The following is a 72,089-nucleotide window of genomic DNA, read 5'->3' as shown; positions in this document are numbered from 1 at the left end:
TAAAGGACCTTATGGCCTTCATTTGCGGCCACCTTGAGCCCTGAGTGCACCCAAACGGCTGAGAGACTTTGTGAGTGAGATAGAGGCTATTTGTTCATCATTTTGTGTGATTTTTGCAAGAAGGAAGGAGAAGATCAAGCTTGAAGATTTGGGGAGCTTGGATCTGCTTCTATTTCATCAAGGGAACCTTCTTGAGGTAACTTTCAGAGCTAAACTTCGTATTTTGGTTGATGTGTCAAATCTAGGGTTTCTTCTTGCCTTATTTGGCTTGAATTGGAAGTATGAAAGGTCCCATGGAGGTATGGAACCTAGATCTGGACCTTAGCAGGTCCAGAAGGCCCCAAATGACAAGCTTTATGTCCATTCTTTTGAGTTGGAAGCTAGGGTTGCCATATTAGAGGTTATTTCTCTAGGATGAGCCTTGTATACGTTGCATGGCAACCAAGACTGAGACTTTACGTGACAAATGAGCTTGGGAAGGCCAGATCTATGTGTGTATGGAACGGATCTGACCGTAAAAGCCAGTTTTAGCTGATGCATGGCATGGACTCGCCAAGTCTGAAGAACAGACTCGACGAGTCGCTTGAAGATTGTCCTTGTGACCACCCAGTGTGTAGTCTTGCCGAGTTATGGGTGACTCAGTGAGTCACGGAGAGTTAGAAAGGTTTTGACAGGTGGACCGAGTCGAGTTGGGACTTGCCGAGTTATCCTTGCGACTCGGCGAGTTGAGTCGCGGTGGCCCCGTGATTCATGCCCAGGTGGAACTCGTTGAGTCTGGGAAGTACTCGACGAGTCAAAGGGAAAATCCTTGCGAGTTGGAGAAAACGCGTAGACTCGCCGAGTCACTATAGTGCACTCGCCGAGTCCGGTCAATTTGACCAAAGACTGTTGACCAAGTCGACCAGTGTTGACTTGATAAGAATGGTCAACCCTAGTGGTACAAGTAATAGTTATAGATTCATGATGTCATAGGAGGATTACAGCTCGGGGGTTCGAGCACGAGTGATTTCCAGGGTGCGCGAATTAGCGAGACATACGAGGTGAGTCTTCTCACTATACTGTACCCGGAAGGGTTTGACTGTGTGACCGGAAGGTCGAATATGATATGAGTTATATGCCTTATGTGTAATAAGTTATTCGTTACATGTGTCATGTATGATATGCTTGATATGGGTCGGAAGGCAATATGTTATGGGCCGGAAGGCGTGGTAATATGGACCGTAAGGTTGACGTGGGTAGGACCGGAAGGTTTACCCAGTCGGGACGGAAGTCCCCTGAGACACATGGACCGGAAGGTCAGGGCCTGGAAAGGCGTATGTGCGTAGGTTGTATTTTGGGGAAACTCACTAAGCATTTATGCTTACAGTTGTTGTGTTATGTGTTTCAGGTACTAACGAGGACCGTGGGAAGGCGCCGGCGTGATCGTGCACACACTCGGGGAAACCATTTTGTGATCTTTGTTATGTAATTGGTCGTGACTAAATTGTTACATTGGAACCTAAATTTTATTACTCGATGTTTTGATGGTTGTAAAAATGAAAAAAATGGTTTTGAAATTATAACGTTACAAGTTGGTATCAGAGCCTTGGTTTGAGGGATTTGGGTACACCTTCGGGCGTAACTGAACGCAAACCGGGGATTTGAGAAAATTTTAATTAATAAATCAATAAAATTTGATAAGTGATTTCGAGACAACCAAAGAAAAAGGAGTGTGTACGGTCAGCCAACGCCCGAACGGTAAAATCCCCAAAATACTCTTACAATATGTGTTACGAGATATGATAGAATTTGATACGCATGCTAGTAGACTAGGTATACATATTAGGACTAGAGTGGCCTGATTTTGTGATGCCTTAGTCTAGGGAAACCTGCTTCTATGAGGCGCTTGAGAGCGAGTGGGTAACTAGTGTATGACAAGAATAGAGCACTCAGGATTCGGGGTTTGGGGAGGAGGACTTGGGGTGAATACTGACGCGGTGTAATTGGTAGTATTGGGCCCGTACTACTAAGGACACTGGGTCAGTAGGCAGCCCAAGTAAGAATCCCTGGGTATCGGAGACTGAGTAAGACTGCGTTATCGAGTGCGATTATGCCCGATAGAGTCTCTGATATTTTTATGTTGTATTTCAGAGACATCATGGTTGGACCACGATGCAGACCTGGTACGAGTAGTGTGACTGACGAGGAGCTTCGTCAGATGATTCATGAGGACGTAGCTGCAGCGATCCGGGCCGAGATTCCGGAGATGTTTGGGTCTATTAAAACCACGCTGATGGAGACATTTGATGAGCAGTACGCCGCATTGACTGAGGCCGCCGCCGCTGCAGCTACCGCAGCTGTGGCCGCTGCCAGACCACAGGGAGGTGACTCGTTGCTGTTCCGGGAGTTCAGCAACACGAAGCCACCGGAGTTTGACGGGACGCAGGATCTGATCGCTGCGATGAGATGGATTGCTGATATCGAGGGATGCTTCTACACTTGTTCATGTCCGGAGCATCTGAGGGTACGGTTCGCCTTGAACCAGCTCCGCCTAGGAGCAAAGGATTGGTGGAAGTTCGTGACGGCGAACTTCACTCTGGCAGAGGTCTCAGCTGTGACTTGGGAGAGGTTTACTGCTATGTTCAGAGACGAGTATGTTCCCCCGCTTGAGAGGGAACGGTTGGTTCAGGAGTTCTTGACCCTCAAGCAGGGTAATGATTCTGTTACGGTGATCACGCGGAAGTTTCATGAGAGGGCGATGTTCTGCCCCGAGCAGGTGTCCACGGAACAGGCTCGGATGAGTCGGTATTTAGGAGTGCTGAGGAGGGATATCCGGGTGTTTGTATCGAATTCGTCATATCAGACTTTTGCTGAGCTTCAGGCGAATGCCAGGAAGCGTGAGATCGAGTTGGAGACCCAGGCCAGGGAGGAGGCCGAGTCTCAATGGGTGGATCAGCGGCCGGCAGCCAAGCGGACCAAGTCCGCCGATTTGAGATCCAGAGGTCAGAAGGGCCGCACTTGCGGAAAGTGCGGCAAGGGTCACGAGGGGGCATGTCGATCGGGTGCTTGCTACAAGTGTGGAAAGGAGGGGCACATTGCTAGGGATTGCCCCAAGGGATTCATGGTTTGCTTTCATTGCAACCAGACCGGCCATCAGAAGGCCGAGTGCCCGCAGCTTCGCCAGGGATCTACGCCTGCTGCCAGGGTTCCCGAGATTCGGCCAGTGAAGGCCGAGGCTCCGAAGGCTCGCGGGAGAGCTTTCCAGTTGACTGCGGAGGAGGTCCGCACGGCGCCTGATGTCGTAGCCGGTATGTATTCTTTCATGTATTTACCTTTATACTGAGATATTGTGCTTATATTATGATATGTGTAGGTACTTTTCTTGTGAATTATGTGCCTGCTTTGGTATTATTTGACTCGGGTGCGAGTCGGTCTTTTGTTTCGTTGGCTTTTAGCCAGCACATCGGTATTGATCGGGAGGTGATGAGTCGACCCCTGCGAGTTGCTATAGCAAATGAGAAGGTGGTATACGCCACTGAGGTGATTCGAGGATGCATGCTCGAGATTTTTGGGGTCGAGTTCCCTATAGACTTGGTTCCTATAGCTATGGGAGATGTCTGTGTTATCGTGGGCATGGACTGGTTGAGTAAGTTTGGAGCAGTCATTGACTGCGAGAGACAGCTGGTGATGATTCGAGACCCTAGTGGGGGAGTACTCACTGTTTTTGGCGAGGGGACCCGGTGTGGGTCGGCATTTTGTTCGGCTGCCAGGGCAAGGCAGAGTTTGCAGCAGGGCTCTAATGGATTCATAGCCTATGTGATGGATACTCGAGTGGCCACGGGGAGGCCCAATTCAATTGATGACGTTCCGGTTGTATGCGAGTTTTCGGATGTGTTCCCCGAAGAGTTACCGGGTGTGCCTCCGGAGAGGCAAGTGGAGTTTCGTATCGATTTGGTTCCGGGAGCGGCGCCCATCGCCAAGGCGCCTTATCGTCTTGCTCCACCGGAAATGCAGGAGTTATCCTCGCAGCTTCAGGAGCTGTTGGGGAAGGGATTCATTCGACTGAGTAGCTCACCTTGGGGAGCGCCGATTTTTTTCGTCAAGAAAAAGGATGGTTCACACCGGATGTGTATCGATTGCCGGGAGTTGAACAAGTTGACGGTTAAGAACCGGTATCCGTTACCTAGGATCGATGATCTGTTCGATCAGTTGCAGGAGGCATCTTGGTTTTCCAAGATTGACTTGAGGTCGGGGTATCATCAGATGAGGGTTCGAGAGGAAGATATCCAGAAGACTGCTTTCAGGACTCGTTATGGACATTATGAGTTTGTGGTGATGACTTTTGGGCTCACCAATGCCCCAGCCACGTTCATGGATCTTATGACCTGGGTGTGCCGGCCGATGCTGGATCGGTCGGTGATCGTATTCATCGATGATATTTTGGTGTATTCGAGGACTAGGGATCAGCATGAGGAACATTTAAGGGAGATTCTTGGGGTTTTGAGATCAGAGAGACTGTATGCCAAGTTCTCCAAGTGTGATTTCTGGTTACGAGAGGTCCAGTTCCTCGGGCATCTTGTTAACCAGAAAGGGATATTGGTCGACCCGGCCAAGATTGAGGCGGTGTTGAGGTGGGAGGTGCCGAGATCGCCCACCGAGATCAGGAGTTTTCTGGATTTGGTTGGATATTATCGCGGGTTTATCAAGGATTTCTCCAAGATCGCTGTGCCACTTACTAAGATGACCCGGAAGGGTGTTACGTTTTCATGGGGACCGGAGCAGCAGTCCTCATTCGAGACGCTTCGTCAGAAATTATGCGAGGCTCTGGTGCTTGCAATCATGGAAGGGATGGAGGATTTTGTGGTATACTGTGATGCCTCTATATCGGGTTTGGGGGCGGTGCTTATGCAGAGGGGCCATGTGATAGCGTATGCTTCTAGGCAGTTGAAGCCTCATGAGTCGAGATATCCCACCCACGACCTGGAATTGGGGTCGGTGGTGTTTTCCCTCAAGAACTGGCGACACTATTTGTATGGGGTTCGGTGTACGATATACACGGACCATAAGAGCTTGAAGTACTTGATGGATCGGCCAAATCTGAATATGCGACAGAGGAGGTGGTTGGATGTGGTGAAGATTTACGATTATGAGATCCTGTACCACTCGGGCAAGGCTAATGTGGCAGCCGACGCGTTGAGCCGTAGGGCGGATAGCACCCCGATCCGAGATATTTGTCTGAGATTGACGGTATTGACCCCGATTTTGGATATTATACGAGGAGCTCAGGTAGAGGCTGCGAAGCCAGAACATCAGAAGAAGGAGCGGGTTGTAGGTCAGGTATCAGGATTCATCACGGATGGTCGAGGGCTTATGACTTTTCAGGGTCGGATTTGGGTACCGTTTGTGGGCGGTGCGGGTACTATTTTGATGGAGGAAGCACATCGATCGAAATTCTCGATTCATCCCGGTGCTACGAAAATGTATTTGGATCTTAGGAAGGAGTATTGGTGGCCCTGTATGAAAAGGGATGTCGCTTGGTTTGTTGAGAGGTGCTTGACTTGTCGGCAGGTCAAGGCCGAGCACCAGCGACCGCACAGTAAGCTGCAACCGCTAGAGATTCCCGAGTGGAAGTGGGAACAAATCACTATGGATTTCATCACCAAGTTACCACGGACTGCGAGGGGAGTCGATGCGATTTGGGTGATCGTGAATAGGCTGACGAAGAGCGCTCATTTTCTAGCCATCAGCGAGAGCTCTTATGCGGAGAAGTTAGCCGAGTTATATGTGAGGGAGGTAGTATCACGGCATGGAGTGCCGATCTCGATTATTTCGGACCGTGACGTGCGTTTCACTTCCAGGTTCTGGAAGAAGTTTCATGAGGAGTTGGGTACAAGGTTACATTTCAGTACTGCATATCATCCCCAGACAGACGGTCAGAGTGAGCGGACGATTCAGACGCTCGAGGACATGCTTCGGGCATGTGTGTTGGATTTCGGAGGAAGCTGGGACACCTATCTACCTTTAGCAGAGTTCTCGTATAACAACAGCCATCATTCGAGCATTGGTATGCCACCCTTTGAGCTGTTGTATGGGCGGAGGTGTCGCACCCTCATCTATTGGGGTGAGGTAGGACAGCAGGTTATGGGTAGCATGGAGATCGTACTTCAGACGACCAAGCAGATTCAGCTGGTCAGGCAGAGGTTGTTGACCGCTCAGAGCCGACAGAATAGTTATGCAGACAGACGCCGGTCCGAGCTTGAGTTTCAAGTAGGTGATCTGGTACTCCTGAAGGTCTCTCCTTGGAAAGGAGTGATTCGATTCAGGAAGAGGGGCAAGTTGGGGCCCCGATATATTGGTCCTTTCCGTGTGATCGTGAGGGTGGGCCGAGTAGCCTACCGTTTAGACTTGCCAGCAGAGTTGGGGCAGATTCATGACACTTTCCATGTGTCGCAGTTGAGAAAGTGTATAGCCGACGAATCGGCGGTGGTTCCATTAGGGGATATTCAGGTGGATGCGAGCCTGAATTTTGCTGAGAGACCAGTAGCCATCAGAGATCGGAAGATCAAGGTTTTCAGGAACAAGGAGGTACCCCTGGTATTGGTTCAGTGGCAGCATCGGAAGGGATCAGAGATGACCTGGGAGCCGGAACGTGAGATGCGTGAGCAGCATCTGGAGCTATTTTCCTAGCGGGACTTCGAGGGCGAAGTCTTGTTCTAGTGGGGGAGAATTGTAACAGCCCGGATCCCCAGGTATCTTTACTTTCATATTTTTGGTATTCTGTGAGGGGACTCGGCGAGTTGGAGGTCGAACTCGCAGAGTCGGGTCGTGGTTTTGGACAGATGTTCGCGTCCGGACTCAACGAGTCCAAGAAATGGACTCGGCGAGTCCGCGCTGTTTAATGAAACCCTAATTTCCCAGTCCTAAGCCCTATTTAAAATACCTTATGGCCTTCATTTGCGGCCACCTTGAGCCCTGAGTGCACCCAAACGGCTGAGAGACTTTGTAAGTGAGATAGAGGCTATTTGTTCATCATTTTGTGTGATTTTTGCAAGAAGGAAGGATAAGATCAAGCTTGAAGAGTTGGGGAGCTTGGATCTGCTTCTATTTCATCAAGGGAACCTTCTTGAGGTAACTTTCAGAGCTAAACTTCGTATTTTGGTTGATGTGTCAAATCTAGGGTTTCTTCTTGCCTTATTTAGCTTGAATTGGAAGTATGAAAGGTCCCATGGAGGTATGGAACCTAGATCTGGACCTTAGCAGGTCCAGAAGGCCCCAAATGACAAGCTTTATGTCCATTCTTTTGAGTTGGAAGCTAGGGTTGCCATATTAGAGGTTATTTCTCCAAAATGAGCCTTGTATGCGTTGCATGGAAACCAAGACTGAGACTTTACGTGACAAATGAGCTTGGGAAGGCCAGATCTATGTGTGTATGGAACGGATCTGACCGTAAAAGCCAGTTTTAGCTGATGCATGGCATGGAATCGCCGAGTCTGAAGAACAGACTCGACGAGTCGCTTGAAGATTATCCTTGTGACCACCCAGTGTGTAGTCCTGCTGAGTTATGGGTGACTTAGTGAGTCACTGAGAGTTAGAAAGGTTTTGACAAGTGGACCGAGTCGAGTTGGGACTCGCCGAGTTGACCTTGCGACTCGGCGAGTTGAGTCGCGGTGGCCCCGTGATTCATGCCCGGGTGGAACTCGTCGAGTCTGGGAAGTACTCGACGAGTCAAAGGGAAAATCCTTGCGAGTTGGAGAAAACGCGTAGACTCGCTGAGTCACTATAGTGCACTCACCGAGTCCGACCAATTTGACCAAAGACTGTTGACCAAGTCGCCCAGTGTTGACTTGATAAGAATGGTCAACCCTAGTGGTACAAGTAATAATTATAGATTCATGATGTCATAGGAGGATTACAGCTCGGGGGTTCGAGCACGAGTGATTTCCAGGGTGCATGAATTAGCGAGACATACGAGGTGAGTCTTCTCACTATACTGTACCCGGAAGGGTTTGACTGTGTGACCGGAAGGTCGAATATGATATGAGTTATATGACTTATGTGTAATAAGTTATTCGTTATATGTGCCATGTATGATATGCTTGATATGGGCCGGAAGGCAATATGTTATGGGCCGGAAGGCGTGGTAATATGGACCGTAAGGTTGACGTGGGTAGGACCGGAAGGTTTACCCAATCGGGACGGAAGTCCCCTGAGACACATGGACCGGAAGGTCAGGGCCTGGAAAGGTGTATGTGCGTAGGTTGTATTTTGGGAAAACTCACTAAGGTAGTGTTTGTTTTTTGTCTGCAGATCTGCGAGACCTCTTCTGTCTGCGCCGTGCAGACCACGCGCAGACATTAGTCTTCGCAGACTGTTTGTTTTTTTGAAGACTGTAGACCTAAAAATGTCTGCGCGCCCTCTTCTTGGCGCAGATGTGGACCAGAGTCTTCTAACATCTTCAGACATCTTCTAGCCTAAAAAGACATCTTCTAGCCTAAAAAAACATATATATCTTTATTTTTTTAAGTTTTTTTTCAATTTATATTTTTTCCAACTTTATTAATGATAAACAATTTGAAAAAAAAAAATTACAAAACTTAAAAAAAACATTTGACGATACAAATATGATATTTTTATCAAATTTATAAATAAAAATTTATTATAATAATAGTCGTTGAAGTTGTTTATATAAATATGAACAAAAAATCATAATATATTCTTATATTTTTTTGCCAAAATTTTGTAAAACTTTATTTAATAGAGTATCATCAATTTCTCGAGAAAATATTTATCGTACGTTTTTAATAGATTTTAATTGAAAAAATCGAAGTTTATTTTCATCTATTTATGTATCAAATTCTTTGATCACTAATTATAATGTTTAGTTATAATTTTACAATCAAAGTTGTTCGTTTTAATCAAATATGTATGTGAATTAATACCATTTAATACATAAAAGTTGATCTAGATTCGTTATATATTTATAATAAAGTCGTAAAAATATATAAAAAAATCGCTTTGAAGTTTTAAAAAATCAGTTTATTTAGATTTCAGTTTATTTTAATAGCCCGTAGATGTTAAAAAAACAAACAGTCTTCTTTTTTCAGACTGCAGACGTTTGGTCCACCTCTTCTACTGCAGAGGTCTACAGATGTGGTCCGCAGACTGCAGACATTTTGTGCCAGAAAAAACAAACAACACCTAAGCATTTATGCTTACAGTTGTTGTGTTATGTGTTTCAGGTACTAGCGAGGACCGTGGGAAGGCGCTGGCGTGATCGTACACACACTCGAGGAAACCATTTTGTGATCTTTGTTATGTAATTGGTCGTGACTAAATTGTTACATTGGAACCTAAATTTTATTACTCGATGTTTTGATGGTTGTAAAAATGAAAAAAATCGTTTTGAAATTATGACGTGACACAAAGGAACAACTTCCTCATCGTCTAACACATACTTACGCAACTGTGAAACATGGAAGGTGTTGTGGATCTGACTGAGCTCATGTGGAAAATCCAACCAGTAGGCCACCCTACCGACCTTGTTGATCACACAGAATGGTCCAATCTATCGAGGACCCAATTTCCCCTTATTCTTGAAATGTACCACACCCTTCCAGGGTGAGACCTTCAGTAGTACCATATTGTCGAACTGAAATTCCAACTATGATCGGTGCCAATCGGCATAACTCTTCTATAGACTCTAAGTTGTTTGCAGTCTCTACCTGATCTGTTGAATAAGATTTGTGGTCTAAAGGACTACCTCAGTCCTTCCCATGTCTCTGTGACTAACCTCTCCCAACAAACTGTGGTACGACATCTTCGACCATACATGAGCTCAAAAGGCAGAGCACTAATGTTGGAGTGATAGTTGTTGCTCTAGGAAAACTTCGCAAGTGGTAGGTAGGAATACCAACTCCCACCTGAATCTATGACACAAGCCCGCAACATATCTTGAAGTGTTTAAATGGTCCGCTCACCTTGGTCATAAGTCTATGGATGATAACCAGTGCCAAAATAAAGTCTCGTACCCAGTTCCTCGTGGAACTTCTGCCAAAACCGGGAAGTGAACAGAATATATTGATCTGATACAATGGAGATCGAAACCCCTGACGAGCAAAAATATCCTGAATGTACACGTTGGCCAACTTTTCGGACGAGGAGCTCTCCCGGATGGCCAAAAAGTGGGCACTCTCGATCAATCGATACACGATGACCTAAAAAGCATCAAAACCCTTGGCAGTCTTCGGTATCTTGGTGATGAAATCCATGGTGATCTGTTCCTACTTCCACATGGGAACCTCCAAAGGTTGCAGCTTTCCCTACGGCCTTTGATGCTCACCCTTGACCATCCTACAGGTCAAGCACCTCTCAACATACCATGTTATATCCCTCTTCATACACGACCACCAATAACTTAGTCTCCAATCCTGATACATCTTGGTGGCTCCTGAGTGTATCAAAAAGCAAGACTTATGAGTCTCCACCAAAATTACTTGTCTGATCCCACCAGAAAATGAAACCCAAATCCGACCACACCGGGTCAACAATCCCCGACTGTCGGTTAAATATATGACGATCTTACCCATGATCCTCTCCTGTTTCCAGTTCTCCTTCTATACTTCTTCTTCCTATGCCCCTCTGATCAAATCCAAAAGTGGAGAAACAATAGATATCCTCATACACATATCCCCAACTGAAGATCATGTCGACTCACGGCTCAAGACATCCACTACCATATTCGCTTTACCCGAATGGTAAAGGATCTCACAGTTATAATCATTGACCACGTCTAGCCACTTGCGTTACCTCATGTTCAGGTTTGACTGGTCTATAAGATATCGCAAACTCTTGTGATCTGTGTAAACGGTACAACAATCCCCATATAGATAATGTCTCCAAATCGTAGGATAACATGCCTTATGTGGTTTCAGCTGCCGAGAAGCATATGCAATCACTCGTCCTCTTTGCATAAGATACACCCCCAAACCATTGATGGAAACATCACACAATACAATGAAATCCTTGACACCCTTCAAAATGGTCAATACCGAGGACTCACATAACCTCTGTTGCAGTGTCTCAAATGCAGACTTCTACTAAGGGCCCCATCTAAAATCCACTCCCTTCCTCATTGGATGAGTGAGGGGTACTACAATCTTGGATAAATCCTAGATAAATCTCCAATAAAATCCCACCAAACCTAGGAAACTCTTGATCTCCGAGGGAGATTTCGGGACCTCCCACTCCATCACGACCTCAATCTTGGATGGATCAACCAAAATCCTGTTTTATTGAACAAGATGTCCCAGGAACTGGACCTCTCATAACCAAAACTCAAACTTTGAGAACTATGCATACAACCCTTCTCGCCTCAAGACTCCCAAATCTCTCGAAGGTGCTCCTTGTGCTGCTCTCTGGTCTTGGAGTACACCATGATATCATCAATGAACACAATAACTGGTTATTCGAGAATCGACCTGCATACTCGATTCATCAAATCCATAAACATTGCAGGTGCATTGGTGAGCCCAAATGGCATTACCATGAACTTTTAATTCATAAAAATGAGTTCGAAATGTGGTCTTCTACATGTCCTCCTCTCTCACCCTCACCTGATGATACCTCGACCTCAAGTCGATCTTGGAGAACCAAGATGCACCCTGCAATTGATCAAAGAGGTCGTTAATCCATGGAAGGGGATAATGGTTCTTCGTCGTCAACTTGTTCAACTCCTAGTAATCAATGCACATCTGGTGTGAATCATCCTTCTTCTTGATGAACATTATCAGCACTCCCTACGGTGAACTGCTTGGTCTAGTGAACTACTTGCCTAACAACTCTTGAAGCTGAGAGGACAACTCCTGCATCTTGGTTGGTGCCAAGCGGTACGACGCCTTGGAAATTGGAGCCGCACATGACACTAGGTTAATCCTGAACTCAACATGCCTATCGTGAGGCACACTGGGTAACTCCTCCGGAATCATATAAGCAAACTCCTTGACAACTAGCACATCTGAAACTGAGACATGCTCCCCTACTCGTGTATCAACCACATAGGAAATATAACCCATACACCCATGTTGAATATACTTCCGAGCCTTATCCTCCGAACAAAATCCTAATCCAACCCTGGTACCCTCTCTATAGATGACTGGTTCTACCCCACTTAGGGTTTGAACTATCACTCACTGACCCTCGTAATCAGTTATAACACCAAACCTGCTCAACCAATCCATTTCCACTATCACGCATACATCCCCAATGGGGATAAGGATTAAATCAATCGGATAAGGCACCCCGAAGATCTCCAATACACAACCTTGATACATTTTGGATGCAGAAACCCCATGTTCATTAGCGATAGAAACCTGCAAAGGGCACTCCAACTCGCTAATGGTGTAACATCCGGATTTCTAGGTACTTTATTTAATTATTATTTTGGAGATTTTGAGAGAGACTCGGCGAGTTGATGCTCAGACTCGCCGAGTAGAGGCGCGAATTTTCATCCGGGTTAATGATCGGACTCGGTGAGTCCGCGCTGTTTAATGAAACCCTAATTTACAAGGATTGAGACCTATTTAAAGGCCCTTATGGCCTCCATTTGCGGCTACCATGTGGTAGAGAGAGACCCCAGAGTGTGTGAGTGATTTGAGAGAGAAAGGAAGCCATTTTTGATCCTTGTGTGGGTAATTTTGCAAGAAGAAGGTGACCAAGGCAAGAGGAAACTGAAAAGGGAGATAACATGTGGATTTCAGAGCTTAAGGACCTCATCTTAAGGTAAATGTTCGATCCTCTTTCAATGTTGGTGTAAATTTTGAGAGTTAGGGTTTCTAGCCCCCTTTTAGAGTATGATTTGTGAAGCCAACGGTCCCTTCTTGTCATGAGGCTTCGAATATGGATCCAAAGAGGTCCAGAGACCTTAAATCCTTGATCTTTATTGAGTGCCTTGGAGAGATATGAGTGTTGGATGGCATATTGAGTCCATTTCTTCAAATAGAGCCTTTGGGTCTTTGCATGGGCATCCAGATCCAAATTTTACGTGTTTTTATTGCTTTAGGAGGCCAGATCTATGAGTTAGAGGAACGGATCTGACCTCAGGAGCTCATTTGAGCTCGAGCATGGCATGGACTCACCGAGTCCCAAGAACAGACTCGGCGAGTAGGGCTAGGGTTTCCCGTAAGTCACTCAGTGAGTAACTTGTCGAGTTGGGGGAATGGCTCGGTGAGTCAAACAGGGGTAGAGGATTACAGGTGGAATTCGCCGAGTTCATAATTGAACTCGACGAGTTGAGTTAGGGTGGCCCCGCGATTCATGCCAAGTGTAACCCGTCGAGCAAGGGGGAAGGCTCAACGTGTCATGAGAGGCTAGAGAGTTAGTGGACATGTGTAGACTCGCCGAGTCGCCCAAGTGTTCTAGACGAGTCATGTCAAAGTTTGACCGTTGACTTTGTTGACTTTAAGGGATTGGTCAACAATGGGGTCTTTGAGTCAAGAGAAGGGTAAAATGGTCTTTTACCCATTTGAGGATGCTAAGAGAGGGTTGGGTCTAGTCTCGAGAGTTATATTTATGAGCGTATTTTACTTTATGTGATTAGGCGGAGGCTAGACTATATTGCTACCGAGTCAGGATTTACCGAGACATTTGAGGTGAGTCTTCTCACTATACTTTACCTACAGTGGTAATTTGAGTTATGTGACAGAGTTATTGTATGCTATTTATCTGATGTGTGGCACTGCATTGTTTCTATGTGATTTATGTCATGTGTATATCAGAGTATATCAGAGTTAGAACCGGAAGGTTCACAGAGCTAGGACCAGACGGTCCAGAGAGTTAGGGCCCAAGGGCCCACAGAGTTATAGCCTCGAGTGGCTAGTATGTGTTATGTGTGGTATTTTGGGGAACTCACTAAGCTTTATGCTTACAGTGTTATGTGTTATGTGTTTCAGGTACCAGTGATGATCGCAGGAAGGCACCGGCATGATCTGTACACACACCCACGAAGTTTATTATGATTTGATCTTGGGAAATGTTTTGTGAAAATGATATGATATAATGAGATTTTATTAATAGATATGTTTGAAAATGTGTTTTGAACAATGTGAAAATTTGTCTTAATTTTTACGGCGTTAAAAATGGTCATACAAAAATTCCTACTAAAAGATCGAGACACAAAGGACCGACTCGCGCCCGAGTCAAATAACACAAGTGCAGGAAAAGATTTCACTAAGAATATACCAGTCACAACGCCTAGAGCTTCCCTGGCCTCCTCTGTAGTGAGCTGAAAAGCACGACCACGATCCCTCGGGGCTCCGCCCTACCCTAGTGACCATCGGTAATCCTCAGAGTTGTTGGCATCGGGGACTGCACCGGCTTGGCGGAAAGTAATGGACATTCGACCTTCATATGGCCTACCTGATCACAATGGTAGAAAATCCCAACGCTTGGTACTAGGGCTGGCTGGCGACAATCCATCACAAAGTGCCACTCTTTGCCATATTTGTGGCATCCAGAAGTAGATCGACAAGAAATATCATCAACCTTGTCACACTTGGAAAAAGTGTGGCCCATCTGACTCCCAGATATCACATTAGCGACCTTGAACCGCTTCGCCGCAGGCTACGACTGCACCGGAGCCTACCTCTGCTCCCTCGTCTAGAGCTCCATCTCAATCCCATGCCACCTAGTGACCTCCTGTAACTCCATAAGTGTACCATAGCGCTGAGTAGACACAAATCGGTGGATGTCTGTCTTGAGCATGCTCAAGTACCGGGTCATCTGAACTTGCTCAAAAGTATCCAACTTAGAGAAACACAACACTTTCTCAGTAAACATCTTGATGATCTCGGTCACCATCTCTGTCCAGATACTCATGTGTTAATCTCTCTCTCTCTCTCTCTCTATCTCTCTCTCTCTCTCTCACTCACACAACCAAAGGGACGTATCTTGAGCAGAACATATCAGAAAACTGATCCCATGATATAGAAACTCTCTACTCTAGATTGTCTGGACCAGTAACCAGCCTCCGCCAATCCTTCTCTCCAGACCGACGAAGGTTCAGAGTGCACTTGACCTTCTAGTCAGTTGGGCAAGAGCAAGTAAAGAAACATCCCTCCACGTCGGACAGCCACCTCATGGGCATGATCGGATCCTAGACTCCATCAAACATCAGGGGTTTCATATTGTCTAAGTCCCGATACTGGAAGGCTCTCCCCCCATCAATCTACACGGCATCGACGACCGCGGTGGCCGCAACAACAACAACCTCAAAAAGTGCAGCGCATCGATCATCAAAGAACTCCATCATGACGATCTTGATAGACCAAAACAACTCCAATATCTTCCCCCGGACAATAGAAACAACCCCGACATAAATCATCTCCCTAACCTAATCCTTAGACAACTCTAGCCTATACTGGCCACTCGCTCCTGCTCTTGATTTGGATCTTGACTCAAATCGCCATACTAAAAATAAACCAAAAAGTATCAGATGAGGCGCATATCAAACCATCGAAACCATTCCATAACAAAACCCTAGGGGTTGTGACTTCCCTGCTACACGTACGAGTCTTATACTTCCAGTAGTACGGGACCATACTACCTTTCGCACCTACCTTTATTTGTCCCAGAAGATCATCACAACAACCTTAACAGCACACACTCAAATACCCATACATCCTATTCTCACTTCCTAGAGAAAGGATAAACATCCCTCAACAGACAATCGAATACTTGATTCTACCCCAGGCCGACAACCAAACAAAGAATAGGAAATAAGGCCAAATCAAACATTCTCATACTATAAAATCTTAGTTATGTATAATTTTGATGCATACAATATGAAACTACAATAGTGATGTCGATTTCATTCAAGAATAACCCTAGGCTATTAGGCATCATATAATCAGACAATTCTATCATTCAATTCATGAAGATCTCTAGCCTATCACTAGCATGCTCTTCTACCATAAACATAATAACAGATAATTGTGTGGTAACTTGGGGTATACTTATTGGCTCCGTCTGATCGTACACATCACATCCTTCCTTGGTTAGTTTTGGAAACAATTTAAAAAACAATTTAAAAAAACTTTTGCAGTTCCTTACTTTGAGTATGGATTCACATGAAAGTTCCTCTAATTCGCTCAAACCAAGGCTCTAATACCAACTTGTAACGTCTCAAAAATCACAACAAATTTAAACTTTTTTAAAACAACCCATTTTATAAAAAGAAGTGTTTGCATAACCATTGTTGTCAAAACATTATTCAAATTTAGAGTCCCCTAAGATCCAATCAACATAAAACCAAGAATGTGTATGGTCACGCCTTCGCCTTGACACGGTCCTCAGAAGTACCTGAAATAAAATTAAAACTGTAAGCCAATGCTTAGTGAGTTCCCCCAAAGTACCACCGCATAAACATAACAAACAACAACATGCATGCAAAGCCTTCAACATTACTGGATAGCCTCATTGGGCCTTCACCATATATGGAAATCTCTCTGGACCTTCGGCATGACTGGTCTGCCTTGCAGGCCTTCAGTCTATCCGGACATCCCTCAGTATCTTGGCCTTCAACACAAAGTAGGATCACCTCAACCCGGTACACCATCACACATCAACATATACCATAACAATCAATAACTAGCATATATAAGTAGTCATACAGACCTAAGAGATCACTACAACATCCTATATACTAGGATACATATCTAATAGATCACTACATCATAGTACATCCTATATACTAGATACAGATGTAACATATCACTGTTGGATTAGGTGTCAAAGCCTATAAATATAATTGATATGTACTTGACCCAAGAGTAGCATGGTCCGTTTCGGGTTTCCTTCACCATGACAATTTGATAGGATGCATGTTTTAGTAAGAGGTTATATGTGATTTATTAATATATTATAAGTATAATTTATTAATTGAGAAATCATATTATTTAATTAGTATCGATCAATAATTGATTTTGAATTAATTTAGCGATCAAAAGAGACTAATTAAATTAACAGGGACTGATTATGTAAATCTGTGAGACATATGTTTAGGGCTAATGATCCATAATTAATTTGTAATGAGCTGAGATTATGTGAAAATCCATAAATTATTAGTCCATAGAATTTATGGATCATAATCCTAAGTGTAAGAGTTAGGGTTACATATAACTCTTGGAAATCTACACTATATATGTGTAACCCTTTAGCCAAATTCGGACCTAAGAGTGACATTGCAAGAGTATGGATGATTTTTGGTGCCTAACCTCTCTCTCATTTTTCTTCCAGTTGTTCATGATGTTTGTGACTTTTTTGAGGCACAACACTTGGGGTGCTAAGCTCTTGAAAGACTAAATTCAACAAGCTACAACAAGAGGTAATCTTGTAACTTACTTTTTATGATTTATATGTCAAAATTGTATGCTAGTTGTATGCTTCATGCTTTGGAAATTTTATTGCATGTATAATTAGAGAAAACTTAGATGCAAAGCTATTAGGGTTGTATGTGCACCATAGGAGTGTTATAGTACACGAATACCAACAGTGGTATCAGAGCCATGGGTAGTTTTGTGTTATATTGTTGCTTGGTTAATTTTTCTAAGTTGGAAAAACTGAAAAACTACTGTCTGACAGGGGGACTCGACGATTCCATTCATGAACTCGATGAGTTTATATTATGACTCGACGAGTTCATTAGTCTGTTTGCATTTTTTTGGGGTTTTTTTTTGCCAGAATTGGATTTGGATCATTACCTTAAACTGTTTTGTATCATAAAATCTGTTTTTTAACTAGTAGTGATTATCCTCATCCAATTAAAAGATAAATTGTCGAATTATAATTTAATTACTAAATTATATGATAAACTAATTATTAGTGTAATTTGATTTGAAATGATCTTACTACAAGAATTCTATTATGATCAAATTGGTAAAAGATAAGATGATTATTTTATTAAGTTTAAAATTTGATCTAAATGTTTTTTGAAGAGTTACAAAACTTTTTTTTAAGTTTTGGGATTCTAAAAGTTTTTTTTTTGGAGTTACAATATTTGTCATCCAATTTGGAACTCAAAAGTTTTTGAAGCGTTTCATAACTTTTCCTCAAGTTATGGAACATGAAAAGTCTCATTCATCATCTTCACTAAACAATTAACTTCTTAAGTTATAGAATTCAAAAAGTTTTCAAGAGTTACAAAACTTGTCCTCAAGTTTTGAAAGTTAAAAAGTCACAATTATGAAACATTGAATTCTAAAAACCCTAGTAGTTTGAAAGGTTTTAAAAAGGTGTAACTCATGGGTTCATAACTTAAAATTAATTAAATATTTTTAATTTTGATTTATCATCTTGATGTTTTGAATAGTTCAAATCACACCCTTATGGACTTTATTAATAGTTGATTAAATTTTTAATTAAAAAAGTATTATTAAATCCATAATCATATGGTTTAAGTTTAATTAAATTAAGAGTATAATTTATTAATAGATTAAACCATCAAATATTTTAAAATTCTAAAACACACCCTTATACTACATAAAATTTAGAGTTTAATATATTATATATGTATAAGTAAATGTCAGTCTTACCGTTAGTAGGCCTCATTCACAAAGCCAATCTATAAGGGGTATAAGGAAATTGCCTATAAAATGGCAGTTGAATGGGTGTCCACTCTCACCCACCGCTTCCTTGATTGGCAGAGGGTCGTTAGCCGAACAGGTAGGATAGGACACAAACTCCCACTTAAATTATGATGAACATACAAAGTAACTAAACATTTATAAATTCCCAATCTTAGTTACTTAGGAAAAATGTGAATTTGGTGTTAACCCATGAAATTGCACTTTGCACCTTGCTAAGTCATTAGTGGAGCGTGTGTGGTTAACTGACACACTAATTTGGGACTAGCAAGGGTGGAAAAGGGTAGTTTGATGTTAATCATGGATCAATGGAGTGTGTGTGGTTAATCGGCACATTGATTAGGTGATATGTAACATCGAGCGTACCAAGCTAATTTACATGGTTATTCACACCTTGTTTGTGATCCTCAGCATCCCGGTCGCAAACTTGATGGGCATAATCGAGATTAAACATCTTATTGAAAAGTCCAATGAATCTCAAAAGAATCTAGGAATTTCAATTCATTTAAAACTTAATAATCAATTTCGTTTTTCATGGTGGAAGTTAGTAAAACGTCATTTGCCTACCTTTAAATATTTTGCAATTGGATTACGGCATCCTCTTCCGAATTGTAAAATATTGTGTTGGTTCCTAGCCTTAATATTGCATTTTGGGTGTTATATTAAGGAATTAAATCAACTAACTTGAATTTCTTCCCGAATCTCTTGGAAAAAGCTTTCCTTATGAAGATGATGTCCCACAATTGGATTGTGGAAATGGATATCATGTTTCATTTCCTCCACCTCCTCCAATAATTCTCCCTAACCCACATGTTCAAAGACTTGAAAAGTTCAAGGTCACTCAAACCATATTGGCAAGCAAACACTAAGATGGAAGGTCTGTGTGTGCACATGTCTTGGAGATGAAGTCACACATTGACAGGTTGGGAATGTTAGGAGTCGTTGTCTTGAGGAAGTAGGTTGTTAACTTGGTTCTTCAGTCACTTCCTAAGTTATATACTGAGTTCATTAAAGGTTACTATATGATAGACCGCGACATGTCCCTTATTGATCTACCTATTTGCTAATTGTTTCTGAATCGACAATGATTTGGCGCATTGGTAAAGCAAATTCGATTGGAAGATCTACTTCCAAAACTTCCATGGGTAATGACAATGGAAACATTGGAAGTCCAGAAAAGATTTATCTTTCCAAGGGAAAGGGAAAGGCTAAGTCTGAGATTGTCCCATGTACCATTCTAAAAGAGTCTGTTTGCTTCTATTGTCAATAGAAGGGGGATCGGATGCGAAGCTGTCGTATCTACCTGAAGGACTACAAGGATGGTAAAGTCAAAATGTTTCACTCTACTTTAGGTAAGTCTATTATCTAACTCTATTAAGTTCCTGTTTGTAGATTCTTAATACATGATGCGACAAGATTGCATTTTGATGTGTTTGTAGGATCTAAAAAAAAATAAAGGAAGCTTAAACGAAGAGTACGTTGAGTCTGGTTCTATGATCAGATTTGTGAGCTGCTACTAGGAGTTATGGTAGGTTGCTTATGAATATGTAATAACATAGTTTTCATTTGTAATTGCATTGTAAGGACAAGTTTTCCGCGTTTTATAAAAAAAAATTAAATTTTGTTTTATTTTTATCCTTGCAATGGCATTGGTGAAATTGATGTTTGTGTATTTCTATTGTTACCAATATTGGAAAATGGATTTGATTCTTTAGTTTGTGCTAGTGTCAAAATTTACCAAATAAGAAAAGATTCTCATCACCCGAGGTTCAATTGGATAGAAACTTGGAATCATTCGATTTGCATCGTATGATGAATGAGAACCTTCATCTTTGGGAAATTAGGACTAATTCCTTGTTCACATGTATATGTGAGTCAAGTGAAGGACTGGGGATTGGGTGCACATAGTTATACACTGGTCAGGTCCACCACAAAGAACAACAAGACTATTCGTCATGATTTACTAAAGTTAGTAAATATGGTTATACTTAGAAGATTAAGTGTAAATCTGAATCATTGAAGAACTTTCAATGTATAACAGAATGATGAGAAGAATCAAATTAGGCATAAAGATAAATGTTTCTCCAATCTGAAAGGAAAGGAGAGTACTTTAGTATCGTATTTTATGATCATCTTAATGATTATGAAAACCATATCACAATTGATCCTCTAAGGACACCATAGTACTTGTGCATGGCTAAGAAGATGTATCGAAAATTGTTGAAATGGTTAAATTAATTAAGGAGAGTCACTTCGTTCGAAAATCAAGTCTTAGAGGCATTCTCCAAGATTGTAACTTGAGTGACATATCTTAAGTAGGTTTATAACACATTTGTAATTGGTAGTTGTGATGTCTTGGATAAGACAAATGTCAACTAAGACCAATTATATGAAGTGTTATTCTTGATAAGAATCCGGACTAACTCTTGAATATTTGTTTGTCAATGAATAGTTCTTGATAGAGAATCTTATATATCAAGAGGTCAGTGGGATTCTTAAAGATCTTGAAAAGCTTCCAGAACTAATAAAGAATAAAACCTATTGTAAATCACTAGCCTATGACTTGAGGTTTTTAACCTATCGTGTTGACATATTCTTGTTTCTGTGCCCATTCCAGTTAAAGTTGACTATGCATGTGAGTATAATGAGTTCTCAATTGTTTGCATAAGGCAAAGCACCTAGATTGGTGAAAGTTCATTGATCAGTAATGGTGATCTGCTCAACATCTTAGAAGCCATGTTAGGCCCTTGTGCCGCCAAGTGGCAAGAAATTTAGATTAAACAAGTTTAGTCCATATGAGTTTGAATTTTTCATAGACCTTGTCTTATGATAATCATAGATTCACATGGATAGGAACACATACACCATTAGTCTAAGTGACAAATGATTCTCTCTGCTTCATGAAAATGATTATGAGGAAACATTTTCACTAAGTCGATTTTAAGGAGATAGAATTTGTGATATTTGCATTCTTAAAATTCGATTACGATTATGACATCCCTTTTCATAGTTAGTATTTGTGAGAAATGGAAAATAGTTAAACATTCGGGACTTATTGTTGTAAGTTCTGAAATAGTTTAGACACACATATGAGCCTTCTTATAAAAGGTGTATGATCTTAGATAAAGACTTATCGAAACATCTCGTATCAGAAATTTGAAATTTTTTAAGAAAGTCAATAAGCATTGTTTTCTAACAATCCAACTTATTTCTGGGTACATGTCAAAGCTAGTGGAAGCATAAGTCATATGCTAGTAAAGAAATGATTGTTATGCTGGTGGGACCATAATCATTATGGTAAGTGTTGCAAGTTAGCAATACTAATTATAGAAAACAAAAGTTTCAATTCGCAACGTTTTAGAGTTTGAAAAGTTGTTTTGCTATAATTAAGGGAGAGGAACTCATACTTCGTTTCAAGTCTAAAAGCTTAGATTGAGATTTTAACCAAATTTAGTCAAGGATATATATATATATATATATATATATATATATATACACACACACACACACACACACACACACAAACACACCATGTTGGAATGCTTCAACATTGGAAATTATATTTATGGAAATATTATAGCAAAAGAATAGTCAAGTATCATGTCTTTATGTAAGAGACTAAATCGTATCCTATCTGCTTCGGATATAGGATCGATTGCATATGCTATAATATTCATGTGCTCTGAATTTTCCGAATGCCAAAGGTATTAAGAGGGAAATATGACCAGAACCAAATATGACTAAAGTAGTTAAGCAACTGTCATGGACAATGTAAGTTTCGCTAAGGATTGATCGCTTGAAGCTGGAAGTATAGTGATGAATGGACCATATTGACGTTATTATGAATAGACATGATTCTATTAATAATGAATTTTCGTATGGAAAATATGGAAATGTTTCAATATTAGGAGTTGGATATTAGGAATCTATGTGGAAGTTAGAAACTTTTTTGCAAGAAGAATGTTCAAAGGAATGTACTTTGAAATTGAGACTTCGCTTCCATGGAATTGTTTTGTAACAATCTCCAAAGGAATACTTTTTAATATCGTTAGCAAAGTCTCTATGAATTTAGTACCATGACATTACAAAAGGTTATATTGCATGATAGTTTAGAATCTAACACATTCTAGCAGTGACAATAATTTGGTATTCTTTGATGGGTTATACACAAAATAACATCCTATGTGCTCATGCAAACCCTAAAGCTTGGATCTAGGTTTCTCTATTATACATGCAATTCATCTAAGACTTATAAGCCCTAGATCTACCATACACATTTCTAAATTTAACATATAAAACAAATCTAGATGATTACTTCTTCAACAATGGCTTGAATCTTCTTCTCTTGGAGCTTAGAGTCACAAATGTCACTCATCTAATGGATTGCAAACACCACACAAGCAAGAGGATGATATTGGAGAGAGGGGAGAGGCACAATTTCGACTATGAAGACTCTTAGGGTTTCAAGTGGCCGAAAATTGGATGCCTTAGGGTCTTATTTATACTGGTGCTGCTAGGGTTTCAGCCTAAACCTTAATAGACAGCTTAGGCCTTAAGCAATCCAATGAAGCTTCTGGAATAAGGCCCTTATGACCAAAAAAGCGAAGGTACTGATAAACAAGTTTAGACTGTCTCACAACTTTGATCCCAAATTTTTTTTTTTTTGTTAAATTTGTTCATAGTTTTCCTTTATGCAAAAATTTAGGGGGAGAATTAAAAAATAAATCAAAAATCAAACAAAAATCAGAAAAAATAAAAAAAAAATAAACAAAAAAAAATCAGAAAATTCAAAATAAAAAATAGTGTTATATTCTGTATTATTTCTTGTTCAAGAAAATCAAAAATCCAAAAATATTTTTATTTCTGTTTTATTTTTTTTCAGAAAATATGAAAAACCCAAAAATATTGTGTGCTAAGTTTTCATTTAGTTTTGTTTTGTCTTGAAAAGTGATTTAAGGTATAAATAAGACTCATGGAGACTGAAACGAAGATTTTCTGAGCCAAGATTTCATCAGTGATCATCGAAGAATTCTCATTCGAAGGAGCAAGAAATGAAGATTATTCTTTCAACATTCAATTATTCTACCCCAGAAGCAATGTGAAGCAGAAATTGAAGATTATGTGATGGATTGCATTGAATCCTCCTCAATCAATCTGCTACTATCGTTGTACCTGCTAAAGTGATCCATAAGATTTGTTCTCTCTGATGTTCTCTTTGAAGATTCTCAAGCTGAAAGCGCTATCTTTCAAGAATCAGTACATCAAGCCTCCTCACCCAATGTGCGTTCAAAGTCAAATTTTTGAAGAAAAGCCCAACTGCTCAAGATGAAGTCATTCATTGAAGATTCATATGTTCATCTTGATGCTGTGAAGAAATCGAAGATAAACGCTGAAGCCAATCTCCAACAGAAGATTAACAAGAATAGTCAGCTACTTTTTAGGGAGAACTTGTTGGGTCATTTAGAAAAGAAAGTTATAAACAAGGGGGAGATTGTTGGGTCAAAAATATGGTTTATAATTTACTTTTCTAGGAAAATGTATTTTTGTTTCTTGGACCGTAAACAGCTTGGTGTTTACGGCCGTAAACCCATTCACGACCCGTGTTCACCAAGCCCATGTTCCCTATAAATATATGTGTAAGGGGTGAGGAGTGGAGTGATGAGAACAAAAATACAAGAGCTTAAGTGTGTGCATTTGAAGGTGTTCTAGAGATAGAGAAAAGAGAGTGTGTGTTAGTATGTGTGAATCTTGTATCCGGATCTTCATTCATATCAATACATACAAGATTCATCATCTTCTTCTTCTCCTTCTATTCTATTTGATCTGACATCATCAGTTTGATTGGAATCCGCACGTCAAACGGATATGATTGATACTCAAGCAGATTGGGAACTTACAGTAAAAACATAGTTGGAAAGTGAATATATAAAAATGATAAATTGCAAAAAGATGATATCTAGGAAACGATTTGTTGACGATTATATACAGATGTAATCTTTATCAAGTTACCAAAAAATATGTAAGTATTGGTTTGATTTTAGGAGATTTAGATGAAAATTCTTTACATGTAGATTTATCTACCGATTTGGTAAAAGATTTTAATTTATCTATTTAATCTATGGATTTGTATGTAGATTTTTAGGAAAAGTAATAACTGATAGGTAGGATATGATTAAATCTTTTAATGATAAACTATATATCTCGTTTGAATTAACATTTACTTCCTTTCTTAAATTAAATTCTTCATTAAATGGAGATCAAAGGTTATAATTGTTAAGCTGCTGATTTTATGAGATTTGATATAATCTTTATTATGAAAATTGAACGGGTATTAAATGTAACAACGTAAATTACCTTTAAACATGTAACAATTGATGGAAAAAAAAATAGTTTTTATCAAAACTTTGATAGATGATGTCATAAAATGTTGTAAGGATGGAAAATCTATAATCAAAATACAATTAATGATACTGATTCTTTAAGATGATGTTATAAGATTTCCTTTATTTATATATATATATATATATATATATATATATATATATATATATATATATATATATATATATATATATATATATATGATTCTTTTTTAATGGACTAAAAATGTACAATGGAATTTCTATAAATTGACGTATCTTATCAAAATTTCAAAAATTTAACTAAATACGAATCCAACGATATCAAATTTTCAAAGATTAAACTAGATAAGAATCCGACGAGACTAACCACCAAATCTTTAATTTAGTCTTCTTTGGTGTGATATATGGAGACGAGAGAGAATACCAAAACCCATTTATAAGCAAAAGAAAAAATACTAACCCGGCCCGATAACAACATTATCACGTGCATGTCACGTGTAAGTCAAAAGCTGGACCAACACCACCAAAACCAGAGCACGCATTAATAATCACATCATCTTCATCGGTACTGCGCCTTCATTAACTCCGCCATACATTGATCACGCCCACCCACCACCACCTCCTCCCCCTCCCTCCACAATCAAATGGATATCGGAACCCCTACGCCGCCATTACTCTCCACTGAATCCAACCCAACCACTACAGGCATCAACATTCCTGAAGTTTACAACAATGGCGGCACTGTATCACACCAACACCACCAATCATCTTCTCCTTCCTCGTCGACATCTTCAGTAATAATAGTAATGATTGTTGTCTCTTCCGCCATTATAGTCTCAGCCGCCATCTACCTCCTCATCCGCTTCCTCTCTCGCTGCTGCAACCGCTCCTTCCGTACTACCTTTTCTCCAGCTGACGACGTCGTCTCCGACAATAGAAACGAAAACGAAAGCGTGCGTCATCACGTGATTAGTGTAGGTAATAATGGGGTGGAGTCGCTCCCGCTCTTCACGTTTTCTTCACTCACCGGAAATATCGCCGGCGGAGACTGCGCCGTGTGTTTATCGAAGTTTAAAGGTATAGATCAACTCCGACTGCTTCCATTATGCTGTCATGCGTTTCACGCACAGTGTATTGATGCTTGGCTTAAGTCTAACCAGACATGTCCGCTCTGCCGGTCGACGGTGAACCCTACCGAAGACGATGTGCTTAACAAAATTGTTGCGGCATCCGGCGGTGCCGGAGGTAGAGTCGGCGGAAATAGAAGTAACAGTAGTTTTCGCATTGAGATCGGAACAATTAGCCAGCGTCGAGAGCCATCTGATTCAGCCCGTAGGTCCTACTCCGTTGGCTCGTATGACTACGTGCTCGATGACGGCTACGAGATTTCCGTCGAATCAACGCACCGGAGAGGCATTTCCGACTGTACTTCAGTCGACAAGGATTCTACAACTCCGGAACCGCCGGGACAGAATTTGGCAGCGGAGGTGGCTGCAGGCGGCGGCAGTGGAAGGCGTAATTGGATGCGAGATTACATGGACCGTGTTTCTCATTCTCTCTCTTCACGTACTCAGTCGTTCCGTGGTTCTGGAAGGTTCTTTACCGGAAGCAGTCGCCGGAGTGATATCGTCGACGACTTTGAGGCAGGTCATGGTAGAATCGGAGAAGAGATTAGCGAGCTTTTCCGATGGCTCTCAGGGGTATAACTGTAAATTAACTTACTTTTTAGCTATTTATGGAAACTCCATTCTTTGCTATTACCACTCCGAAATTCGTTTAGGGCAAGAGTGGATTTAGCAAAGAGTGGGATTTTGATTTTTTATTTTTGATTTGTAATTACGAAAATCATTCTATGATTTTCTATATTTATTTATGATGTTTAAAGTTAACAATGACAATCTTTAATAAGCTTAAATCCCTTAAAAGTATTATACCCTTAAAATCATTCTATGTGATTATTAATAAGGTGTATTGTTTTTATTGCTTGATATATAAATTATTATAATCTAAGTATCTCAAATTAGATTGACTTTATAATAGGACTTTTATTGCATAAATTATAAATTAGATAAATCATGGTTAGAAAATGGTTACTATAACTTGGTGGCACATTATTGGCGTATAGTTAGGAAAGAATCAAGAAAATCTCCTTCAAATTTCATTATTGCGTTAGTAAATTTGGTTACCTAAAATTTTCGCATTTATCATTTAGTCAAGTCTATAACTTATTCATCTTCAAAATTTCAAAATAACTTTTTTTTTTTTTAATTCTATTTAAATATATATATATATTTTTTTAATTGTTATTATAGATTATTATTATATTAATATATTTTCTAATAATACTAATTGTTTACAAAAGAAATGAACAAAGTATATATTAAACTCACGTTCATAGTTTTGAAATTAGTGTTTATTAAAACTAAAGACATGCATTAAATTAAAAATTCCACATGACAACCAAACATTCCATGATTCCAAGTGTTGTTCTCGTATGCCGATGGATCTTTTGTCATGTTGGGTGTCTCCGATGTGCTCAAGTCGTGGGAAATTTTCAATTATCCATAATTCCATCTTCTTCTTTATCTAGTTATTTAATATTTATTTATTCTTCTTCCACCAAAGAAGACATGATCCAATAATCTTTAAAGTTGATCATTTTCATATTTAACGATAACAATCTGGTCCAATAACATTTTAGACTTTTAGTTGATTGAAGTTAATTATGGCTTGTTACTGAAAGATTGTAAAATATATACACGTTTTTTGGACTGGGAAATATAGATGCTAATTTCATCTGATCGATTCATTTTACCACCTTTAAAAAAATACTGTGTTAGATAAAATATATGTATTTTTGATGCACAAATTTATAAATGAAAAACTACGATTTTTTTTCTAAATATTTTCTCTTTTACGGAACAAAATTAAAAATCTAGCTACAATAAAACAAATGAAATTAGATGTGACTTGTGAATGCAAGATTGTCGAATACAATCGTAGAGTTGAGAAGCACTTGAGGCCCGATGAAACTGTATGAATTCAATGTGATAGTTGTCTTTTTTTTTTTTCTTTTTTATTATTATTATTATTATTTACATAAAATGGATTGTCCAGTTGAGGACTTGATGTACGATTCTACATTAAGGTGTGACTTGTGAATGCGTATGTAAGATTGTCGAATACAATCGTAGAGTTGAGATGCAATTTATGGGGTCAAAACTTCAAAGTGTTGATCGATGATTTATAAATGGAATTGGGGTCTAGAAAACTCGAACGAGGATGACTCAAGTCCTCACCTTCTTGGTAGTTGGTCCTTTGCTTAGGTGTTTGGTCTTTGGGATTCGGATTTTGAATTAAAAAGAAATGATAAGGGAAATTAAGTACTATAATTCTAATATGAGATGTCCATTTAGCCAACTCCATTTTAATATTTATACAGGATATGCTATAAATGGAGTGAATCATTAATGTCGATACCAATCATTTTAATAAAAAAGATTAACGGGTACGGATCGTTAACATGTAAATGAATCACAAATTAAGATCTAACTCTTATAATTTTTACAGGTTTTGATCGAATCAGGATTAAAATCCGTTAGGTTGCCATGTCTAATTATAACAACTAATAAGAACAAGGACAAGCTTATTAGGTTTTAAGTATTTGCAGAAAATCAACTTAAATATCTTTTATTGATCAAAATAATCAAATTCGAAGAAGAAATTAATAGTTTGCTATAGTGAAACTATTGTTTATGATAGCTGCAAAACTATTTAACCAATGATAAACTTGTTACTATTTTTCTTTTGTGTGATTACGCGATGATCTATTTTTAATTGTTGGATCCGCAAAAACATAATCTGATGGTAATCCTAAAAGCAATAGCAAAACATAAACAATAGCAAATGTGTTACCTAACAACAACATAATTTTACATTTTTTCATCGTCCCATCCTCACTAGAACAAACACCCCGAATTTGTAGGTTCTCAAAATATTGTGGTAATCAATATATAGCCCACAATGTTAATGAAATTGCAGTCTAGTACTACAGATGTATGAATTGTACGATTTTCTCTTATGCTAGAGATAGATGTTGCTCATAACAATAAAATAGCATTCAATGAGATTGAACCACCCCGCACCTATATAATGATAATTGACCTGACAATTATTTTATAAAAGAAAGATCGTAAAAAAATGAAAAAATAATAACCACAGGTCATCTAAATGTTAAATCTTGAAAAGAATCAACCTGAGGTCTTTTTTTTTTTTTTTTTTTTTGAAAAACTAAAGATTCATATATTTAGAATGTTCTAGCAAGAAACTAAAAACTTAATCAATGGAGACCGTAACCAAACATTCCGATTAACATTTTTTTGGAACGTCGGAAAATTTTATTAAAAAACTAGCAAGATGTCATAAAAAAATATGACAATAAAAAAATGGCAGAAGCTGGATTATGAAGCCAAGAGCTCCAATTAATTTTGGCTTTACTACACCTATAAAAAACCCAAAAGAAGGATCTATAAACAATATCATCGAAAAGCATGGATTTCTTAGGTATAACCATTCCAAAAACTATTGAATTACGAAAATTGTACATGCACCAGAAAGATTTCATAACCAATAAAGGCCTTTCATTGACCCTTTCTCAAAGCAACATAATCTTACCACTTAATAAGGGTGTGAACGTTAATCTGAGTCGAAGTATGAATTCCCCACCAAATAGCAATGTGCGGCCAAATCTCCATCAACTCAGTACAATTTGCAAAGAGGTGATCAATAGATTCCACCGAACGGGAACATATAGGGCATAAAATCGAGTCCACCACGATTCCCCTATGAGATAGTCTCTCTCTAGTAGGAATACTGAGTAACTGAATCATCCATAAAAGAATATTGATATTGATGAGAACCTAATTATTCCATCTACTCTCACCACCACCAAAGTGAAGCATACTCCCATCTAAGAACCAACGAGCAGAGGAAACAGAAAAAGTATCTGAAACATCTATAGCACAATCCAATCTATCAGGAATCGAATACAATTGAAAATCTTGCAAAAGAGAAATAAAAGCATCCCACTACTCCTGCTCAATACCACCTCTAGGACTACATCTGAAAGTAACAGGATCCCACCCCAAGGTCAGACGATCTCTAACTACAGCTTGTCTAACAGTATCCAAAGCAAAAATTCTATGAAAAGTTTCGGCAAGAGGGGCATCCCTAATCCACAAATCCTGCCAAAAATACGTATGGTTCTCATCACCAACCCTGAGAGGAAAGGCGGACTGAATATCGATACCCTTTTCCCGCAATTGAGTAAACGTACGAATCACTCCACATCAAGGTCCCGATTCGGATCTCCTAGGGGGCATAGACTTGTAACCTCCATCTGAGTCGTACAAAAGATTTGATAATTTGAACCCATAAAAGATCATGACAATGATAGAATCTCCACCACCAGCGTAGCATCATGGCCCTATTAAAGGAATATAAACTCCCAATACCCAAACCACCCTCTACTTTGCCGCTAAAAGTCTGTCCCATCTGACCCAGTGTATACGTCTCTCATCTAAATCTGCTCCCCAAAAGAATCTAGCTTGCATCAACTCTAGAGACTTAAGAACCGAAACAGGAGCAAGAAAAATCGACACTAGGTAACTACTCAACGAACCTAGAACCGACTTAACCAAAATAACTTGACCACCAAAATAAATGCATTTAGCCTTCCATCCTGACAATCAACTCTGAAACCGATCAAACACAGGAGATCAAACAGAGATACGACACATATTCTGACCAATTATAACAACGAGGTGGATAAAAGGAAGATCAGAAACTGCACACCTAATCATGTCTTCAACACTAGAGACCTGAGATAAAGGAACCCCCACACCAATCAATTTGCTTTTATGCAAATTGATTTTAAGACCCGAAGCCATAAAGAAACAACAAAGAATCCGAATCAGACGATTCACATTCTTAGGATCCCAAGAAGAAATTAACATAACATTATCAACATATAAAAGATGAGAAATCTTGATGCCTAAAATAGAGATCCCTCCAAACACATTAGCCATATGAGCTCTAACCAAAGGCACATGAAGACCCTCCATCACCAATATGAAAAGGAAAGGAGAAAGAGGATATTCCTGTATCAAACCACGATGAATATGTAATTCATCGGTAGGTGATCTATTGACCAAAACCGAAGCCCTAGATATTTTTGATAACTCCATAATCCATCCACGCCATAACAGACCAAACCTCATAATTTTCATGATCTCTAAAAGGTAGTCCCATGAGAGGGAATTACAAGCCTTCTCAAAATCTACCTTAAGAAGCATCAGGGAATTACCAGAAGATTTACTCCAAGCCACTACCTCATTAAGGAGAAAGGGACCATACAAAATTTGTCTACCTTTGACAAAACCAGACTGCTCCAAACTAACAACATTAGCAATTACCATCACCAATCTATTAGCTAAAAGTTTACCAATAATTTTATATTGGCACCCAATTAGACTAATAGGTCTAAAGTCTCTTGGAGTCTTCGGGTCTTGTACTTTGGGGATAATAGTAAAAAAAGAAGCATTACATCCATTCAGAATAGAATAATGATGAAAAAATGCATGACAAATGCCTCAACGTCCTCCACTATAAGATCCCAGTAACGCTTGAAAAATCCAAAAGTAAATCCATCAGGCTCGGAGCCTTAGAAGACCTACAATCCCAAACAGCCCTTTTAATCTCATCACGGATAAAAAGGAACTGCAAAAGTCAACCTGATCAATATATAAAGTACTGAAATGAGTGGTGTGACAACCCGAAATTTCTATCATGTACAATAGATCAATTCAATCAAAGTTATACTCGTTTTGCTATCTTTTAGCACTGTTTAGGGTCTATTTGAGTGTTCTAAACCTAGTACAATCAAGGTAAGAGCCTAGAAATGGGATAATTCGATGCATATCAAGCAAATCCGGGCCAAACACTCCAACATATGGAGTGTGCGGCCGCACACTTGAGTATACGGCCACACACCCATACACTCTCACCTATTTATATGACCATTGGTCATTTTTGAATACTTTTTCCACTCCTTCAAAGCTGGAACTTGTTTCTCTATCAAGTACCATCCAAATCTTCATCTCAATCTTCATAAAGTAAGTAATTCTTCCTTTTGATTAGCTAATACATGACCTTAACTAGCCTTCCCCTTTGATTTGATCCATGAAAACACCTATTTGGTGTTAGATCTTCAAAAACACCAAGAACACATACTAAACTTTTTGGACTTTAACTACACTTCTAAGCCTCTAAATCGGGTATACACTTGCAATAGATTGATATAAGCTAGGGACCCTTGAAGTTATGCATGAAAAACGCCTTTTCTCATGATCTTCAAGTGTGTACGGCCGCACACACCATGTACAACCATACACACCCTTTTTAGGTCCAAACATGGCAATGAACTCCATATAAGGCTAGAGCATGAAGTAAGAAACCTTCCTAGATGAGTCCTAAGGCCTTAAACTACGTTTTGGCAAACCTCATGGGGAGTGTGCGACCGCACACACACAAATATGGTGTATTTTGACCATACACTCCCTTGTAAAGTCATACACCCCTTATATACAATCATATATGGTTGTAACACTTCAATATGCGTGTTTACTAGTACCTAAGGTGGTTCAAATTCAATAAATAACTGTTATAAGCACTAATTGTATACATATATATATATATGTCATTATATGGTTAATAGGATTCGGTTGTGCTCAAGTCTCCAATTGACACCCAACAATCCTATATCGATCTTTCATCCGAGTTACTCACTACAAGTGAGCTCATACCCCTTAATCAACCTTTTAAATGATTTTAAATTCTTTTATGGGGGGGGGGGATACAAGTTGAAATATTCTAGTTATTATATTAATCACATGTGATTAATAACTAGAACAAACAGATACATTTTTTATTACTTTCAAATTGTTATCAAACTTATGGATTTCAAATACTTCAAAATGTTTATCAAACTCTTTTACATAGTAAACTCTTTATCAAACTTGTTACTTTATGCCAAACCTTTTCTTTTACAACTTTCAAAACTTATATATTGCCAAAACCATGTTTGATGCATATATAGTTATATAAGTAACGTTTGAAGGACTTAGGACTGATAACTCACTTTATTTCCTGTTCCTTGTTTGGTTGTGGAGTTAGAGTACCCTGTTGTTTGTCCGAGTTTCGTTTGATCCTTAGTTATATATTATGTATATATGTATAGATATAAAAAAAATTTATCTCAGTTCAATACATTCAGTCATACAAACAATTCTACTAGTAAACTATAATAGGTATAGTTTAGGAAGATACTACATCATTACTTCTAGTACAATGAAGCATACAAAGAGTCAGTTCATTCATGAGTCAATACATACTATTATGAGAAACTATACAAATATACTATGATGAGAAACTAAGAGAACTTACTATTATGAGAAACTATACAAGTATACTATGATGAGAAACTATACAAACATAGTATGATGAGAAACAATTAGAAAATACTATAACGAGAAACATTACATACACTACACTATACGAGAGCACATACAATACTCTAGTACACACAATGCATATACAAGTATACTATAACATAAATGTGAACCACTATTTCGGGGCATGTAATCACTACAATGGCTCGATTTGTATCCAGAGTCTCTTGGAGGGAGAGTGTGAATTTGCGTATACATATATAGTGGATTAACTATCCTACACCTTGCTGCTAGCTACAGTGGGACTTGTAGGTGTACGGGTGTCAAATGTCATTGCTTCTGATGTCTTTCATCGTCGTGTTTTTAGTCGATAGTATGGTACAATCAAATCACATTATACCTTCATAAATAGTTGGTTTAAGGTAGTTAGTACAACAGTAGTTACTATAATACAACACTACCTTCATAAATAGTTGGTTTAAGGTCGTCGTGGTAGGGGATATATCCTCGATATCATTTGGGATCTCATCGGTGTCGGCGTTTAGATCGATATGAGTCTGTGCGTCTGACATGTCAACGGAGCTCAAATTGCGAGATCGTTTGGATTAAACCTCTGACGATGTAGGCGTTTCATTCCACCTTGGATCCACTCGTAACAGCTCTCATGATTTTTCAATTTTGAAAACATGTCTCATTTCGACCCGATATTGATATTGTTCCTTAGCAGATTTGAATAAATCGAAGTCGTTGGTTCCACTTTGCTGTTGCGTCTGAAGTCGGTTGTAAATATCGTTGAATTTGCTGCATCGCTTAGTTATTTGACCCTATTTGCTGCTCACCATGTCATTGTTGCGATACAGATTTTTCTTCAAAATAGCATGAAACTTGTCGCGCACCGCCCTCCAGTAAGCTCCTTTCTTCATTCTATTTCCGCGTAGTTCATCTTTTGAAGTAGCACATCAAGCCGCCGTCAAAGCATATTGCTCATTCGGTGTCCACCATTGTGGAACGTCTGCATTTTCTGTTTCTACCACTATCGACTTCCCTTTCAATTTTCCTTTCTCATTCCCTCTCCTACTACCTCCCGCTTCCACTTTAACAAATGGTTGTGTTGTATGCGATTGTTGGTTGGTTGTTTGTTGCATCGATCAAAAGTAGGGAAAATATTTTGTTATAAATTTGGGTTTTGACTAAATAAATTTTGTTGAAGGTAATGTGAGTTCGGAAATTGCACTGGTGATCATTGAGACAATGAAATGTTAAAATAGTTTTCATAACCTGCAAATCCGAGAAGCGATGTTGTGTTTGGTTGTGTGTTTGGGTTTGATGATGGAGGGGGTGGGGGTGTTCGGGTTTTGCTCCATTTTTTTTATTAAAAGAAAGTATAAAGTATAGAGATAATAAGAGAAAGATGTAAAAAACTTGAAGTAAAATGAGTATTTATATAAAGCAAAAAGGGTAAAAAAAAATTATTTAAAATGTTGATCATTGCAAACGGTCAAATCCCAACATATACATTTTCCCCGTTTTAATAAGTGGTGACGGGCACAAGAAATGCCATAACGTGCTGAAATGAGAAGAGGGGGGGGGGGGGGGTTGTCTCGTCATAACGTTCTTGCCGACGTCCAAATCAACCACTACGAAAACGAGATGCGCCCATGCCGAATGATCTTATAGGGGATGAAAGATTATATTTAAAGTGTTAAAATTTTAAGTGGTTAAAAATTTGTGATATCTAAACAAACATGGTAAGTTAATGTCTTAATGTATGCTTATTTGTATTATTATTATTATTATTATTATTATTATTATTATTTTTGAAAGAAATTATGGTAAAAGTGTATCCCTTATTCCTATGTTAGTCAACCAAAGTTAAAGCTCAAATGTGCACACAAATCCTCTCTTTTTGACGTTTGAAGACGTGATTTTGACATTGCTACATTCTTTCCTTCTTCATCACTTGATTCTTGATGTTACGATTGGGAGTCTCATAAAATAGTAATATATTTTTTTTTAATTTGTCTCATTTGTCTTTTTGTCTTTTTGATGCATACATAATCATTATATTTTATAATATTTTAATTTAAAACATCTTAATGTTATTTACATGTATTGTCTTTATGTTGTTATCATTGTGATTTCATATACAAAAAACAAATTTCATTAAGGTAGTGCTTTTTCTCTTTTCTTTTTTTCTACAGATCTGCGTGGCCTCTTCTGTCTGCGCCGTGCAGACCACGCGCGGACATTAGTTTTTGTAGACTGTTTGTTTTTTTGAAGACTGCAGACATAAAAATGTTTGCGCGTTCTCTTCTTGGCGCAGATGTGAATCATAGTCTTCTAATATTTTCAGACATTTTCTAACCTAAAAAACACATATATCTTAATTTTTTTCAAGTTTTTTTTTTTTTTTAATTTATATTTTTTCCAACTTTATTAATGAAACACAATTTGAAAAAAAAAATTACAAAACTTAAAAAAAACGTTCGACAATACAAACATATATTTTTGACAAATTTATAAATAAAGATTTATTACAATAATAGTCGTTGAAGTTGTTTATATAAATATGAAAAAAAAAATCATAATATATTCTTATATTTTTTTTCCAAATTTTGTAATTCATTATTTAATACAGTATCGTCAATTTTCTCGAGAAAATATTTATGGTACATTTTTAATGGATTTAATTGAAAAAATCGAAGTTTATTTCCATCCATTTATATATCAAATTCTTTGATCACTAATTATAATGTTTAGTTATAACTTTGCAACCAAAGTTGTTAGTTTTTATCAAATATATACGTTAATTCATATCATTTTTATTTTTATTTTTTATATAATAATACATAAAAGTTGATCTAGATTCGTTAATTATTTATAACAAAGTCATAAAAATATTAACAAATCACTTTGAAGTTACAAACAATCAGTTTATTTAGATTTCAGTTTATTTTAGTAGCCCGCAGATGTTAAAAAAAACAAACAATCTTCTTTTTTCAGACTGCAGACGTTTGATCCACCTCTTCTACTGCAGAGGTCTACAGACGTGGTCCACAGACTGCAGATGTTTTGTCTCAGGAAAAACAAACAACACCTAAGTGTTAAAATTCATATTACCGAAACAATACAAATCTTATCGTTAAGTATTCTATAAATAACTAACATAAATATGTTTCACTTAAATCGTTCGATTCTTATTTACATACACTCCCTTTATATTGTTTTCATTAAGGTAAAATGACTTATAAAGATAATAATATTTCAAAAACGTTTAAAAAACACTATCTAAGTTTTGTCTGTTTAACAAATACCATCCAATTAAGAGCTTTGTACAAAAAACACAAACGAAGTATACCTTTTGTTCAAATCTCACCTTGTGGTAACCTGATGATTCAGGTGAATGGATGAGTTGGCATATTTAAGTTGAGTCGAATATTTAATTGATGAGTTGGTATATTTAGTCAACAATAAATTAGAAATAGTCCACCCTAACGATTTATGTAACATTCATAAAATTCTCAAAAATTTTAAACTTGTAAGATCTACTCCAAAACCATCATTGTTTACAAATTGTTTTCAAAATAAGTTCAACATCAGAGAAATCTCAAAATCGTGAAATAAAACACGAGGAGGTGCACAATCATGCTTTCACATTCCCGTGATCCTCTGAAGTACCTGAAACATAATAAAAAACTGTAAGCCTAAAGCTTAGTGAGTTCCCACAAAATACTTATACATAGCAAATCGTACAAATATAATAACAACATACTATGGGCCCAATCAACCATCGGGTTGGAATACCCCATGCCCGTTAACCATCGGGTTAGAATGCCAACATACTATGGGTCCAATCAACCATCTAGTTGGAATACCCTAGGCCCATTAACCATCGGGTTGGAATGCGAACATACTATGGGTTCAATCATCATCGGGATGGAATACCCTAGGCCCTCAACCATCAGGTTGGAATGCCCCGACCTGTTGCTTATGCACAAAGCAGTGAAGCCTCAGCCACCAACCAATCATGTGCACATAATACAGATAAACATATTATGTACCAGTCAGCAAACAGACAAATAAATTTTACAGATCACTAAGCATAGCAACATCCTATCTACCAGGATACCGATATAACAAATCACAACGGTACTTAATCATGCAATAATCTGGATAACAATCTATAAGGGCCGGCCTTGGTGCCTTCGATCCAACAAGTACAGTGAGGAACACTCACCTCTCAACCAGTGTAGAATTGATAAGGTCTGACTCCGAACCTCAGCTCCCGACTCAAATGCCTACAACCACCGTGTGACCAACTTTATGCTAAAGCCCAGGGGTGGATTTGCTTTATGTTGAAGGTAAAAGGAATGGACCCGCTTTATGTTGTAGGCAAAAGAGACGGACCAACTTTGGGATGAAGGCTATAGTTTGCATGCTTGTATGTATTGTGTTGTTTATAGTATTTTAGGCAACTCAATAAGCTTTGGCATGTTATAATTTCAGGTGTTTAAGATGATCATGGGAAGACGAAGACAAGAGTGCACACACTAATCAACATATTTCGTATATTGCGATTTCTTGTTTACTTATCATACTCTGATTTTGGGGTTTGGTTTTATGAAAATGACATTTTATCTTATTTTAAGAATGAAAAAATTATTGTGAAAATTAGGTCATTACAAAAACTTGAAAAAATGATGTTTTGTCATGTATATTTTTAAGTCCAACATCCAAATAATGTTTCTAGAATAAACAATTTGAACTTTAGGAAAGTACATCATTTTAATGTTTTTTGATCGACATCATGAAATTTAATAAAATAGTCAAACAAACATAACATTATATTGTATAAACATGAAAAAGAAAACATATCATTCCATGTTTGAAATCCATAATCCGATGAACATGTTTGGAATATATTTTTTGGAGTTCAGTATACTCATTTTCATCCTAAATCTAATGATAGGAAAATAACCTAAGGAAACAAAAGTAGATTTTGATTAAGGGGCTTTTTGACAGGATCTAATTTTTAAGATCTGAATTTTTAGAGGTCCGAATTTGTAAGAGGGTCTGAATTTTTAAGATCTGAATTTGCACATGCCGTTTGGTTGGAATCTCTGAATTATTGTGCTGAATAATAAAAATAACCATTTTACCATTCTCTATCATTTCATTCGATTATAACATTGTACTTTAAAAACTATAACAAATTCTAGCATTCTAATCGGGTAGAAATAGGAAGTACAATGCTATAACGACAAAAATGACCATTTTCCCTTTGAGTTATTTTTAACAGAACCTTCACTTTCGGTGAATAGCATCAAAACTTGTAAAAACATCAAACTTAAAAAAAAAACACCATCAATATTAACCAAAACAACATCAAAACTAATAAATATGTTCCATACTTGCTCTCATACTAGTACATCTTTTGAGGTAATCATTAGGGCTGACAATTCTCGACACGACACGCGACACGACACGAAATAAATGGGTTTGGGTTGAGTTTTTCAACCCGCCAACCCGCTAACCCGCCAACCCGTTTATTAAACGGATCTTATATGGGTTTCTCAAAAAATAAACGGGTTGACCCGCCAACCCGTTTATATTCTTAGTAAAAAAATTATTTTATTTTTAAATGTATTTATGTATCAAATATTAATATTTAATAAGTATTATATAATATATATCATTTATTCATACACCATTTGACTGTTTTGACATTATAACTCGTGGTGGATGGTCTAAGGTCAGAAGTCGTAACCTATAAGGCTAAGTCTGTAACATGTATCTATGAATGTTTTTAATTTCCATTTAGATGTTTATGACTTAAATATCTAAAATTCGGACCCACGAACCCAAATCTGACCCACGAACCCGCCAACTTGTGAACCCGTATAAATAAATGGGTTGGTGGGTCATATATGGGTTTATGTTCCAAACCCGCCAACCCGTGACCTGTATATTTAAATGGGTCGTGTTTGGGTTGACATATTTTGACCCGCCAACCCGCAACACGCCAACCCAAACACGACACGATTGCCAGGCCTAGTAATCATGTCCCTAATACCTTTTAAAAATCGGTTATCAAGACAACAGTTTATTCAATACAAACACACCTAGTGTCAAATGAGAGCTGCATAAAAGGTTATTAATTTTACACAAAATAATCATAAAAAGAGATTCAAGTATGAAGCTAAAATGAACAACATTCAGCAATACATAAACATATATTCTGAAATCAACAAAATAAACACCTTTAATCCTCATTCTCGTACCATTTATCTCTATCAATCCTACAAATTCAGAAAATGAACACAAAATTCAACAAATTATCACATAATTTAGCAATACATAAACATATATTTCAGAAATCATCAAAATCAACAATAAATTTAAGCAAAAACCAAGACCAAAATCGCAACAAATCAGCAAAAACAACAAATCAAAACCAATTTAGCAGCAAAATCGCAACCCATCTAAACTTGTTATGCTTCTTCTGTACAATATATCAGCAAAATCGTAACTTACTGTTTTCAATACATCGGTAAAATCGAAAAAAAACAATATATCAACAAAAAACGAAAAACAAAACAAATACATGTGGTTGAGAAGGCCGGAGATGGCGATGCGAAGGAGCGTCGACTGTTCTTCCACTGTAGATGGCGAAGTAGAGAGTGACACAATTAGATACGAGAGACATAAAAAGCTGGGGGCATTAGAGGTCTGTAAGGGTGGCGAAGACCGAAGAAATCTCTACTGGAGCGTCCAACTATAGAGAAGAAAGAATGTGGGAGGTGGGAGAGAACGACGAGTTTAGGTTAAGGGCACATGGTGTCTTTTTTTTCATATGTGTTTTCAAATCTCACCAAATCAGTCGTATTTTACTTTTTCAGACCCTTTTAAAAGATGTAAACAAACAACGTCAACCTTTCAGATTGAGTCCTAGCCCCTTTTAAGACCTATTAAGTAGTAAACAAACAACCATTTACTTTCGTTGGCTAATTCTCCATTTATTTTTAAAGTTATATTTTTAACAGACTTAGACTGTTAAAGCCCATATAAAAATCATAACTCTATCATACAACCTTAATTCTTGATTGTCTTTATATTGACGAATTCCTATTCATGAGATATTCGATTCTCGTTTAGATAATTTTTCATAATAATCAACCGATTTTAATTTCGGTTTCTGTGTCGTATACTATTGCATTGAATCTTTGAAAAAATACAACTTCCTGATTTGAAGTCAGATTTGGACGTTCTTTAAATGCACGAGTTCTCTTTTACGACTACTACGAATCTCGTTTAGATTACTTAGGTTAATAACCAACCTATCCCCGATTCATTATTTACAATGCGCATAGCCGTGATGGTTTGATCACGAAACTTCGAACATACATTACTTCTTTATACGAAGTCGGATTCAAACGTTCCTTATATCTACAAAATCACCATCATGACTACCACCACTTTAACAAGACTGTTTATTCTAAATAATATTCTATCGAAAACGCTATTTTATCGCTTATCGATATATTTACGAAAAGGCTTATAATATGTTGTCCGTAACACACACGATTAATGATTTCCCTATTGGTTCAAATTATATTAATTATTATTTTTTATATCTTAAATGTCTAGCCTAAATTTGCGAGTGTTACAATTTATTTATTTCTCTCAAATTATTTCTAACTCTTTTAGCTCATAAGGGCACCCCTAAAAGGACTTTGTTATTATTCCTAAAGTTATACCAGTTATGACATTAGACATATATTACCAACAAACCATACCCATGATTACCAATTCTCTATTTTATGGAAATGTTTGGTTGTTCACATCCATCGGAACCTCTAGAAACATAATTGATAAATTTCTATGTATTTCCCTCTAGGGTTAGCACTGCCAATAACAATAACCAGCTGCAAGAAGTTTTGAAGTGATTGAATCTAAATTTATTGGATAATTTATCACATTGCTTTATTAATTTGAAGCTGCAAATAAATTTGGAAAATAATCTTACTACGCAACTTATAGGGACGAAAAAGTATTCACAATGATGGTTGTCTCCCGTCTTAATATAGGTAACCGATCTTGTGTTCGTCATTTTTGAATTGTATCAATATATATTGAATCTTGAAGAATCTTCCCCCTTAATAGCCGAGTAGGAAATATCAACACTAAATTGGTTACTGAGAGTTTAGATGATTTGCTTTCCTACAACATGTTGCACATACTGTCATCCAATATATCATTTATGAAACGACTTACATATTTTTTGTTGGCTTGAAGATGATGGGGATGCAAGTTTGTTCTTACACAAATGCGTTTGTCAACTAACTTACAAACTTGGAAAACTCACGTATTCTCATTTCTTGTACTCTTGATTTCCCTTTTACAATATTTAAAAAATCAAATTGCTTCTAGTTTTTTTGGTGGTACTGGTCTGAAATCCACTATAAACACTTTCATTCTGACATGATATCTACATATATTTTTTGGTTTTAAACAACCAAAACTCTTTGATAAGTAATGAGGTTTGTAGGTAAGTGATGAGTTTTGGTTTGTGGTTTGTAAGTTAAGAGTTTGGACAATGATATATAATGAATGAGGCAATCCCCATAAAGTAGTTTTAGTTTTTTCAAAATAAGAAAATAGAACAATAAGTTATCTTTATAGGTTTGACATGGCTCATTATCATCATTATCAGATTGAGTTTCATCATTACTAAATCCTCATTTGCGGACGTACGTTTGTATCATCAAACAACATCAATAAATTTTCATAATTGTTTGTTAATTCATCAATATCATATGTAGGCCCATCGTAAGAAATTTGCTTACCTTTATGCTGCCCATCAACTTTATATATAAGCCCCTCGTAAGCAACTTGTGTTTCACCCTCAATATCTAGACGACTAAAATAAACAATAAATTACAATGTGGTTACTTCTGTGCGAACAACAGATTTTCATTAAATTCGTTTCTCCATAAAATTGATTTCCAGTGGAATTAGCATATTGATATGTAACTAGTTGGTTAACATCATTTTTGACAACATTATTCACACTAAACAACTGCACCATATTCACTAGGATATTAGTAACAATAATAACAAAATATTGGACATCACTATCATTAATTATATGTATAACAATGTTCGATTCATGACATTGGAAAGAGAAACATATATGATTAGTCAGTAACCTAGGCTAGAAAGCCACCAAGTTAACCAACTCATAAAAGTTGATATCATAAGACATACGTTAAATCTACACCATAATATATGTAATCAGGCGTCATATGCTACATAATGCCTTCCGCTTCGGCTGTCCTACACTACAAATAGAAACTCTAAAAAAACATAGATTCCATGAATTCATTTTGAATAATAGAATGATGTATTGACATACATATTGATAAACCCTAAAGTCATATAAAGAAAAAATGACTAGTTATTGTTTAACACCTGAATACAAAATGAAGGATTGTCCAAAATATATAATGTTTGTCCGAAACATATCTTTATCCCAAAATGTCATATTCCATTTCACTTTATATCCATTGTTTTCAGACTGTCGGATACAGTTCAGAACGTGACATTCGGACTCGAAGGTCATTTTTACAATTCGCTCGATAATTGGTCATTTTGGATCATTTATTTGTATTGACCGCTCATTTTTGCGAATATCCTAATTTGAAACTATTTTGTAATAAATCTTAAACTAAAATAATGATTATATTATTTTGCAATGGATTGGGCAATTAGTGAGAAATCAATTCAATCTAAGCCGTACTCCAAGCTGGGCTTATAAGAATCATTTACAAAATTACGAGTTTCGAGTTTCAAAATGTAGCCCATTCGTAATAAGCCTTACGTTACTTTACCAGTTTACCTAGGTCGAATTTGCTGCTGGGCTAAATAATTTTGTATTGAGATTTCAGAATTCAGAGCACCCAAAGAAACTGTTCCTGTTTTCATTGTTCATTGCTCTGCCAATCCTCTTAGTCGACACTCGACTCGACAGAATCGAGACTGTAATTTGCGCTTATCTCCACCACCTCTGTTGCAGGAGCAGTTGTTATTCTCAGGTTAGATGAATCGTCGTCTTACCTTTTTCTGTCACTCCATACTTATAAACACTTCAAAACCCACACGAAAATTAGTTTCCATAAACCCTAGAACAAATGGGTTCTCGTTATTTAGAGCATTTATGTACACTTCAACACAATACAACAACAACAACAACAATTATAGGAGAGTTAATACCAATACAGACCCAAATGATCCTTCCACCCTCATGAAAGAAGATGGCGTGTCAGTTTGTTCGGAATTATGGATTGAGAGTTTCAGAAACCCTAATCAAACAATCACTAATCTGACTAACTACTTAAGGAGATTTGAGCTATGGGTTCTAGCCTATCAAAAAGTTTGTGCTGACGAAATGGGTGCTTACATGCCTAGAAGTTCAGTACAAAGATCAGCACTCGAAGATCTTCTAGCACTTAGAAATGCTGTTCTTGATAACAGATTCAGATGGGGTGCTAGGTTAGAGTTTTTCATCAAATCCCCGAAAGATAAAACCGAATACGAATCATTATCCAAACGAAAAATTAGGGCTATTTTAACTACTACACAACCAAGCCCATTTCAAGATAGGATCGTTCAAGAGGTCTTGTTCATGATCTTGGAGCCTGTTTTTGAAGCTCGATTTTCAGAAAAATCTTACGCATTTAGACCTGGAAGAACTGCACATACTGCATTGAGGGTTATTAGGAGGAGTTTTGCAGGGTATTTATGGTATATCAAGGGCGATTTGAGTACAATTTTAGATGGGTTAAAAGTTGGGATGGTGATAAGTGCTTTAATGAGAGATGTCAGAGATAAAATGGTGATTGATTTGATAAAATCCGCCATGACTACACCAGTAATCACAAGCCCACCTGTAGAAAAGAAGAAAACAAAAAGAAAGTATCAAAAAAAGAAAGTCTTAGCAGAAGACGAACCCAAACCCGACCCATATTGGTTAGAATCTTTTTTCGGGTTTGCCCCTGAAGAAGCTGAAAAGGTTCCAACTTGGGGGCATTGTGGTATTTTAAGTCCACTTTTAGCTAACATTTGTTTAGACGAATTAGATCGTTGGATGGAGGGAAAAATTCAAGAATTTTATCGCCCTTCAAAAAGTGATGTCATATGGAATAGCCCTGAAGGTGAAGTTGACCAAGGTAACACATCATGGCCCGAATTTGTCCCCACCAGTGGGCCCGATAAGACCCGAAAAATCGATTACATTCGTTTTGGAGGCCATTTCTTGATTGGAGTTAGGGGCCCACGAGCCGATGCAGCCATTTTAAGAAAACAATTAATCGAATTCTGTGATCAGAAATACATGTTAAAGCTCGATAACGAAAGTCTCCCAATTGAACATATAACAAAAGGGATAATGTTTCTTGATCATGTTTTATGTAGAAGAGTTGTATACCCCACTTTAAGGTACACTGCAACAGGTGGAAAAATCATAAGTGAAAAGGGAGTTGGGACTTTGTTATCAGTCACAGCAAGTTTAAAACAATGTATTAAACAGTTCAGAAAATTAGGGTTTCTAAAAGGGGACAGAGATCCGGACCCACAACCATGTTTTAGAATGTTTCATGCTACACAAGCGCATACAAATGCACAAATGAATAAACTTTTGTCTACAATGGTGGAATGGTATAGATTTGCTGATAATCGAAAAAAGATTGTGAATTTTTGTTCTTATATAATTCGAGGGTCTCTTGCGAAACTTTATGCAGCAAAATATAAACTTCGTTCACGTGCAAAAGTTTATAAAATTGGTGATAGGACACTTAGGCGTCCATTAAAGGAGAAAAAAGGGCAATCCCCGGAATATAATAATTTATTAAGAATGGGGCTTGCTGAAAGTATTGAAGGGTTGCAGTATACGCGAATGTCTTTGGTGCCTGAAACTGATTATAGTCCTTTTCCTGTTGGATGGAAGCCTGATCATGAAAAGGTGTTGATTGAATATATAAAGTTGGATGATCCGAAAACTTTGGAACAAAATCGTACGAGTTTGATAGAAGAAGGGCTTATTTCGCCACAAGATTATATTTCTATGCTTGTTTGGAATTATAAGCGAAGTGCTGCTATTAATGGTGTGGTTAACTCAGAGTTGTTGGTGGGGTCGGGTGTTGAGAAAAGAGTAGAAGAAGATGAGGGAGAAGATGAAGAGAGTGAAGAACAGTTGCATGTTAGGAATATGTGAGAGAGAGGTAATTCATTATTCATGTAATGTGAATTTTTCTATAGATTTAATAATTAATATTGACATGGACTTGTGCTTTTGGTTATTGTTAATTTGTTATGTTTAATTGTGACATGATGTTGTAAGGTATGTGATTTACGTGGAGAAAAAGATTGCTATAAGGGGAAAGAAGTGGGGACTAATGTATTCATTCTTCATGAGTTGGTAATTCACACAAATGACTATTTTGCCCCATTATCTCATTCATCATCTTCATGAAAATTACGCATATAGTGAATGATATTGGTCAGACATACTAATTGCAGTGTTTTGATTACAGAAGATGATGATGTTAAACTTAAACCATCGTGGGGCATGTTGGTTTTATTGCAATGGTTTTGTGGGGCCCGTGTATTGTTGACTTTAGAAAGTCAAAAAGGCTGAGAGGGCCCAGACACTGATGATGCAAATGAGCCTATGCTTGAAGTGGGAGGTGGTTTTGGTCTGGAAGTGATCATGAATCATCAGCATGGGGATTATATAACAGTTTTTAGAATGTTTTGAAGATTGGGTAAACAAAGCTTTCGGCATCTGTATCAGGAAAATTAATTAAATTGTTTATATTAGTTTTGATTTCTAAACCCTAGAAAGGCTAGAAGTCAATTATTTGGTCCCTAACTTTAGATAGAAAAAAAAAAAAAAAAACTCGGACAGTCTCTATCATATATTTTTATTACGTCTTTGGTCATCGGATAGTCCATATGGTATATTTCTATTTTCCAAACATGAAAAAGACTTTTGCCTTCAATAATTTCTTTTTGATTAATTAATCTATTGTTTATTGTTTATAATGTATTAAAGTTAAAAAATTATAATGGGGCAATATTGTTTATCGTTAAGTTTATGAAAATAGTGAACTCAATGTCTTTCCTTCCCCTTCTTTTGTATCGGTCCACCGTCTTCGGCCACTAGAAAATGGTCCGACCTAACCTACCAGAAAAAAAAAAAGAACGAACCTGAAATCCAGAAAAAAACATTAAGTCTGATAAAAACATACGAATGATGTTCAAATCCAAGGAGAAAAACACAAAGCTAGCGTCCAATGAGGATGAGGGTCAAATGAACTTGAAATCATTCATGAAATTCCTATAGTCGAATTGGAAAAAAAGAATAATAAACAAACATGAAAGCATTCCTTAGTTTGAATAGCTAGGGTGAAATCCCTAAAACGAACCTGAAATCATTCTAGAAATTCTCCAAAAAAAAAAATACAAAATAAATAAATAAAAATAAAATAAAATAAAAAACGAAACAAAAATCCCAACCAAATCTAAATTCATTCAAGACTTTGAATTGTCAGGGTGAAATTTCCAAAATGAACAAGAAAAACACAAAATCTAGAATCCAAAGAGTTGGTGGTTGTTGACGACGGCTGAGAGATGGTTGCCGATTTGAGGTGGTGATCGTCTGATGTGAAGCAGTGGTCCGATGAGCTAGGAGAAGAAGAGACAAATTGGTGAGCCAAAAGAGGGTGGTCGATTTACGATTTTGTCTGTTGAAGAAGAAAGATAAAGAGAAATATGGCTGGTAGCGGGTAGGGATGTGGAATGAGTAGTGTTTTAAGTGGATTCATTTTAATTTTAATAAGTTATAAATAATCAATTAATTAATAAATTCTTAAGGATAAAATAGTATTTTTACATCTAACTGTGACCAAATTCGCAAGAAAAATATGTCTTAGAACTTTACGAACTAAATTAGAAACCAAACACACAGACCAACCCTAAACTCTAATATTTACAATTGAAATGTTTGTTGATACTTGATACACAACACAAAATGTAATTTTCATCAATTAGTACGACTAGTATTGGCATAGAAATAAAATAAACATTATTATTCACATTCTCGCTCATTTAAGATGAAATGGTTATGTTACTACTTATTATGTATATGATTTTGTAGTGTAACTCAGCATTCTGGATCAATGATATGAAAAGTGTATTCTTCTATTTTAAGTGTAATAATATAGAGTAAGTTAAAAATTGGTGTGGTTCACCAAAAAGTGCTTTTTGAGTGTAACTTTTTTTTTTTTTCGTCACACGCTTATTTCAAAATTGAAAATATTATACAAATTTGGTCTTTAAAAAATCGGAATGCATTTGAATAAAAGAAAATTAAAAAGAAATTAAAAGAGTAAAATAATCTTTTTAAATGCATTTAAATTTTGGAAGAGCTAAGATATTTTTAATTTTAGACTCAGCATAAGACAAATAATCAAACTTATGTTTTGATAAAACATAGTACACCAATTTTACAATTTACTCTCTAAAATCTTCTATTACGATAAATGAAGATAATTTTGACATATATCAACCTTTAATGAGTTTTGAGTTATCATTTTGTTACATTTTTAAAATAAATAATATCCACATGTAAATTTATGATTTTTTTAATTTTTAAAATTAAAAAGTTACATAATAATTATACTTTTATATATATATATATATATATATATATATATATATATATATATAAAATGTCAAATGTTATAAATATTATATTAAATTGTAATTAAAAATTTTCTTTCATTTATTATTATTATTTCAGAATTTTATTTAAAAAAATACTTATTATTATATTTTTATATTTATTTTCTTTAATCACACGGTTATACCTGATATAAAACATAACAAAAGTAGACGTGATTTGGTATGGTGTGGTCGCATGAATTTTGGATCGGTCCAGAACACTCTAGAACCCTAGCGATCAAAACCATACAATTAACGCACCCTCGTTCTCTTTCACTTAAAACCCTCAACGCTCGCTCTTTCTCTTTCTCTTTCTAGAAAGCCGGAGCTTAATCTTATCCATGGCGTCCTCCAGTCTCCTTACACTAGCTAAACCCTTTTCTTCTTTCTCTGCAGACCTTCATTCTCCTTCCGTCTCTACGAAAACCACATCTTTAGGTATTCTCAATTTCCTTAATTCCTCTCTTATTAGCTTCATTTTTTTCATTTTTTTTTTTTTTAAATTTTATCGTGCAATTTTAACAGGTCTACGAAGAAATTCCTTCAAGGTTAATGCAATTGCAACCAAATACGAGCCTACAAAGGTAGTTATCTGTGATTATTAGTACGATTTCTTCATCCTTTTAAAATTTTTAACCTAACATGCGATTTCATGTAATTGAGCGACTTCTGAATGTTTTAGTTTCAATAAATTCTCTACATTTTAGCCTACTTATCAGTTTCAACTTTATAATGCACCTAATCTGTGATGTAATAAATTACGATAATGTTGTTCAACAAGGCGATGTGCTGATTATCCATTGTGTTATACTTTATTCGTGTTCATAGGTTAAGCCACAAGCTGATAGAGTGCTAATTCGTCTGGAGGAACTACCTGAGGTACCTTATTGTGTCTTTATGTTCAAATTCATATCTATGTATTTCTATTTGTCCCTTTGGTAATGTTTCTTAGGAATGAATCTTATATCATCCAAGTTTATCCTTCAATTCATGTGTTTCTTTGCTAAAGTATTCCCATAATCTCTGAATTCATGCTTTACCTTTATCTTACGATCAGAAATCAGCTGGTGGAGTTTTGTTGCCTAAATCAGCTGTCAAGTTTGAACGTTATCTTATGGGAGAGGTGAGTAGTAATAACTTCCATCTTCTTATTCAAGAAAGCATGCTTATTGCTTAACGATTGTTTTCACTTTTTTATTTTTGTCATAATGACATTTATATCTCTATAATCGTTGAATAATCTCTTCCCCTGTTCCAGATTCTTGCAGTTGGTTCTGATGTAGCAGACTTGGAGCCAGGGAAAAAGGTACATTCATATTACAGAATAAGCAATGTACTTTGTGTTGTTGTTCAATGTTCATTGTTTTGACTTTATGCTTTATATTGTTTGTAGGTTCTTTTCTCTGACATAAACGCATATGAGGTAATAATCATATATATAATGGATTTTGAACCATTTTGTAATCTTCTTTCATGCAAGAAAATTTGTAGTTATGATTTAATGATCTTAACAGGTGGATCTTGGAGCAGTGGGAAGACACTGTTTCTGCAAAGAGGCTGACTTGTTGGCTGTGGTTGAGTAGTAGTAGACAAACACCATTTTATTTTGATGAGATTTCTATCATAATTGAATAATTTGATTGTTGTTTATGAATTGATACAGTTTTGTCATCACAAGCATAACAAGTTATGTCTAAGATGTTATGATTTAAGTTCATTAGTTCTAAAATGAAAAAGAAACTCAAATCTATATGATATTTTCTAAAATAGAAATGACATTACGCCTTTAAAATCCGCAAAGTTTATCACAACATGAGTTTAGACTTAAAAGCACAACGGGAACAGATTTTGGAAATAACAGGTTGTATGTTTTTTTTCTGTATGATTAATGTTTAAAAAAGAAAAAATTTATTACCAAGATACAATGTATTTGTAACTTTATATTAATGAAAATCTTGTAACTGATTATCAGTGATCATGTAGCAATAACATACCAAATTGCCAAATTGGCATGAGATTAGCCGATTAGGTGAAAGGCTACCGCTAGATTTATTTGATTAATGATTGGAATATATAGTGGGAAAGGGTAATAGATCAAGAGGATTATCAGATGTACACGAAAAAGTTTTATCTTACATCAAGTATAGATGCTGTCACACCAATATCATGGATGATTAGACTATGATGAGTCGGGAGGATGAAGATAAAGCAAGAATCCGCCTACACTACAAAACAAAGAATATTTACTATATAACTAATGGTGTAAAAGGTTATACATTTTTTTTTTTTCTTTTTTATAATTTTCTTATTTTATTGTATGTAAGTGATAGATTTGTGTAGTGAGTTAGTTGGGTAATCATGGTGTTTCCAACCGTGTACTCGTTTGGTAAGACAGGCAATGGTGTTTCCCAATCATTTTTCATGGTGTACATGTAAGGTTGTTCGGTGTGGGTGTAAATGAGTGGCACGTTATGTCCATGTGGAGCTCGTTATAACGAGTGAACACCATCCCTTTTTAGGTTATACTGATGTGGAGTTATGAGATATGATAAGTAGGGATGAGAATTTGGTCCGGAAAGTTGAGCTGAACCGAACCGAATTAGGTTCGAATAGGCAATTCGATCCGGGTTTTGAGTATCTGTGTTATGCTTATTCGGTTATCGAGTTATTCGGTTTAGGTTATCCAAATAAGAGCTTGTTCGGTTTTAAATACTCGATCCGAAATTGAAAAGACATTTAATTTTATTCCTGATTACTTTCCCTCATTAGTCAATAGTAACCCTTATCTGATCAAAGTCGAACTCGAAGCCACACCCTGAATTCCGCGTCCCCCTTCTCTGATCGATGAAAAGCGAAATCACCTTCTGTCCTCATCATTCAGAACAAAAAGAAAACTATATGCCCATCCTTGTCATTTCAAAATCGATCAATCTTCTTAACCATTGCCAAACTTTAAATTACTTATGTCTATCCTTTCTCTTGGTTTAGACTTTCAAAAACCGATAATTCCTATTGTCTCTAAGGATTCATGAATTCCTACTTTGTCTAGTCATGGAAAATTGAGCTCCAACTCAAGAAACTCAAGTAACCAATTAATTAACATTATGTTAATCAACTATATAAATACTATTCTTTCAGTTTGTTATTGTGTTATATTAGTCTTTGAATGTTTTATGTTGATGTATAAAAATATATTGTTATTCTATTATATCAAATTTAATGTGTTATGTTAAAAGTGTTAATCTATAAATGTGTTATGTTAATGTGCCACTTAAAATGTGTTGTGCTCTAGATTGATGATCAAGACGTGTCTGTTGATAACACTCAATTTGAAAACAAACTCGGAACAAGTCAAACAGCAAACAAGATGAAAATGAAATATGCCAAAAGGGCGGCTTACTAGGGCGATTATAATGTAGTTCACATTGACAAAGTTAAACGTAGCAAATGCAAAAGGTGGGTCCAAACCCGGACCGGATGGACCCGAAACTGGTTAACGGAATTTTTTAGAATTGGAAACCAGACCGGTATATAGGAACTGGTTCTGGTTTGGCTCCGGGTACGGTACCGGGTAAAGTGGGTCTAAAACCGGAAAACCCGGAAACATCAAAGTGTGTAGGTTGGAACCGGATAAAGTGAGTTTAGAACCGAAATGGCGAAAAACCCAGAAAACAGGAATTTTTTGGTAATTACTTATTACTTAGCGAGTTGAACTTTGAAAATTTTCATATTGATATCCCGACTTTGGGGGACCGTAACTCATTGAATATGAAACCAAAATTAACAAAATTATAGTCTAAAATCATGTACAAGCTCTAAAATACACTTTGAAAAAAAACGCATGTCAATCCGACTTTAAGCGAATGAGATATGCATGTGTTAATATTTTCACAGAATACAAAGTACAAAAACAAATAGCTAAAAAGTTGAAAATTTTCAGTTTTGATATCCCGACTTTGGAGGACTGTAAATCATTGAATATTAAACCAAAAATGACAAGATTATAGTCTAAACTCATGTACAAACTGTAAACTACAAGTTAGAAAAAAACAACATGTCAATCCGACATCAAACGAATTAGATATGCAAGTTTTAAAACTTTCACCGAATACAAAAAAACTGAAAAACTAAAAAACTTCCAGCTTTGACATCTCGACTTTGGGGGACTATAAATCAATGAATATCAAACTAAAAATGACAAATTTATAGTCTAAAATCATGTACAAACTGTAAACAACATGGTGGAAAAACCGCATGTCAATCGGAGTTGAAACGAATGAGATATGCACATTTTAAACATTTCAAAAAAACCGGTTCCGGCCCTAAAAATGGTTCTGGTTCTGGTTCCGGTTTTTAGACCCGTTTACCCGGACCCGATGGATCCAAACTCGGATTACCCGGAACCCGGATAAAACCAATTTTTAAACCCGTAATCGGAATCGGTTATATATGTTCCGGTTCTAACGGTTTCGGTTCCGGTCCGGTTTTCCAGTTCTAAATCTCATCCTTATACAGAAAGATGTAAAATGAACCCAACAAATTTAGAAGAAAAAAAAAATTAGAAAACCAAACCTCTTTAAATTTCAAAAAAAAAAAAAAAATGAAAACGAGGAGAATAATATTAGGACTTGGAAGCATGATGAGAAAAGAATAAAAAAAAACTTTGCTAAACTTATTTATATTTGGAGAATCATCGTTCAAATTTGTAGAGAATCAATCATTAATTGAGTATACTAATGCATGTTTTGTCATGTAGAACCACAATTTCAAATAGAGTCTGTAACACTAGTTTTAGTGATGTTCTAATTTCAGGACATCGGGTCGAAATTTGATCAACTGAAGGGCTTGGGCTTCATGAAAATAGAGTAGACCTTTCAAATGTTGATAATGTTGGATTAAGTGATTAAAACCCTTGATATGAATCGAAATCCATCTCTCTACCTCGTCATATCTACTTAGAAATCTGAAGATGAAACAAGTTTTGTTCGTGTATGCGTCTCTTCGTGTTTGAAGGCAAGATATCGATTTATTTCCCCTGAATATGGTTCAAATCTTCGACGGTGGTGGTGATATTCTATTTTTTTGAAAATCGTAACTATGAGTATGGGTTTTGATTTTTGAAGTGGGTGTTCATGGATTTCTGATTTCTGAAATGGTGTTCATGGATTGTATTTTTTCCTTTTTTTTCAAAATGGAGAGAGAGAGAGAGAGAGGGAGAGAGAGAGAGAGAGAGAGAGAGAGAGAGATTTTCTTTTTAATTATAAAAGTATTTAAATAAAAAAAAAAAACTGAAAAAACAAAATCCAAAGGTAAAATCATCAATTCAAAAAAAAAAAAAAAAATTGAACCAAAGTGACGAACAAAATGTAAAATTTAGTACCATTGGTTAGTCTAAACTTGGTTGACCCAAAGTTAGAATTTTGGATATACCATACAACCATTCTTACTATTTTATCTAATTTTTTATGAGTGTAAAAGAACTCAATGAGTAAAAATTAAATGCCAAAGATAATTGATTTTTTATACCTAAATTATTTATCCACAAAGGAATCCCATTTGCACGGTTCAAACATTTTCGATATACAGCTTCCATAACTAAATTAGCTTCCATTCTGCCCTAAACATTGCATATGACGAAATAGTTACACTTTTATCCTTTTACGATAACCTTTGCGTATACATATTGAAGTAGGCATTTACAAAATAATATGCACAAAATGATTAATATAATTAACTACCCAAACTTTTGCTTTTCTTTAGGTTAAATAGGGTTCATATCCTATTTTGTTCCTACAACAGTAACATATTTTTTTATATATAGTTTTCTTGATAGTAACAATACGTAACCCTCACCTTCTAAGTTATTATTGGTAAAACCTGTAATTAAGTTGATATTATGGGTAAACGAATGTAATTATTTTTTATTTTAGATAAATAACAAAGTATATTGTTCAAGTTTCAGGTTACATACGGTTAAAAAAAATCGAGTACATTTTCTGTATATTGTGGATGTATATATTGCTTTTCTAGCTTCTTGATAGTTTTCAATAATATATTTATTAAAAACAATACATATGCATTGCTCTATATTATGTGTAAAAACAAAATACAGCTTGTAATTTTCCCTTTTTACATCAAGCAAAAATTATACTAATTAATTTGAGCGAGAAGATCAAACTATTAGATAATAAATAATGATGTCGTAGATGAGTAATCGTTGTGTCACACGTCTTGTAAATCTTGAGCCATAATCTGTGGGACGTAAGTAACCTGCCCACAATTGTCTTTTATGGTTAATTTCACATGCATTGTTTGAATGTACACAAAAAAAGATTTTACTCAAATAATAATTTGTATGCCCTTTTGATTTAAATATGTAGATACATGTAGATCGCATGTATAAAAGTTACAAAGTCCAACTATATAACATGACACATTATAATTATGGATTAATCTTCGATAAAAAAACGTTTAGACAAATGCACACACAACTCAAAACCCTTCTTCATCTCTACTTAAGCAATTCCCACTTCATCGAAAAAAGGGAAACATTTGTCGTAAGAATGATTTCTCCTTCTTCCCTTCTGTCTTTCTTCATCTTTTCTCCCCTCTTTCTTTCAATCAATGCAAAAACCCTAATCCATGACACTTGTGAAATTTGCTCTCAACAAGATCCATTTGTGAACTACAGATTCTGCACCACCTCTCTCCAAGCAGCCTCTGGGAGCCGTCATGCTGACATCATAGAGCTTGGAAAGATCTCGATCAAACTAGCATATGATAACATGACTGACACTCAGTCTTACATCAAAAAGTTGCTGAAAAATGATATCGAGAAGATCAGTTCTTATATGAAGTTGCGTTTGGATGACTGTCATGATCTTTACAAAGACTCTATCTCTGATATTAAAGATGCCACGAAATATTATAATAATAAGCGTTACTATGAGGCAAGTTTACATATGAGCTCGGTTATGGATGCTACTACCACTTGTGAAGATGGATTCAAGGAGAAACGTATGGGTTTGTCGCCATTGACAAAAAGAAATAACGCTACTTTTGAATTGGCTGCAATTGGGCTTTCGATTGTACGTATACTTCAAAGTGATGCAAACCAATCTTAAAGAAAAATAGAATCCATAGAATGATGGATTAAATTCTGTAAACTCTGCTCTTTGATTATTATTATTATTATTATTATTATTATTATTATTATTATTATTAAACTCTGCTCTTTGATTATTATTATTATTATTATTATTATTATTATTATTATTATGGAAAATGACACATATAGCCTACGAAATGTTTCTACGAAATGTTTAGGATCGACCATTTTAGTCATTTAATTTTACGAGGGAACCATGGGCAACATGTCCTTTTAGTCCCCTTTACTTGGGGCCTCTCTCTCATCACCAGAAAAAACCCAACAACAACAAAAGTTGTTGTCTTTTTCGGCCCATCCTCTCGTCTTCCTTCTATTTTGATGGCAGACTGATCCAATCACCACCAAACCACCGCCATGGCCAGTTGAAGCAAGCCTCAGACCGTAAACAAGACCGTCGACACTGTTCACCGGATAAGAAGAACCAGCGAGAATCACCATTTTCCCTCCTCTCTTCATCTCTTTTCAACCTTCAAGCGATTTCCAATCGTTTTTCCTTACTCCTCCATCAATCTTAGCTAACCCTTTTTCTTTTCTGTTCAGAACTCATTCAAAAATCTCCAAGAACAGTCAACACCTGCCATGGTGGCTGGTGACATGAACAGTTCCGACGGGATGGTCCCGGTGATGGGTTCGGTCCTAAACAAATATATATAGTTCCTTATTCCGTTGTTTTTATGTTTTGGAGGTGTTTAGGTCGAAAATTAAGAAGAGTATTTCTACGGGGTCTCTATTGAAGAAGTGGAAGCTCCGCTACTCCGGTATATACTCCGGCGAAGCAACAGTGAAGGGAAGGATCATGTGGTGTTGTTAACTCCAAAGCAAAAAAGGAATTCTAGTGAGGTTTCCAAAGTCGCCGACGGGTTCAAGGCTCAAACTCCTGTTCATGAGCTATTTTACGTGTGAAAAAGAGCAGAAAATGAAGTCAAAAAGAGGAAATTGTTTCTTGTGTTTTAAATTGTCTTCATCGAAATCCCCAAATTCGTGAAATCGAGCTGCCTGTTCTTTGAGGATGACTTTAGCGGCTACCAGTGGCGATTCTAGAATAGAAAACACATAGTTCACTGATTTTTCTATAGTAAATTTTCTATATGAATTCAAGGATTTTATTGGTAAGGTAGATCCTAAATTTTTCCTAAGATAGGTCAAAAAAATTTCAATAGAAATTTTGCATAAGTTAAAAAAATTATGACTCACCTTCCATATGAATAGCCTCGCCACTGGTGACTGCTATGGATGTTAAAGTATCAAAAGTGTAAAAGCTGAGGCTTGGACTGGATCCAGAACCTTGGATATCCCCATGTTGATCCATTTTGATGAATAATCGAGTAATCTTTTGGTGAACCAGAAGAATCTAAAATGGGTTTTCTATAAGTACTCTCTTTATTTTTCAGTTACACCCGTTGATTTGATTTTTTGTCTTTTGTTGTTGTTGCTGTTTTTTTTTTTCTATTTTGTTTTTTTGTTGTTTTTAATTCTTTTTTTAATTATTATTATTATTATAAATTTCGCACAAAATTTTAACATTCGGATGACATTATAAATTCAAACGGCTATATAAAATCGGTTTTTAAATATATTTTTATATTTTTTAATTACGGACAAAAAAGTCGTTCGAATTTTATAATGTCGTGCGAATTTATAATGCTTACCGAATTTTAAAATGTCATCCGAAATTTAAAATGTTGTACGGATTTTTTTATTATTGAAATTTATAATAATAATAATAATAATATTATTATTAAAATATAAAAAAGAACAAAAAAGAAAAAGGAAAAAAAAGAAAAAGAAAAAAATAATATTAAATCAAAAGTAAAAAATTGATTTGATTGATGTTATGGGGTAAAATTGGTTAAGGGGGTACTTATAGCACAACTCATCTAAAATCGTCTTCATTGGAAAAGAGTAGGGATTAGCATATGGATCGGGGAATCGGCACCGGAACCGGAACCTGATGGAACCGGTCGGGTCGGGCCGGGACCGGGACGTTATTTTTGTGGATTTTTGAAACCGGGAACCGGTAGGAACCGGAACCGGTAAAACCGGCAAAAACCGGAACCGTATGATGCTATTTTTCGAGGATCGGTTCCAACATTTGAAGACATAACAAGAACCGCTAGGAACCGGGAACCGGTGGAACCGGAACCGGTAGAACCGCCGGGCCGGTTCGGTTCTTAATTTTGGCCGAAGCCGGTTCCTGGTTCCGGTCCGGTTCGGGCCGGTTCCGACCGGTTCAATCCTTTTGCTCATCCCTAGAAAAGAGAGACAGATAGACCTTTTAATTTTTTTAATTTATTAAAATATAAAAATAAATGAGCTGGGTAACTGGGTTACCCTTGTTTTTTAAAAAATGGCATATTGGACCCGAAAAAATCAAATTTGTTCTTTTAAAAAACCACTTAAAAAATCAAGCGGATAAAAGAGTAAACCATATAAACTTCATAAGGATTATGTGTGATTTATTATTATTATTATTTTTATTATTATTATTATAGACACAATCTTCAATATTGCTATTTTATTTCAAGCATCGGTTTGCGAGCTTCTTTTTTGGCAGTTAGAGAGTAAGCTCACTTACCAACCGGCAATCAGTTAGCTAGAAGCTATAGCAAATACAATCGGAAAAACATCATATCACATATCACATACACACCAGTTGGCCCATGCAACTAATATTTTTATAACATTTATATCTAATCTGAAGCCAATTAAAAGATTTCAAGTCCAAAAATTATCATATGCTTAGTTACATGCATAGTTCTTAAGGAATTCGAGCATTCTGAGAAAAAAAAAATCTTTATATTATGAGAATGATTTCCTCCATAAATGACATTTTCTATTAATTATCTATATATACAAAATATAAGGAGGTTACTGGAGGTATAATGGATCTATATACATCATATCTATACACCAACCCCCTACCTCTTATTTTAATCGTAAGGAATAGTTTGAACAATTCAAACTGAACAAAAATTGTGAAAGAGAGATGATAGAAGCGCTGCTTTGGTACTTAGAGTAATTAGAAGGTACATGAATAACTCGAACTCATCCCAAAAGAACCTTATCGATTGCACACCAAATAAATGTCGATCTCAATTTTTGTAGCACCGCTTTAGAATACATGTAAATGGAATTCAAATCACCATAAGAGCGGAAGGATCCGTGATCGGGATGAAGAAATTTGGGGGAGGTACCAGTGGTAACACATAAATCCACCATTTTGCGGGTTAAGTAAGCTTCTCCACCTTTTTCAGCCTATGTATTGGTTACTTGTATGTTATGCTTGTATACTTGTATGTTATATAGTTAGGTATGTTTTTAATTAGTTTGTGAACTAGTTTTGTATGTTTTTAATATTTTGTGCGTTTGTTTTGTATGATTTTAGTACGTGTACATTATCATTTCCCATTAGCTACCCTTTGAGCTTTATAAAATGAATGGAGTTGTCAACATTCAATTCATGCTTGAAGATCCACATAGATGGAACAATATCGAAAACGGGGGACTATAAATGAGAACCCAAGTATCAGTTTTGATAAGAACATTAAACTCTTCATTCATAGGCTGAAGTCAGTTAGGGTCCTTTAAAGCCTTTAAATAATAAATATATGAGTGGAGAATCAAGGAGAGAACGGTCATTTATTGCTATTATTCTAGTTTTTGGCTGCTAAATATGACAAAACTGGGCAGCTTTTAAGGCAAATTTTTATAGCTGCAACCGGCTCGTAAATAGCAGCTACTTGTCAACATTTTGGGCTCCTTTTAGAACTTAAGGTCACCATTTCCTCCAATTTGGGAATTATTTGGTTTGGAACCAAAAAACCCCAACTGAAATCGATTTTAGACTAAAGTACTAAACCATATTCAAAATCGATTTTTGGTTTGGTTCGAGACCAAACTAATTAAAAATATATTTCAAATTTTATATATTAAATAAAAATGTTAAATAATCAATATAAAATAAAAGACATTTTAGCTCTTTTAGCAATTTGGTTTCCTCAGTTTCCAAACCGAACCAACCCAAATTGGAATTCGGTTTCCAGTTTGGTCTAGAGAGATTTGAATTTGGTTTGGAGAAAAAAAAAATCAAACTGAAGAAACCGATTCGAGGAAACTGACAAACCCATAAACCTAACCGATTTTCTCCCCTAATTGTAGATGCGAAAATTATCTTTTGATTATATATGAGCATTTCTCGTTCATTTGTTATCCAAATGCATCCCGTTGTCATCCAGGGGTGATCAAAACCGAATATCCGAAAATTCGGATAGTTGATTATTGATATTCGAATCCGTATCCGAAATTTCGGATATCCGAAATTCCGGATACGGATTCGGATATTAAACCGGATATCCGAATTTCATTAGTTTTAAATAAAGAAAATAAACCCTCAAAGAACAAGAACGTTTCCGTGCATTTGTTAGGTATAATAAGACTTCATTTGGTCCGGTTAAATGCAAGTTACCTCATAATACCTGAAGATCTTGAGAAATCAAACTCAAATTACTAAAATCAACATAAAAAAGGTAACATTTATACCATCCTCACTTTGCGCACCAAGTAAAAATGTTAATAATTTGTCTTTTTGAATTTCAAATGAAAAAACCCAATGCATTAAAACTATTTTTAATAATTTTTTATATTATATATTTCGGATTTCGGATATCCGAAATATCTGAAATTTTCACATTTTAATATCCGTATCGGAATCCGAAAAACCGGATATCCGAATTTCAGGTATCCGAATTTTCGGATATCCGATTTTTCGAGTATTTTCGGATCGGGTTTTCGGATTTTTCGGATCGGATGTTCGGATGCGGATATTTTTGACCACCCCTAGCTCTACCTATTCATCTTTTCTTTTCCTCCCCGGTTATTTACTTCTTTTAATCTCGTTTTTCAATTGCCATGCCTACATTACATCAAAACATCGACAAACACAAAAACGCACTGAATCTACCAAAGTATGTGTGAATCCCATAATTTCGTGAAATGCATAAATTACATGATAAATACATAAAAAATGCGATAAAATGGCATACAAAACGTGACCAAAAAAATCAAAAAATACACCCTAAAATAAAGAAGGTAGACGACTCAATAAAGTGAAAATATAATTTTCTTTAACTATTGATGTAAAAATTATCATTAAATTAATCTAATTTTAAAAAATATATATATTAAAGATTTTAAAAAAAATGTAGAGAAAGAAGGCTATCAAGTGAAAGGGAAAGCATTGCATTGACCCCACATTGAGGGAAGAAGAAAGCAGGGAGGAAGATTATAAAACTCGAAGCTTACAAGCTTGAAACTTGAAAGGATCAATGGAGATCTGTTCTAAGACCGTTTTAATCATGTTTGAGATCAAAGTTTACACTCCTCACCACCTAACTTGTATTTATTGTAGTTTTAGTCCCCACTGAAACTCATGTTAATTCAAATTACACTAAATGGCTAGTGACACTAAAATCACCAAAAACATGAAACAGCTACTAGTTAGAAGAAACCACTTACAGATGAATAACCATAACAAAAACAAAAACAAAAACAAAAACAAAAACATCCAAAATATTTTTTAACACCAAAATGTATTCAAAGATTAAAAGTTTAATAATAACATGTTCAATCAACCCTTCCCTACTTAACCTCAAGTGCAAAGGAAGGAATATAAAGATTGCTAAATCATGTTCATGAAAGTATGATGGTGATGATGAAGTCTAAAATGCTTCCAATTATTTTCCTCCCACTTCAACTTATACAGAAAAAACAAACATCACAAAAACAAGATACGCCAAAAAACAGAAGATTTAGTTTTCAGGGTTTTAGCTAGCCATGGGATGGTTATATACATACTCGACTGCAAGTGCACAAGAATCAATCTTATCAGCTTCTTTGTCTGGGATCTCCAATTTGAATTCCTCTTCAATCGCCATTATCAACTCCACATTATCCAAGCTGTCCAACCCCAAATCCTTCTGGAAATGAACTTCAGGGGTCACCTGCACATTATTACAGATCACAACCTTTTAATGAATTCCTTCGAAGATGAGTTCATGGATCCAACCCTTTCTAGAGGCATCCAATTTGAACTGAGAACAAAAAATTACTACATTCAGCTCAATAATTAACCTTTACTGTAACCGAATCCAGCAGATTCATTCCAATATTTAACGTATTCATATTGCTGTATCAAATTTACAAAATGAACAACTGCACCATCGTTTTGAATCCCAACGATGCCACATTTGACTGAATATGTAAGAACGTATCGATGATTCCACGATCATACAAAATTAAAATTAGGTCAAAGTAAAATTAAACATAAAATAATCAGCTCAGCAATTAAGATTTAAGCCTAAAAGATAAATTAGAATCAAATTGAGTAAAATCACAGTGACAATACCTTAGAAGGATCGACTTTAGGGAAACTCTTGACGATGTCAAGGATTCTATCAATGACTTGACTCTTTTCGAGATGATCGTCGTGAGATGACATTGAGCGAACGGAAGTGTTCCCGTGGATCCATAAAGGACTCAGCAGCTTCGATCCGTTAGCCACCACCGGGATTCGTACATGACCTAGAATCGCTGCTCTCAAAGCCGACGCCATTCTCGCACCTTCTTCTCTGTCCTCTCTCTGTGCCTGTAAAAAAGTTGGATTTAAACTTTAAAGCATCCCTGATAAGCCCATTGGGTTTATTCTGCAATCAAAAGCCCAATTTTATCATACTTGTACTTTGTGTAATAAATGATGTACATTTGTTTAAACGACTTAATTCGTTAGAAACGGAATATGAATCAAATTTTGTAAATTTAGAAAGGATGAGTCACCCAAAAATAATACAGTTTTCACTTTTTCTTCCCACTTCCATTACAAACGTTTGCTTCTTCTTTCTTATCGCTCTCTGTCTCTCAAACTTCTTCGATCTTTCAACCATGGCAGGTTTTACTCTCTCTGTATTTCGATTGTATATGTTATCACATTTTATGAATCTCGATTCTATATCAAACGACGAATCTTCTACATTATATTGTAATGCATATTTGTTTGGATTCAAATCCACAATCAACAAACTGAATAAGGATTATTGCCCTTGTGTATGATTGTTAGCAGAAACAATGAACGTTGTATTCTTCTTTCACTCTTCTAGAACTAATGGATCTCTAGGAATTTGTTTTCTTTCACACTTATTGGATTTGACGTGGGGTGTTAAAAAAAATTCCCTTTGTCATGTGTTTTGTCATCCAGATCGATTTAGGGAATTAGTTTTACGCGGGAATTTCAATTTCATTATAATTGGAAGTGGATTGAAGTTAAATTTGTTTCCTCAATCAAAGATCATGTCGGTATCAAGTTATTGATTTCATAATTTGAAAAGCTAAAGTTTAACTTTGACGAGTCAAATAGGCTATTTTACATGTCTCAAATTATTATGGATTGTGTATCTGTTCAATTGTAGCAAATCAATAACAGATTCAACATCAAGTTAGCATTTGATCTGTACTAGCTTAAAATCAAAACTCCAAACGAAGTTCTTCATCTGGAACAGATGAAGTAATATATGATTTTTTTTCAAATGTGCAATCTTGTTCTAGTTTCTAAGTTTGTGATTTTTTATTGAAACAGATAACGAAGATCCTAAGGCAGCGAAAGATGAACGCAAATCAATCCTTCCACCAATCACCGAGATCAGCCGGTGGCAATGGTGGTGTTTGGTGTTCCTTAACATATCTTTCCTCCTAATCGGTCAAGGTACCGCCATTCTCCTCCTAAGATTTTACTATGAACACGGTGGACGCAGTAAATGGACTGCAACACTTGCTCAAAACGCCGGATTCCCAATCCTTTTCATACCTTTCATTCTTTTTCCGAAAATGAAAGAACCCTCGGTTAATTCCCCTCTCATCGTGGTCTTATCAGTCTACTTTGGCCTCGGACTCCTAATCGCCGGTGATCATTTACTGTATTCCGTCGGATTAGAATACTTATCGGCCTCAACTTACTCGCTAATCTGCGCGACTAAATTAGCTTTCAGCGCTGTTTTCTCGATTCTCATAAACTCCCAGAAATTCACAATCTTGATCATGAATTCAATTGTTGTTCTTTTGTTATCCGCTTGTCTTGTTGGCGTCAGCGACTATTCGCCTAGCCCTCCTGACGTAACTCAGACTAAATACATTCTCTGTTTCATCTCCACCATTGCCGCTTCAGCTCTATACGCGCTTTTACTTTCTGTCACTCAACTCTCGTTCCAAAAATTCATCAAAAAGGAAACTTTCGCAGTCGTTCTTGAGCTCCAGATTCATACGTCAATCGTTGCTTCTTGTGTTTCGCTCGTCGGTCTGTTTGCTAGCGGCGAATGGCGGTTGTTGCGCAGCGAAATCGCGAGTTTTCATGAAGGGAGTTTGAGTTACGCCATGACGTTGATTTGGACTGCTGTTGCTTGGCAGATTTGTTCAGTTGGTGTGGTAGGTTTGATTTTTATCGTGTCGTCGTTGTTTTCGAATGTGATTAGTACTCTTTCGTTGTCTCTTTCGCCTTTGGCTGCTGCCATTGTTTATGATTATACCATGAATGGCGCGAAAACTATTGCTGTTCTTTTGGGGGTTTGGGGTTTTTTTACTTATGTTTATCAGCATTGTCTTGATGAGTTCGAGTTCAAGGTGAAGAAGAAACCTGTTATTCGTAAATGCAGTCAATGTGCTTGTTGATTTTTTTGTTTTGTTTTTGTTTTCATGTTTAGATTTTTACTGAAAATTTTGAGATTACGTTTATATTTTAGGTTTGTTGTCAATTGGATTATAATTATAGAAACACATTGTGTATAGGGTTTATTTACGATTCATTCTTTTATCCCAATAAGTTGTAAAAAGACTTATCTGATGTATTCGAGTACACAAATTCCTTTATTTCTTCATTATTACAAATGTAAAATCAGTTGTTTAATATTTTATGAATAATAATATATCACTTTTTAGCTTCATATAAACACATAAAACTGTACAATTTACTTCAAGACAGAATTGCAACTAATCCTTGCATCCATTTAAATTTCAAATAAAAAGAATGTATAGATAAACAGCATCAAAATATCATCACATTTGACCAAATATTCTTGTGGTCAACGCCTCATGCCGCTAGAGGCTCCTCCATAACTGTATTTTTTACATCCAAGAATCACCACAAAACATAAATTTGTTAGATTTTAATCAGAGTTATAAACATAAAAGATCAAATGCAAGAAATATCTACCAAATGGGTAGATTTTCCAAAGCACATTGCTATTTCTTGCATAAATATACATATGAGAGAGAGAGAGAGAGAGAGAGAGAGAGAGAGAGAAGGACCTTTTGTTTTTGCAGGTTGAGATTTATCAGCAACAATCTCAGGTGCTTTTGTAGGAACATCAGGTAGATCCAACTCATCTTCATCTTTTGTAGAAGATGACTCAGCAACAGGAGCTTCTGGCAAATCTTGAATTGTCATCTATAATCACAAGTAAAAAAAAAAATTGTAGTTGTTAAAGGGCATTTAAGACATTTGACAAATAGGCATAAGTTCAACTAAATAAATAGAACTAAAACATACCTGAGCTTCCAAGTTATCAAACTCAGCTAAAATATCCTCTTCATCCTCAGCTGACAACTTCTCTCCCAAAATCGCATTAATTTCCTAACCACAATCCCAAGTGTCAAAAAGTTTTATAAAAAAATGTTTATAAAAAGAAAAAATATATATAGAACTAAAAACTCACATCTTGGTATGCTTTGGCTTCAGCTGTATCATCCATGAGTTTTTGAACATCATCTAAATTAATTTCACCTTGGATTGCTTTCATTGCGTTATTTCCTGCTTTTAAACTCTCAAAAACTGCCTTCTGCTTGCTTGCTAGTTCAATATCTGCCAACTAAAAATGGAAATTTCAAATAATATGAATGTTTATGGGAATATATATATATATATATATATATATATATATATATATATATATATATATATATATATATATATAAAATGAGTTAAGTACTTACTTGTTGTTCAACATTTATAAGCCATGTATCCACTTGTTTGAGTAAATCTTCTTGTACTTTCTTCTTCCTTAAGGCTAACAAAGCTCTTTCTTTCTTCTTTTCACGGAGTAAATCTTTTGCTGCTTGTTTTTCAGCTTCAATCACTTTCTCAAGCTATAAGAATTAGCATCCGAAATACCAGTTTAATACTAAGATAACAAAAAACTGAGATCTTGAACAACATAATCAATCTCACTAATATCTTTTAATGATAGATAAAGGGAAAAACAGTAAACCTTGCTTCATCAATAAATATCATGCAAGCTAAATTTATAAACTATCATAGATCCCATAAATCTCTTATTGTACAAAAATACCAACGAAATGGAACAATAGAAACAGCTTTTCCATATTATCCACTACCATTAGCTTTCTTCTCTATTCATCATTGAACACTAAGTCTCTAACAAAAGAACTGATAACTTAATAATCCCCTTTTTAGGGCTATGCTTCAAACATCTATGCTCCAATACAAACTATTGAATTCCCTGATCAATGTGAATGTGGGGGCTTGAACCCTTGATTGAAGTTTTCTATCACATATTCTATTCTAAAGAATCCTTTACAGTAAAATTGATTTGAATGAACCGAAATTAAAATACCTGTTGCTGATATTGGGCAAGCTTACGCCTCTGGGTTTTCAGAGAAAGAATTGCTCGATCAACTTCAGTGATCTTCGGTTTCTTTACAAATACATTACCCATGAGAATTAACTCGACCAGAATCTCAAACCTTCAATAAGAAAAACGATTGCTTGGCGATATTTTAGGGATTTGGATCTCTATCTAGGATACACCGATAAGCTGTCGCTCTATGGGTCAGAGTATCAGTATCGGTGACGTAACCTGCACCGAATATATACAAAGTGGTAGATTTCGAGATTAGGGTTTTCCGATTAGCGATTGATGTTGTTTGATTTAAAACAGATGAAATTCTGGATACACAAGCCAAGATTTTGGGTTTTTAGAATCACTTACGAAGAAACTAAGGATTTTGAACGTAAAATGGGTTTTTTGCTAAGGATTTGAACTGAAACTTGCTTCCATGAAATTTATGGATCCGAAGTTCTTCAAGAAGTTATCAACATAGACCCTTTCCTACGATTACCAGACAGACATCAGGGGTGTAAGACAAAGGGATTTTTTTTGGAGTTAACTTCACAAACCATAGTGTTTTTTTAATAACGGGAGTGAATAGTTTTTTGTTCATTTTTTTTTTAATATTGATAAAAATAATGGTTGTAATGACTTAATATATATATATATATATATATATATATATATATATATATATATATATATATATATATATATATATATATATATAACCATTATGATATACCGTAGCAGGTTACATCTGACTACAGCAGGTTATAATGGTTATATGTAAACATTTTCAACAAGTTGGTTACCTAGATGTGTATAAAAAAAAAATTACCCAAATATGAACAAAACGAAAAGTAAGAGTAAATTAAGCGAATAATCCATATGGTTTAGGGGAATTTATAGTTCGGTCCCCAATTTATGTTTTAAACTCTGATGTTCTATATCGTTTATTTTTGTTGCGCGTCTGATCCATGTCTTACCTAAAAAAACTATTATGCTCTTATTAATCTATTTTTTTAATTAATTTTCTTATTTATGTATTTAGTTTTTTATGTATTTAAAAAAATTAATAAACCCCACATATTTATATCTCCTCACTGTAAACCTAGAACCACATTTGAGAAATTTAATTTGGGTCCCACCGGCCACCATCCTATCTCTTATCCTCCTCAACTTCTATTTTATTTCCATCTTGAGTAACATCGACCTCTTCAACATCCTTCTTTTTTTGGTCCAACTATGGCGAACCAACACCATAACTCATTGTCTCTTCATCTTTAATAGGTTGTGGTGTTGATTCTTCGGGGTTGAAGGAACAAAAAAAGAAGGGATGGTGAAGACATCGATGTCACTAAATGTCACACCCCCAAACCGGAACGGCGGAAACGTTCGGGAGCGAAGGACGTCATGTACAGTATCACAACAATTGTATGATAGTAATCAAAGCAACAACAACCATTGTATTAATAATATAGAGTTTACATTGTATTCGATTCGCATATGATTAACTCTACAAGTAAATAGAAAAACAAAGAATTAAAGCTACTATGTTCTGTCTTCTCAAAACTTGTGTGTGTACATATCTACTAGTTTCTTGAGAATACAAGTGATTTTGAAAGTGTATCAACATGTAAGTTGGTGAGTTCATAAGCATTTTGTTTTAGAAAATAAGTTCTTTGTTCCTTGAAAATGTTCGTGTGCTCCTCCAGAAAATCCTATATTTTCTTAATAAGTAATGATAAGTAATGTGACCATACCAGTTCCTTCTACGACCACTTAGTGAATACAAGTTACATATAATCCAGATCGAATGGATAGTTGAATGTGTGGATCTGCCCTAAGCCCACAACCAAACAAGGAACATGATGTAAAGCAGAAATCACACATTCCACTGCCTATCAGATCTTCATTATATATAACCCTAACGTATTCACTAGGTAATCAAAGAGTTAAAAATAACGATCCTTTTCGATGTGATTAGTGTGTTCCTTCAGAAAATCCTATAGTTTCTTAATAAGATGAAATGTAGTCTTAGGCCTTAAGACCAAAATATATATGTTTCTTATGCTTAAAGAATAAAATATGACGCCTTGAATTTTTATAAGTAATGCGACCCATATTGGTTCCTACTATGGTTCCTTAGTGTATACTAGTTATATATAAACAAATATCGAAACGACAGTTGATTGTGTGATTCTACCCTAAGCCCACAACCAAACAAGAAACAGGAAGTAAGGCGCAAAACATACATTCCACTGCCTATTAGATATTATTTATATATATAACCCAAATATATAAACTAAGAAATCATAATATGAACAATAATGGTCCTAACCGAAGAGTAAGTAACCGTATTTGTTTCCAGAAAGTTGAATTGTAAACCGTTTACTAGTAAAATAATGATGGTTGTCCTGGAAAATCCTATATTTTCCATAAAAACGAATTGTATTCTTAAACGTTACAAGACCGAAAAGTACAAGTATAATTGTCATACTTAATTTAATGATACATAGTTTTATTCATAAGTAAAACTAGTTGAAGATGTGTTTGCATTGTAAACTAGATGTAATGTTAATACCATCCTATGATCACTTAGTACATACGGGTTATATAAAATTGAGATCGAACAGACAGTTGAATGGGTGATTCTGCCCTAAGCCCACAACCAAACCAGAAACACGAAATAAGGTGGAAATCACACATTCCACTGTCTACTGAACATTAATTTTATATAACCTTGATGTATATACTAGTAATCACAGAGTTAATACCCCTTTAAGACCGTTTGAAAATATATCATTACGTAAATATTTAGTTAATGCTTATTTTGAGTGTTCATTATAACCATACTAATATGACTAATGGCCTGCACGACGTTCTTCAGGCGTTGGAAAGTTATGATATTTGTCACCACAGACCTGCCGGCCTAACTGTAGCTAATAGTTAAGGTGAGGGATTGTCAGTCCCGTATAGATCTATACACAAACTCACGCTCTCCCTCCAGGAGACTCTGGTTATAATTCAGGATTTTAACAGGTACCATGTTTGGTATAACGAAGTAAGTGGCTCACAAGCCCGTATTAACTAGTATATTTATAATGAAACGAATAACCCTTTTTCTTATAACTGAAAACGTAACTTTTCCATAGAAATTGTTTATGATGATAAATATTGTAAACGTCCCAAAACTATACCTATTATAGTTTTAAAAATATATGTTCTATTGAAATGAAAAACCTTTGTATTTTAACAACTTTAAGAGTTATAAGTGTAGTAGTAACGTTATTTAAGATTTTTACGTAAAGTGTTTATAAAGTATAAGAGAACGTAATAAACGATTTATATTTCTAAACACAATATTTCTTGTGTTTTACTTGTATTCCCCCCCCCCCCCCACCCCACCCCCACCCCCACCTAAAACATAGAAAAAACTTGAAAAAGTATGGGGGTATGAACTCACCTTATGTGTAGTTGTGGTTTGAAAACGAGACAAAATCGATGACTTCAAGCAAGAATATGATAAGGATGTCGTAATCCGAATGGTTTATACACATAATAATGTGTGAATACGATGGTCTAATGTCACAAGTGTTTCATAATCACTAAATAATTGGAATAGGACTTACCCAAATTTATATCTATATTGTAGACGAATGGTCTTCTGGAGTTGCTTGAGCTTAAATATGAAGGAAATTGATTTGATAGTTGAGAGAGAATTGGGAGTGACTTTGTTTACTGGATGTATGAAATGGAGAATGATCTTAATTTGGTAACTTACATAAGAAGGAAAGATAGGAGGTGAGGTGATGTTTTCGTTGGTAACTATATCATATCACATTGGGAGGTTGAATTAGGATAAGATAACAAGATATTTAAGAGTTTTTTTTGCCTAAATAAAGTGTTTGTTGCCCAACATGACCGGAATCATCCTAAATCACTCACAAAAGAGTGATTTCGGTCCTAATGGACCTTAAAGAAGGTTGGATTTTCGGCCCTATTGGGGTTTAGACATTGTGTTTTCGGTCCTATGTGAGTCCATGAAGTAGTTTTCGGTTCAATAGTGTTCTAGTATTCTCAAAATCGAAATCCTTAAGTAATATACAAAATATGCATATAGACTTATTACTTGGACTTGTGTTGACTCCTTTGAGTCCTTGATGGCTTGTTGACTTCATTTGCCTTTCAAAGGTTCATTACAACTTGGCTATCACAAGTGTATATACATATGAACTTGTATAAGCATGCTTTCTTGGTTTTCAAAGTTCCATTACATCAAGTTACGTTGTGAATTCACTTATGTTTGGTTAGGGTTTAGACCTTGTTGGTTCCAAAATTTCTTATTTGTGATACTAAAGATGGAAAGGAAATAGAAGTTGAAGAGGATAAGTGATGTGATCCTTAATAAGTCATATTCCCTCGTCAAAATCGTGATCCTAATCGTAGGATCGTATCCTACGATCCTATATATGAAAAATGATCCGGTTCGTAAATGGATCGTGTAACGCCCGCGTTTCCAGGCTAGGCATTATTGTTGATCTAATAGTCTAGGTTAACCTTTGTAACTCTTTTTGAAGTAGTAATTATGAAATATTTGAGTATTATGTGAATTATGTGTTTATTTTCTTAATTATTATAATTTAATGAATTAAGAATAAAATAAGTGTCAAATTTAAAGTGTGGGATAAGCCCGATATCTTTGCACAAAGATGTAGTGGTCAAAACAAGGATTCTAAAGATATAAAGAATGCCGAAATCCGAGTTATAACGAAGAAGTTATGACCTGTCGAAGTTTCGCGACAGAACCGACAACGCTGAATGACGTAAAAAGTGAAATTTACGTTAGAACGATATTTAGCCTTAGTGATCTAAACGAAAGTCGTAGAGTTCGTTAAACCGAGAGCGTGCATAAAAAGAACGCCCAAATCTGACTTCGTATGAGGAAGTTATGATTTTTCGAAGTTTCGACTTAGCAGTATGCAACCCGAATACTCGGTTTGAGACCGAGCGGTTTTTAGCCGAAACAATCTACACGAGAACTGAAGATCTCGTTAATAGTAGTGAAACGATAAAAATATAGGCGAAAACGGACGTCGGATGAAGAAGTTATGATTTTATAACGAAGTTTTCTGTCCCAGCCTACTAAAAATAAATAATAAAAATAAAGTCAATTCTAGCCGATGGAGTCTAAACGAAGGTTGTAGATCGTACTCTCACCTACGCGGGGATATAAATAACGTCGAAAACGAAGTTCGTATGAGGAAGATATGAATTTTTGAAGTTTATTAAATAATTTCGGTATTTAATTTAATTATAAAATACCCGATATTATCCAAAGGGGGGGAGTCAGCAAGCTTATCCAAGTTACGCCCAGCGTAACCTTAATTACACCCAGCGTAATTCGGTGGTTCAGCTCCTATAAAAGGAAGTCGAGGCTACCGAGTTTCAGTTGCTATTTTCTTTCCTTCTCCCGCGTTTTTACCTCGGTTTTCATGCAAAAATTATCCCGAATCCCCGGTATCATTCCCGAGACCCAAAGCAAGTCTCGAAGCCCCGAAGATCCCGAGAAGTGAGATTCATGTGCTGAAGCTCTGCCCGTGAGGAGCCCGGTTTTTGTGAAGATCTTCCTGATCTACCCAAGAATACTATTTCTACAAGACGTAGTACTGTCCGATCATCTTCTGATCAAGTAGTGGCGCCAGAGCATAAGTTGGATGACTTGTCAAGTTATTTTTGGATTATAGACATGTCGTTATATTTATCTGTTGTAAGGTCTGTATTGAAATGTTTATGTTTTTGGTCTGTTTATCAGAACATGACATCCCAAGTATTGTAATATAATGAAAAATACAATTCTTTAAGAAATGCTTTGGTAAATCTTACTTTTATCATATTTCATTTTGGGAACAAATTCTGCAACTGTATTAATCAAAGGATTACTCTGAAATTATTTTAAAAGTATAAATTAACCCGGTCTTTTCTGG

At 36.2% G+C, this 72,089-nt stretch overlaps 5 protein-coding genes and 2 pseudogenes across 7 annotated transcripts; 5 read left to right on the top strand and 2 right to left on the bottom strand.

Moving 5' to 3' along the window:
• Positions 1–25,560: 25,560 nt before the first annotated feature.
• Positions 25,561–26,868, top strand: LOC145041792 (E3 ubiquitin-protein ligase ATL4 pseudogene; annotated as a pseudogene).
• Positions 26,869–43,407: 16,539 nt separating this feature from the next.
• On the top strand, positions 43,408–46,374 carry LOC145041791 (Intron maturase, type II family protein). 3 transcript variants are annotated; one of them, XM_078989971.1, is made up of 3 exons: positions 43,408–45,761; positions 45,881–45,958; positions 46,077–46,374. In XM_078989971.1, exon 1 carries the CDS (start codon positions 43,583–43,585, stop codon positions 45,752–45,754), a length of 2,172 nt encoding a protein of 723 aa, XP_078846097.1. In that variant the 5' UTR covers positions 43,408–43,582; the 3' UTR covers positions 45,755–45,761; positions 45,881–45,958; positions 46,077–46,374. The 3 variants fall into 3 exon arrangements, with proteins under 3 accessions (XP_078846097.1, XP_078846096.1, XP_078846098.1); XM_078989970.1 differs by having other exon boundaries at positions 46,074–46,374; XM_078989972.1 differs by having other exon boundaries at positions 46,060–46,374.
• A 2,144-nt stretch (positions 46,375–48,518) lies between these two features.
• On the top strand, positions 48,519–49,981 carry LOC145041790 (10 kDa chaperonin 1, chloroplastic-like). The gene is made up of 7 exons (XM_078989969.1): positions 48,519–48,702; positions 48,790–48,848; positions 49,093–49,143; positions 49,322–49,387; positions 49,523–49,570; positions 49,658–49,687; positions 49,779–49,981. The coding sequence occupies exons 1-7, from the start codon at positions 48,606–48,608 to the stop codon at positions 49,845–49,847; spliced, it is 420 nt and encodes a 139-aa protein (XP_078846095.1). The 5' UTR covers positions 48,519–48,605; the 3' UTR covers positions 49,848–49,981.
• A 4,752-nt stretch (positions 49,982–54,733) lies between these two features.
• LOC145038475 (putative invertase inhibitor pseudogene) lies at positions 54,734–55,438 on the top strand (annotated as a pseudogene).
• Positions 55,439–61,001: 5,563 nt separating this feature from the next.
• Positions 61,002–62,091, bottom strand: MTACP-1 (mitochondrial acyl carrier protein 1). Its single transcript, XM_078989968.1, has 2 exons — positions 61,836–62,091; positions 61,002–61,431 (listed from the first exon to the last, which is right to left on the bottom strand). The coding sequence occupies exons 1-2, from the start codon at positions 62,040–62,042 to the stop codon at positions 61,255–61,257; spliced, it is 384 nt and encodes a 127-aa protein (XP_078846094.1). The 5' UTR covers positions 62,043–62,091; the 3' UTR covers positions 61,002–61,254.
• Positions 62,092–62,280: 189 nt separating this feature from the next.
• On the top strand, positions 62,281–64,197 carry LOC145041787 (putative purine permease 11). Its single transcript, XM_078989965.1, has 2 exons — positions 62,281–62,375; positions 63,060–64,197. The coding sequence occupies exons 1-2, from the start codon at positions 62,369–62,371 to the stop codon at positions 64,142–64,144; spliced, it is 1,092 nt and encodes a 363-aa protein (XP_078846091.1). The 5' UTR covers positions 62,281–62,368; the 3' UTR covers positions 64,145–64,197.
• A 259-nt stretch (positions 64,198–64,456) lies between these two features.
• On the bottom strand, positions 64,457–66,672 carry LOC145041788 (vacuolar protein sorting-associated protein 20 homolog 1-like). Its single transcript, XM_078989967.1, has 7 exons — positions 66,481–66,672; positions 66,106–66,348; positions 65,465–65,617; positions 65,188–65,340; positions 65,022–65,105; positions 64,781–64,919; positions 64,457–64,588 (listed from the first exon to the last, which is right to left on the bottom strand). The coding sequence occupies exons 2-7, from the start codon at positions 66,205–66,207 to the stop codon at positions 64,563–64,565; spliced, it is 657 nt and encodes a 218-aa protein (XP_078846093.1). The 5' UTR covers positions 66,208–66,348; positions 66,481–66,672; the 3' UTR covers positions 64,457–64,562.
• Positions 66,673–72,089: the final 5,417 nt, after the last annotated feature.

The sequence above is a fragment of the Lactuca saligna genome, chromosome 4 (assembly GCF_052625555.1).
Source record: "Lactuca saligna cultivar CGN05327 chromosome 4, ASM5262555v1, whole genome shotgun sequence".
Lineage (NCBI taxonomy): Eukaryota > Viridiplantae > Streptophyta > Magnoliopsida > Asterales > Asteraceae > Lactuca > Lactuca saligna.
Note: the sequence above shows the minus strand (reverse complement) of the source record. Positions and strands in the feature narration are given on the sequence as shown.

What these genes read in the sequence shown, in the direction of transcription:
- LOC145041791 (XM_078989971.1), top strand. Translation starts at nt 43,583, where the DNA reads ATGAATCGTCGTCTTACCTTTTTCTGTCACTCCATACTTATAAACACT.
- LOC145041788 (XM_078989967.1), bottom strand. Translation starts at nt 66,207, where the DNA reads ATGGGTAATGTATTTGTAAAGAAACCGAAGATCACTGAAGTTGATCGA. An exon ending in AAGCCAAAGCATACCAAGAT is followed by an intron (nt 65,106 to 65,187) that starts GTGAGTTTTTAG and finishes GATTGTGGTTAG; the next exon opens with GAAATTAATGCGATTTTGGG. An exon ending in TTGATAACTTGGAAGCTCAG is followed by an intron (nt 64,920 to 65,021) that starts GTATGTTTTAGT and finishes TTGTGATTATAG; the next exon opens with ATGACAATTCAAGATTTGCC.
- MTACP-1 (XM_078989968.1), bottom strand. Translation starts at nt 62,042, where the DNA reads ATGGCGTCGGCTTTGAGAGCAGCGATTCTAGGTCATGTACGAATCCCG. An exon ending in CTAAAGTCGATCCTTCTAAG is followed by an intron (nt 61,432 to 61,835) that starts GTATTGTCACTG and finishes AATAATGTGCAG; the next exon opens with GTGACCCCTGAAGTTCATTT.
- LOC145041790 (XM_078989969.1), top strand. Translation starts at nt 48,606, where the DNA reads ATGGCGTCCTCCAGTCTCCTTACACTAGCTAAACCCTTTTCTTCTTTC. An exon ending in AACGTTATCTTATGGGAGAG is followed by an intron (nt 49,388 to 49,522) that starts GTGAGTAGTAAT and finishes CCCCTGTTCCAG; the next exon opens with ATTCTTGCAGTTGGTTCTGA. An exon ending in CTGACATAAACGCATATGAG is followed by an intron (nt 49,688 to 49,778) that starts GTAATAATCATA and finishes TGATCTTAACAG; the next exon opens with GTGGATCTTGGAGCAGTGGG.